Source organism: Scyliorhinus canicula, chromosome 5 (genome assembly GCF_902713615.1).
Source record: "Scyliorhinus canicula chromosome 5, sScyCan1.1, whole genome shotgun sequence".
Lineage (NCBI taxonomy): Eukaryota > Metazoa > Chordata > Chondrichthyes > Carcharhiniformes > Scyliorhinidae > Scyliorhinus > Scyliorhinus canicula.
The window spans coordinates 114435624-114507712 of NC_052150.1; positions in this window are offsets into that span (position 1 = coordinate 114435624).

The following is a 72089-nucleotide window of genomic DNA, read 5'->3' on the forward strand; positions in this document are numbered from 1 at the left end:
CTCCCTGTTAACACCCGCAACCAAATGCACCGCACCCACCACCAATTCCTACCCCACAATACCCATCCCTGCACCCCGCAGATTGAAATCTAGAACATCTGAGGTATTTGCCCTGAGTCAGGGATGTGAAATCGGGAATTTTCACGATTGTCTTCCCAACTCAAAAGCGAAAATTTGGTCCTAAACTGGATTTAACAAGGAAGATCATTGCTAGCAGTGAGCTCCATGGGTGAGAGTAGGTTTGGGTGATTCTAATATGTGGCACTTTATCAAATGTCTTTTGAAATGACATGATTTTTGTGCACAACATGCACATGTACTACCTTCATCAACCCTCTTTGTTATTCGATCGAAGAACTCAACTTTGTCAGATACAGTTTGCCTTTAACAGATTCATATTGACTGCCATTTACCAACCCATATTTTTGCCAAGTGAAAATTAATACCTTCTGGATTATGCTCTCCAGAAGTTTTCTCCACTACTGCTTTAGGCTGATTGGCCTATAGTTTATCCCTTCCCCCATTCTGAACAGTGGTGTAACACCTCAAACCTGTCAATCCTATGTTATCACTCCTGTATCGAAGGAAAATTTAAATATTTTAGCAACAGCCTCTGCTTTTTGCAACTTTACTTTCCTCCTGAGAGCATTGCCAAACTTTTAAAGTACCTCCTATTTATCCAATGCAATATCTCTAAACATTCCTTATTTACTCTGACATTGGCAGCATCCTGCAAGGATGTGACCAACATACTCAAAAGTAACTATGTTAAAATAGGTGCATCTTTGGTGGTCTGGCTTTGGCCAGTCATACGCAGTTCTGTGACAATTCATTTTTTATGAAGACAGAAGATTCAAATCTAATGGGGAATTCGGAAGAAACCTATTTGCCCAAAAAGTGATTTGAATGTCAAACTCACTATCATCAACAGTGGCTGAAGCAATTAGTATAGATACATTTAAAGGGAAGTTAGACAAGGGAGAAGGGAATAGAGGGTTACAATGATAGAGTTAGATGGGTAAAGGTGGAAGGAGAGTCAAGTGGAGCATAAATGCTAGCATGGACTTGATAGGCCGAATGGCCTGTTTCTCTGCCATAACCTGTGCAAACCTATGTGAGATCACGTTGTCCTCTGTATTTTTGCAGTTACCATTTTTCATTCAACAATAAATTTTAAAATGATCAAACTGGCCTTGCTGACTATTCAATTTTTGCTCCAATTTCAGACAGCCTTTTAGTTTTATAATCATACATTTAGAAATGCATAGACATCGGATTCTTTTACTGAGAATTTCTCAATTCCAAATACTTAGAAAGATTAAACAAGGGTGAATACTATTCCGGTGCATATTATTACAAATTGCTGTAACACTAACAGATGAAATTATTTTCACATTGCTAGATAATCATTAATATATACGGTGCTATCTGAGATCAGTAAAATATTGTCAGACACTTAAAGACTCCACTCCTTGAGAAGCAGCCTCTTGTCTCAGACAGATAAATATCTGAAGTAGATTTGGCAGCCGGAATCCAATTTTCAAAAACAGACAAAAGAGGTGACACTTCAATACCAAAAATAAATCTCTTAAAGGACAGACCTCATATGCCCAGGATGAACAATGATGCAGCTTCTTCAATACAGATCAAATGGCCTTTTCTTTCTCGTTCAATTGTAACCATTTCAACACCAATGCCAGTTTAGAGTGAGTCAGTTTAGAAAGCTACAGATCAAATGCTTTGAACAAATGGGAGATGATTTTCAGGCAAAGTTCAAAATGATGGGGTGGAGTGGGTGGTGGTTGGGGCATAGCAGTGTCTTGGCTGTCCTGTTCTGCCCAAGGCTGGACTGATATGTATGACACTCTGGGCAAGTATGCAGTCAATTCCTGCCCCACAGACCATGGAGTCCCACCAACAGAAGTGAATTAACCAATAATTTATGTATTTTTCTGAGATCTATGATCCTTGCCTCTTCTAATGAGTTACGGGCACTGGGGCTGGGTTCTCCACCCCGCTGTACCACATTTCCATTTCAGCACGTCAGCGGGATGCTCCGTTATGCCAGCTGCTCAATGGGGTTTCCTATTGTGGGGCAGCCCCACGCTGTCGGGAAACCCCTGGGCTGCTGGCAAAATGGAGATCCTGACGGCGGAGAATCCAGCCCCAGATTTGTAAGTAAAATATGAACAAAACTGTATATTTATAACAAGAGTAAAAGATGAACATACAATGGTAAGAATGGAACAACGGAGTGCTAATCTAATTATTCCCTAAACTCCGTCTGGCCCTCCACCCAGACACACACACAACAGACACATAGTAAGGGTAGGGAAAGGATTAAAAATAACAGGGATGAAAAGGAAATTAGATTTTTTTTGCTGCTGAGGTAGTGGGCTTTGTAGCCGGTGGATCTTCCAAGGTCACAAAGTGGTTTGGGTCTTCCAATAGTTGGCTTCAATGAGAAAATTCAGGCTGTAGAATTCTCTCTGGGGAGTCATTTTCAATTGAATGACCTCCACCAGACTGGCTCTCGGACTCACTGAGACAATATTAGAATATTTCACCTGAGAATTTCAAATAGGTTCCTAAATAGCCCCTCTTCCTGCAGGTGGATCTGGACTAGAACCTCCCACAGATTGAACTGACGGCAGAGAGAAAGGTATTTAAAACTGGCCATCAGTTGAGGAAATTCAGTTTCAGCTCCCAGCCTTTTAATGAGAAGTGAAAATTTCACAGACCTGGCCGCGTTGAGTGTTTTAAATCTGACTCTTCAGACAGAGACACATCATATCAGAGAGATCAGGGCTTGTACCCTCTTGCTACTTGATCCAATGAAAAATTAACTTGGAAAAACAGTCTTTCAGAGAATGCCTACCAGCGTAGCTGAGGAGAAAACAGAGCCTCCAACTGCGTTTTTGAGAGAGATCCACATCCTTTAGGGAGAGAGAACTTAAAGCCTTCTTCAGCTCTGTCCTAACAAAATAAAACCTGTGAGCTAGCATGCCTGAATTTCTAGAAGCTTCTGAAAGATTCCATCAATTACATTGAACAATAGGGGTTGTCCTGGAATTCGAGGAGAGCCTATGAGCTGCTGACTAAACCTGTCAAAATGTGTCATTGGTGATACCAGAGCACACATTGCTATTGGTTTCATTTTTAAGTTAAAGCGGTAGGCCCCAGCAATGCCCAGGTGCAGAAAGTACAACAGCTAAAAGAGCAGGAATTTAAAGGGAAACAAGTGTCTGACGAGGCTTCACAAGATGGCTCTTTACAGATGTAATATTCAGGGTGTGAATGGATGAACAGCAGATCATCTATTTTGGGAGTGAGGTTGCTGAAGTGTGTCAACTGCAGTCCTGTGCTAGTTGTCAAACACTATTTGCAACCTTCAGGCACAACTAGGCACTACCTATGTTCCACTAATTTCTATCAGGCAGTGAGTGAACTAACCTATGGTTCTTAAATTGGCAGACCTCATAAGAAAACTGCAGCTTTATGCTGATGAGTACTTGCCTCCCTCCAAAACCCAACCTGACATCATTCCTGAATCAATGAGGAGTCGCTCAAAACTGACTTTGCATCTGTTTTGGCAGCAAGTTGGCTATACCTTTCTCCACTCCAGCCATTGAGCTTTTTAATCATCAATGGTACTTTGACATTTTGTTACATATAAAGGTATCATAGGTGAACACATAGGGCGGATTCTCTGACCCCCCTGCCGGGTCGCAGAATCGCCGGGGGGCGGCGTGAATCCCATCCCGTCGCTCCGACTCCGGCTGCCGAATTCTCCGGCGCCGATTTTTGGGCGGGGGCGGGGATCGCGCCGCGCCGGTCGGGGTCCACTGGCAGCAACTCCCCGGCACTTCTCCGGGCCCCAATGGGCCGAGTGGCCGCGCAGTTTTGGCTAGTCCCGCCGGCGTGGATTAGATAAGGTCCATACCAGCGGGACCTGGCTTCGAGGGCAGCTTGCAGATTCCTCGGGGGGGGGGGGGCACGGTGGCCTGATCCACGATCGGGCCCCACCGATCTGCGGGCGGGCCTGTGCCGTGGGGGCACTCTTTCCCTCCCCTCTGCGTCGACCTGTGTAAGGCTCCATGATGGCCGACGCCGAGAAGAAACCCCCTGCGCATGCGTAGGAAACACACTAGTGGTTTCGTGCATGCGCCAGAACATGCCGGCGCATGCGCCAACTCGCGCTGGCTGGCGGAGGCCCTTTGGCGCCGGTTGGCACGGTGCCAATCACTCCAGCGCCGGCCTAGCCCCCGGAAGTGCGGAAGATTCCGCAGCTTCCGGGCGGCCCGACGCCGGAGTCGTTCACGCCACTCTTTAGTGCCGATACGGCCCAACCCGCCGAAATCCCATAGTGTGGGATTTTCTCCTTGTTCCATTGGCTCACATGACTTTTTGCTAGTCAAGGAAGCTGAACATGTAGCTTCAAGATCTCCAGCTTAAGATACCTGTGAGTTACATAGAAACATACATTGAAAATAGAAGCAGGAAGAGGCCATTTGTCCCTACGAACCTGTCTACCATTCATTATGATCATGGCTGATCATCAAGTTCAATACTCTGAACCCGCCTTCCCCCTATATCCCTTTATCCCTTTAGCCCTAAGAGTTATGTTTAATTCCTTCTTGAAATTACACAACGTTTTGGCCTCAACTAATTTCTATGGTAGTGAATGCCATAGATTCACCACTCTCTGGGTGCAGAAATTTCTCCTCACCTCAGTCCCTTATCCTCAAACTATGACCCCTAGTTCTGGACTCTCCCACCATTGGGAACATTCTTTTTGAAGCTATCCTGTCTAATCCTGTTAGAATTGTGTAAGTTTCTCTGAGATTCCCCTCTCACTCTTCTAAACTCCAATGAATATAATGCGAACTGACTTAATCTCTCCTATATGACAGTCCCGCCATTCCAGGAATCAGCCTGGTAAACCTTCGCTGCACTCCCTCCATAACATCTCAAATGAAAACTGAGCTGATTAAGGAAGGTGTCAAGCTGGCTGCAATGCAAAATAGTTGGCCACATCTTCAACTGATGTGGCAGAAAGAAAGGCAAAGGAGTGGCAGTAGTAGAAAGAAAACAAGTCAGGTGTGTTGAAGGAAGAATTTTCAAATGAGAAAATAATTAAAGTGGGAATTCGGGACAGCTAAGGGGTTTGTTCGGGTGGAATCAATTACACAATCCAATGTATTAGATTCAGCTTTACCATCCAGTGGTTAAAGATCAAAAATATTAAAACCTAACTGCTGCAACTTTTCACTCCAAGCATTAGATTAATTAATTACTTACGTTGTGTTCACTCATGCGATATGGTGTTTGGCTTTCTCAGACATAATTAATCGGGCTTGATCACTGTTTATCTTTTTAACAATTTATTATTGATCTGAAGTAGGGAATATTACATTGGCAAAGACTTTGTGGTCAATAAATTATTCACATTTCTTTGTAAAATGTAAAACAAATTGCATAATTTATGTAGTTAATAAAAGCCCATAAGTATTTATCATAATTGCAATCTAACAAATTTAGATTAGCTCTTATCTATTAATCACACAATATGTTCATGCATGGTAAGGTACAAACACAGAAATAGGAGCAGGAGTAGGCCATGTGGTCCATTAAGCCTGCTTCGCCATCTAATATGACTTATTTTCAAACATTTCTTGCCGACCCTGTGATTCCATTAGAGTCTAAAAATCCATGAATTCCAGCTATAAATGTGGCCAATGACTGATCATTGATAGACCTCTAGGTAGAGAATGCTAAAGATGCACAATCCTAAGTGGAGAGATAAGGGGCGGAATTCTCCGAGCTAAAATGGTGATCGGTGCGGGGGGGCAGAGAATGGGCGCCAAACCCAAGATAGGGTCCGGCGCCGCTCCCGCGATTTTCCAGTCCCCGGAGAGGCGCCGCAAATCGCGCGCGCACGTAGTACACTGCGCCGGTCAGGGGCCATTGAAAGAGGACCCCGCGGCAATTCTCCAAAGTCAACTGGCCGAGTTCCCGACTGCGTGGTTCTCACATGGTCCCACCTGTCAGGAACTCGGCGTGGCAGTTGCGGACTCAGTCCGCGGCCGCCCTGGTCGGGGGGTGTGGGGTGTGGGTGGGGGATCATTCACCGGGGGGGGGGGGGGGGCTCCAGGATGGCCAGGCTACCGATCTTGGGCCACTGATCCGCGGGTGCGCTCGATCTGGGGGGCCTATGTTTTCAGTGCCGGTCCGTGGTTTGGGGCATGTCGCATGGCTATGTCGCATGGGGCAGCCAACAAAGGCCACCGCTTACCCCCAACCGGAAGTGCAGGGCCCCGCATCAGCAGCTGGATCTCTGAGAAGCACTCCGGGACCCTGCTAGCCCCCTTGAGGTAAGTGAATCGCACCGGACTTTCTTCAGGAAAGTGCGGAGTGATTTGCCCGTGTTTATTCGCGGGTGTGGGGGCATAGCCCCATTATTGGAGAATCCCACCCCTGCTTTGGTAATAAAGTTTTTTTTTACACTTTTTTGGGATTTTAATATTCATCAATCAAGATGAGAGCAGTTTTCTCACAGTTTTCGCAATTATAAAGCAATTAACCCAATGCTAAGAATTCATGAGGAAGAAATTGGGGAAATTCAGCTAGCTGTGAACAGCTCAATTACAGGGATGTTGTTTGAAGAACATAGGTGTAGAAAGAAACTTAACAATCTGACATGAGTTATCAATGGAATGCGTTCATGTTACAGATGCCTCGCCAGGTCTCAACAGTGACTAAGAGACTGGACCAGATGCCATAACTTTTTTTAAGTTTTAAAAAGGTAGAAAGATTGATTCATTCCAGTAGTAATAATATAAGAAATTGGGTTTGTTATTTCATAAACAAACTTTATGGAAACAAAAGAAAAGAAAACGATATTTAAACTTTTACTTCAGCTCTAACGCTAACAGATTACATGCAGTTTCTTAACCTTAACACAACAGTTCCCATTAGACGACAATGCAGAAGAACATGCAGCTCTTGTGCCACTTTAACAAGAAGTCAAAGGCAATACTTGCATTTACAAAGCAACTTTCCTTCGGGTAGGGACATTCATTCTGAACTCTTTTCCAAAGTCTGCCTTAATGGCAACTTTCATGACCTCTCTGTCAGTTTTCAAAGCCTTCTGTTGTAGTTATTCAAAACAGCATTTTTTCCTCTCTCTTTCTTACCCCCCTCAATCAGAGGTTCTCCCCTGAGGTGACCAGACTTGAATACCTTATCATTATCTTGGCTGATTGGCCACTCCCATTTATACAAAAGACCAGGGGCGAGATTCTCAATTATGAAATTGTCGATCAGACGGAGAATCCCTTTTTACGACAAAATCGGGAGTGGCGCCGGTTTGACCCAGGTTTCGCGTGCTCCCCCCTCTCCAAAACTGCAAAATCGTGGCACGCACCGCACGCCGTTAGAACGGCCTCAGCACATCACCTGAAGGCCCATCCCAGATGCTCTGCCCCTTATGGGCTGCGTTCACGACAGCACAGGGGTCGGGTCGACCCAGCCATGCGGGAACCCGGTGTGGCAGCTGCGGACTGTGTCCAGCCCCACCACAGTCGACCGGGAGCCGTACAGCTGGCCGGGGGTGGGGGGGGGGGCTTCCGCGAGGGCTGAGGGGACTAGTGAGGATGGACAGGGGGTGGTGAAGGGTTGTCCAGGGGGGCACTATCTGGCAGATTGGGTACCCAACAGCCGGCACCTTGTTGTACTGCGCGACTGCTGAGGGTCATCGCCATGCGCATGCACGGCCACGGACCCAGCAACTCACCAACCTTTTATTTTGTGGCGACCAGGAGTTTTACATGGCATGACTGCTAGCCCCTCACCGGTCGCAGCATCGGTAAGGGGGTGGCGCCAAATATTTCCACGTAAAACCCCACAATCCTTTGCACTTAGCCTCAGAATCGAAGAATCTGGCCCCCAGCTGTGACACTCGTATGCAACTAACCATCTCTTGATAGACAAATAGGTAATCAGACTCTGTCATGGTGTAAAGGCTGGTCATACAAGGTTGTCTCAACCAACAATAGATCTTGCATAGATCACCTTGGCTGAACTGGGGCATCATGTGGATTCCCGCTGTTGATGTTTATTCCGAATGGGACAAGATAACTCAAACTGTGGGCGTTTCATTCTGGCTCACCTGCTAGCAGTCTTTTTAACCCCAAAATTGCCTGCTATATCTTAAACATAAGTTCCTAATATTTCCCTATTATGACACTACCCTTCCTAGAAAAAGAAATGCACCATTAATATACACAGATGGCTTCATTTTCTGAAACCTTTTCAATTTTAAATATTTCTTACTTGAAGTTCACATTCTATATGGCACATGTCATTTTTTTTTTCATTTTTAAGCAAGCATCACATGAATATAGTCCATTGTCATTTTTTCTAATGTCACAGTTGTGATAAGGCATCGGCAATCACATTCCCTCTTCCTGGCACAGGTACAATTCACAAATGGAATGGTTGGAATAATAAACTTCATCTGAAGAGTCTCTCGTTTTATGTTTTGAATTTGTCCAGGAATTTTAAGGGATTATGGTCCATATATACAAGTGTGTCAGACACATTGTTGCTAATATAAATGTCAAAATGTTGTCGATCTCCTTTTGCACCTGTCTGAGTTTTAGTGGATTGAGCCGGTATGGGTGTTGTTTGATGGGAACAACATTTCCGAGATCTACATCATGTATAATTACTTTTGTACGTCCTAGATTATTTCCACACACCACTCCATGTGACCCTAATAAGAATTTCATGTCATTTTGATTGTCTCCTGGAAGGTAACTTAATATTTTATCCCAATTTTTGAATGCCCCCTCAGTGTCCAATTTAATTTAAGGAATATAAAATTCAGAATTGTCTGGAATTATCTGTTCTCCCTGAGTCACAATGACTAACACGTCCGCTTTCTTCCCTTCCCTATCAAAAAGTGCAATTCTCCAGAAAAATTCCTGAGAGTGGTAGCGAGAGGGAATTACCACGATTGTCCCGGCACTCAGTCCAGCAAGGCTGGCCAGGCAATTCAACATTAATTGGTCCACTTAACGAGGCCTCACGGGTTTCTTGTTGCAAATGAAGGCACGCCAGCTGATTCTCCAGGACCCCTATCGCCAGCCCCCCACTAACAAGGTCGAACAGAATTAAGCTGTACTTGATCAGCTAACCCCAGCCAGCTCACAATAATGTTGAGCGCAGCGAGGCTTGAGAATCGCACCCTTTGTGGTGCCTGGAAAACAGGCACTCCACATTGGGCGCAATTCAATGGAAAAATTTCAAAGTGTGGCTTCTAGTGCATTTGGCAGGGTGATTTGAGATGGTTGCAAACGCCGAGATGGAGACAGCTTTTAGCTTTTTTTGTGCTTTGGGGAGCTTCTCTCCAGTCACGGCGACACTTTGGGTGTGATTCAGCAACCGCCTTATGCCGGGCATGGATCGGGGTGTGCTTGGTGAATAATGGGAGACAGCAAAATCAAGATTTGCGCCAGGCAGGAACCATTTTGCAACTCATCCAGCCAGTTTCTTTTTTAATAATCTTTTTTCCAATTAAGGGGCAATTTAGTGTGGCCAATCCACCTAACCTGCACATCTTTGGACTGTGAGAGTGAACCCCCCACAGACACAGGGTGAATGTGCAAGTTCCACATGGACAGTGACCCAGGGCCGGGATCAAACCCAGGTCCTTGGCGCCGTAGGCATCAGTGCTAACCACTGTGCCACCGTGCCGCCCTCCCCGACCCATTTCTGATGGCGAGTTCCTGAAAATGGGAAGAATATCATTAGCAGTCATTTGCATTTATTTCTGTCTAATTAACGAGATTGAAGTCAAATGCAACGACCTTACAGTAATTACACGATCCCCAGTGGGAAGTCGCGCAGGCGTTGTTTAGTTCTCTTTTTCAAAAATGGGAAGCTGGCACAATGGCTACTGAGGGGAACTGAGGAGGTGAGTAGCCAGCATGCAGCTCATAAACACTGGAGCTGCTGCCCCAGTGCTCGGGAGTGAGGGGTGGGGGATTGTGCGTGTTCGGGGGGGCTCAAGCGCTCCACGTGAGGAGTGCCGTGGGAAGATGAGGGGCTTTGTGTCCTTCAGTGACTGGGGCATGCTGTCGAGGCCCTCAGACATAGTCGTCGCAGACTGAGCCACGCCTTGGACAGCACCACTGAGGATACGGATGTCATGCTCCAGGTTTTCCACTACGGTCGCCACACTAGCAACGTTGACCTTGGTGCCACGTACTCCCGGCACCATCTCCTGCACCTGCAGCCTTTGGGGTTCCTCCAATCGGCCTTTAGCCTTCTGGAATATCAATGACATCCCCTCCTGAATCTTACTTCTGTGTCCTTTCATCTACGTCAGCTCTGGGACAACCTTATCCTGAGGCTTGGCACCTGACTGGGACCCAGCTGTGTCCCAGCTGGGGCCTCCAACTGCTGTGCCACTTGGATGTTCCTGCCTCCATCTGATGTGCATCAGCAACTGTGCGCTGCTCATTAGGTTGTGCTCCAGACATCTGTCCACTAATGTTATCCACCGAGGTGTGTGTCTCTGCGCTGGTGGAAGGTGCGGGTGGTAGCTATGGCCTGTGGTCTCCTCGGAATTCTGCTCCGAGATATTCTCTTGGGTGGCAGTGAGGTAGATCCTGCGAGACAATGGACATGTCGTCAGTGAGCGGGAAGGATAATTTTGTTTGACATTAACAGAATACTTGAGACAGGTCATCTTGGTAAAGGGCAGTGGATGCTCACCTCTCATACGCAGGCCAACCTCACTGTCAGTCACTGCTCTCTCCTTGGGCAACCCTGCGATTTCCAGAGCCCATTCCTCATAGCGGGTGAGTACATGAAACTTGGGATTCCATCCCCGGACTTGGTTCTTTCCTGTTTGTTACGGGCTATTTTCTCCTGTAGGGATAAAGAGAGAGCATTGTGAGTCACACGCTTGATGGGTCAGGGGTTTATAGCAGGTAGCATGTGTGGGCACCCCACCTGGGCATGCAGGGGCTGTGTTGGTGGGTGCCAGTGGGTTCTGTGGAACAAGCATGAAGATCGGATGTGAGGGGTCAGTCAGTGGATTGGCGGGGGGGTGGGGGGGCAATCCTGAACAGCAATCCTGCTTGTCATGCCGCCCGCACTGACAGCCACTGTCACTGCCTCCCAGGTGGCATTGCTGAGCCTGCTGCCGATCCTCCGACACCCTGAGGGAAGCAGGTGATCCACCTCTCATCCGCAGCGTCGAGAAGCCTTGTGAGGTCGGCATCCCCAATGCAAGGAGCAGGTCTGCATGCTGCCAAGCTTGTGTGCTGACTGGGAGTGAGTGGTGAGGGAACGTTTAAAAGCAGCTCCCCCTTGTTAGTGGCGAGCTACTGAGGTGGTGTCCAGCAAATCAGATGGCGAGACAGCCAGTAATGTCGAGAATCTCATGGGGACTCATTTTTAGCACTAAGTGCTGTTGAATTCGGGCTGCAATCTCACCAATGCGCTGTCCCAAAACACCTCTCTGTTGCTCTCTTCCTTCCGGAACACTTTCTGCATTTCGCATTACCTTCTTCCTGAAAATCACTTCCACATAATCTCTGTATCAATTTGTCCCACCTGATCACTTATCACTTACTCCTCTCCTGGTTATTCCCTTGGTCCCAACACCTTCCCAGGCACCCCACTGAAAACTGATTGTTTTTCCTTCTCCCCATCACCCCATCCTTACCACTCACTTTTCCCTTCTCCTGGTCACTGCACATCCATTCTCATCCCAGTCAAATTCCACCCCCTGTCCCTCAATTCCAGGACCGAGCTGAGTGCCATTACCAGGAATAAATTGTCCAGAAATTGAAATGATCTTTGTCAGCGGCATACTTTGAGGACATCCATCAGGCACCTGCAGCTTGCCATTCTGATGTAAACGAGGCACAAGACCAAATATGAGGTGTACCTCAGGCCTACCCATCTATCAAAGGGTAGTATTATGGGTAATACTGTAAGACAGCATGGTAGCACAGTGGGTAGCACTGTTGCTTCACAGGGCCAGGGTCCCAGGTTCGGTTCCCGGCTTGGGTCACTGTTTGAGTGGAGTCTGCATGTTCTCTCCTTGTCTGCGTGGATTTCCTCCGGGAGCTCCGGTTTCCTCCAAGAAGTCCCAAAAGACGTGCTGTTAGGTGAATTGACAATTCTGAATTCTCCCTCTGTGTACCCGAACAGGCGCCGGAATGTGGCGACTAGGGGCTTTTCACAGTAACTTCATTGCAGGGTTAATGTAAGCTGATTTGTGACAATAAAGATTATTATTATTATGAAGGAGGCAACTGGAATTAATCTCTAACACATACTGCAGTTGAAGCACAAAGTTGTACCAATTTTGCCAATCAATTTTTGGAGGGGAGGAATGGAGAAAAGTCCTGCTAATATAATTCACAAGTCACTTCCATAGAATACTGGGGAGTGACTTTCTTGTTTCATGAACATTTTGAAGGAGAAGTTCATTTGCCACATCTCACAGAACTATGTAAACATATGTGAATTCACTGAGGCAGATAACTGTGGACCACTACCCCATGGTCTGCAGCATTCTTCAATTATATCAATGAAGAATGTCATGCAGGCCAGCCCTTAGCAATGCAAGTGCCTGCGGAATTGAAATAAGTCTTTCTATTGCCACGACAAGTGATGCTACATGAGAAAAGTGCCTCCCCTCTATAATTCCAATTGTTTGTATGTGAAGTGCCCAATAATAAATAAATAAATATGGGGAAATTGTGATTTTTATTTCAGTTGTGAACCAGTGCATCATCCATTTGACCCAGTGGAATCTACTCCTGGAGTGCTGTGCTTTTCAAAAACTGAGAAAACCAGAGAGGTTTTCAGAGCAGCAAGGTATCATTGGTGATTATGCCAATGTGGCTTTTTGCGAGAAGAATTCGAAACAACTCACATTATCTCACACTTTCCACTTTTCTTTAAGTATCTAAATATCACAAAATACTTTAAGGTGCCTGCCTCAAATGGCAGCATATCCCATGCTCTATCCTCTCTCTTCAATCTCTTTGTGACAATTTTAAGTTAATGACCCTTGTACTACAAATGAAATTATAGATAGCATCTATAAAACGCTTTATCACATTTCTCAGCTATGTCTCAAAGAATTTCACATAATCTTTATAATGTTGTCTATAGGCATTTGTGAAACCCATTTTGCACACACCAGGAGGATGAATTTTGTTTCTGGTGTTATAAATTGCCCTGATCTTGCTGTTGATCTTCTTCACGTAGTTTCTCCCTTGGGTTTACCTCTCATCATATGTGCTCTTTGATCCTCAAATATCTTTAATTTTCTAATGATTTTCCTGTTGTCTGAGGTAAAGATCATACCACCTCCTGTGTTGCTTCCCAGCTGGTTGCAGGTCATTCCACTGATGCTTCCACCTTGTGTTTTTTTCTTCTTCCCTTTGTTCTGAATCTATTAAAATGCTTGCTTATCAGTAACTTTTTCCAGTTCTTTAAGCAGGTTGGTGCCAGAAGTGTCAACTTAGCTGTTTTCTCCATAGTCACTGATTGACCGACTGGCTCGGATTTTCCGCTTGTTGGTGGGTCAGTAATTAATATTAATCAACTACCCCAACCAAAAATTTCCATGAAATAGGTGTTTAAGTTCTGAAAGGAACACGTGCTATATATAACATAACTGAACACATTGAGCTAATTTATTTTACTGGTAAACACAGATGCTCAATTATGTGCCAGTGTTTAAGCCAGAAAATAAATTAGCAGAATAATTATAGTATCTGAGACAGCTTTTGTTGATGTTAGGTATGTTGTTCTCATTGAAATAAAGAATGCCAGAAAAAGGGATAACTAGGAATGGAACATTGGGTGGGCCCCAACTCAAATTCTGATATCATAGCAAAGCACTTTTATCATATTGAACAAATAATTCAAGTCACCATTTTGTTTTAGATTCTGCTTCTAATCTGCAATACTGAAATATTTTTGAGACAGAATGGTACATTTAGAGGTTATTCCAATATTTCCTGGTGACGAATCGCCCTCATAGTGGGCACTATTCAAATAATTGGGAACAAAGTCCCATAGCGAGCGCATTTAGCTGTGTGTTTCCCAGCACATGGCTATACAACGTGACTCACGTTGTATACAGGGCCTCAGTGGGGAATGCGCAGCCGAGGCTGCACAGAGCCCCTATTTGTACACTGAAGAACTCCACTCGCCAGAACTCCCCAGTGTAGTGAAAGATCACGGCGGCAATCTCTGAGACACCCGAAGCGACCTCCAACTCCACCCCCCCCAACTCGAACACACTATGGGAGGTTCTCCGGGCCTCCTGAATGACCCCCTACACCCACGCAGGGCACCTCCAACCCAATCGCATGTGCACTAAAAATGCCAGTTTGGTATCTTTGCAGTGTCAGACTGGCACCCTGGTAGTGCTCATGTCAGATGGCAGTACCACCTGGGCACCTTGGCAGTACCAGGCTGGTACACAGGTGGCACTGCCAGGATGCTATGCTGGCACTCCAAGGTGCCAGTCTGGCACTGCCAAGGTGCCCAGATGGCACCAGCAATGGCAAAGCACCAGCCTGCACAAAGGGCATGTGTATGGGGGCCATGGATCCCTTGGGAAACCCCCACGAGTGCCGTTATGTCTGATCCCCGTTTATGGAGACCAGTACCAAATGGTGCTTGCCCAAGATCTTTGAGGTGAAGGGGATGAATTCCAGAACCTCAGTAACCTCGGGGTCTGCCCCTTAAATTGAGACCAGCTGTTTCAGTTTAATATGCAGATTTGCCAAAATGTGATCCTGCCCACAAAAATCGTGAAACCAGCATCGCCATAGTTTTCTGACAGTTGTGCCACTGCCTGGGAGGCTTCTGCTAAGGCTGGGGGGAGTAGTGGGGGATGGCCAGAAGGTGGGCTGTGGGGTCGGGGTGGACGGGCACAGAGCACCATTGCCGCAGCCAGAAACGCAACCATGCAGCTGTGCACACCGCTAACAGCCCACTTTGAACCTAGTGGCACGGGTCATATAGGTGTCCCCCAGGGCACCCCCCCTGGGTGCCCTCTGGCCCCAGTCAACCCATCAGTTGTATGGGTGTACTCCAGCAAAACCAGTGCCACCTTGTTGGCTGGAATGAGTGTGTGTGGGAATTGTAATGAGTATGTGCGGCTGCAGCTTGTCAGCTTCCCGAGTGTCAATCATGGATCCGACGTTACCGACACCATTTTTCAGTGGAATCGAGTGTGCTCCACGTGGCACCCATGCTAGACTCTCAATGGTACCAGAATCGATCCCGGTGCGGCGTGATTTTTCTGTCATAAAAGTCCGCGGATTCTCCATTGCGTCAACACAGAAAAGAAGAATGCAGCCCATTGTTTCTTCATGAGATTATTCATGAAGGCCCTGCCTTCTCAACCCTCACCTGAGGTGTGGTGATCCTCAGGTTAAATCACCACCAATCTGCTCTACTCGTCAAAGGGAAAAGAAGCCTATGGTCATCTGGGACTATGGCGACTTTACTTTTACTATTATATTGTTTACAGGTGAACAGACTAAAAGACAGGGGTAAAAACATTATGTCTGCCAGCCTTCAGTGGGATAGGTAAATATTTGTTTAATATCTCTGCCATATCTTTATTCACCATTATAATTTTCCTTTCTCATCTAAAAGAACCTCATTTACTTTTGTTACTCTCTTCCTCTTTATATACTTGGAGATGCTCTTGCAATTTATTTTATATTTCTGCACTATTTACTTTCAGATTCTATTTTCTCCCTTGTTTCCAATGTTTTCATCATTCTTTGCAGGTATCTAATGCCTTCCCAACCCTGAATTTTATCCTTTTCTTTTAATATTTTATTTTTATTTTTCAATGGAATGCAAAGTTGTTGAGAATGATTACATATTTCTTTAAATGTTTGCCATTGTTCATCGACTGTCAGAACTTTTAAATTCATTTCCAAATCTGCCTCAGCTAATTTGCTCCTCATACCCATAAAGTTGGGTTTATTTACGTTTAATATTTGAGTTTCAGACTGACTCAGTCATTCACAAACTCAATCTAAAATTTGTTGATATGTGATATGATGATCGCTCTTCCCCAGAGAATCCCTTACTACTTACTAGTTGCAAATCAACCCTCTTTCGTTGATCAAAACCAAATCTAAAATGGTCTATTCCTGGTTGGTTCCACTGGCTTGAATGCATTGCATGAACTCATCCTCCAAGCTCTTTTTGCTGATTTAATTTGTCCAGTGTATATGGAGATTAACATCCCTCACAATTATTGCATTGCCTTTGTTGTAAGCTCCTCTAATTTCTTGATTAGTACACTGGCAAACAGTAAAGCTACTGCTCGTTTTCCAATAAACTAATTTCATCAATATTTTCAGCTCTCTTTTAATTCATTATCGCCACCCATAATGATTCTAATTCCTGCCCTTACAAGCCAAGACTCTTTGTCACTATTGTCTTTATGTCGTTCTTTATTATCAAGGACAAACCGTATCTCCCCATCTATCTTGTTATATAATACTTTGTTTTACCATGTTTCCCTGATTTCATCTTATTTATTGATGTTCTATTATCAATAATTTGTTTGTCTCTTCCTGTCAGACTCTGCTTACCTTTACCTATATCATTGCTCTGCTCTGTGACTTTGGCCTTTCTCTTTAGATTTATAAACTTTTCATCACTTGAATCATGCCCCTGCCTTTTGGTTTAAATCCCTAGCTTGAACTTTAGATTACAATTCGCTAGGCCACTGATTGCAGCCAGTTTAAGTGGAGACAGCCCCTCTTTCCCCAGTATTAGTTCCAGTGTCTCGTGAATTAAGATCTCTGTCTCTCAAGCCATTATTTCAATCATGCATTCAACTCTCTGATCTGTTTGACCCAATGCTAATTTGCATGTGGTTCAGGTAGTAAGGCAGATATTATTTTTAGGGTGCTTTTGTGGTACTGTGTTTTAATTTGATCCCTCGTTCTTCAAACTCCCTCAGTAGAACCTGATTCCTTGTCCTACCTATATCCACTGTGGACCACACCACTGGATCCTCCCCCTCACATTCCAGATTATTTTCTGGCTGTGAGAGATGTCCTGAATCCTGGCACCAGGCAGGCAATTCCTGTCCACAGTTGCAGTGAATAGTATCTACTCCCTTAACTATGCTGTTCCCTAACATTATCATATTTCTTTACACTTCCCTACTTGAATGATTTCCTGTATTTGTAGTGATCTGCATATCTGGATATACACAAGGGGTTACAACTAAATAATCACTAGAGGGCAGCACTAGAGATGTATAAATAGACAGACTGAAGCCAGGATCAGTCTCTTCACAGGAACAGGGTCTAGTGACCACAGGCATAGAAAGACAACTCAGCACAGGTGTAGAAAATCATAAGTATTTCTTAATCAATCATGTTCATGGAACATCTAGTTTATGCATCGGAGTGAGATAAGGCAGCATGGTAGCATTGTGGATAGCACAATTGCTTCAATGTTCCAGGGTCCCAGGTTCGATTCCAGCTTGGGTCACTGTCTGTGCGGAGTCTGCACATCCTCCCCGTGTGCGCGTGGGTTTCCTCCGGGTGCTCCGGTTTCCTCCCACAGTCCAAAGATGTGCAGGTTAGGTGGATTGGCCATGATAAATTGCCCTTAGTGTCCAAAATTGCCCTTAGTGTTGGGTGGGGTTACTGGGTTATGGGGATAGGGTGGAGATGTTGACCTTGGGTAGGGTGCTCTTTCCAAGAGCCGGTGCAGACTTGATAGGCCGAATGGCCTCCTTCTGCACTGTAAATTCTATGATTCTATGAGAACAAACTCACAGTTAATGAGTCAATATTACTCAATGAAGTATCTGCTCTAATTGGAAGACTATGAGTGTTAATCAACATTGAGTAAAAGATCATCCTGGAAGAAGCAAGTAGCACATGTTGCACAAAGCAATACAACGTTACTATCAGAAATAGTAATAGTATTGTGGTGCGTTTTGCTCATCCATCCTACAGACCTTTCCGCCATCCAGGTAGGCAGCAAGAACCTCACAGCTGTTTAATATTGGCAAAGGCCAAGACTCTTCCAACACTGCACCTGGGATTGCCTTACCTGCCTGACTTACAATCATACCTTTCTGTCCCTGATCACTAACCAGACTTTTACTAATTCCTTACTTAAGGGATGTGGTTGCTTCATGGATCAAAGTGTCCAGGTAACACCCCCGCCTTCCTGATGATCCTCAATGTCTGCATTTCGGACTCTGGCTCAACAACTTTGAGATGACATTCTTTTCGATATAGTCACTCCCCTCAGATATGGTTGTCTGATTTGCAGTGCACTCCATAACCTCCCACATACTGTAGGTAACCACCTGCTTTGCCATCCCTGTATCATCCTGCTTTATTTCATGAATTAATTAGTCATATATTTTGTGAACTTAATTTATACATTCTAGTCTTTCAAATAAGTGCTTGATCTTGTTGAATTTATAGGTGGATTGAATTTAATATTTACCTCTAACATAAATCACAGCAAGTATTGGAGTTAAAGAGCGGCATCTCACCCCCATTTGTACCAAATTCCCAACATTCACATTCTGTTTATGATACATTCTGTTTATGATTTCTCTGTGTTGAGCACAGTGATCTTTCAGTGAGACACTAACAGTGGCTGATGTGAGAAATAGAAATATTTATGCTCTTGCACTGGAGGTAGTCTTCAGAGCTAAATATGAAAGCACACCTGAGGGAGTTTCACTTGCTCGACCTTACCTGAGCAAGGAAACTTTATTATTATTTTTAATAGATTTTTAGATGGAACATTTGCATTCATGGCAAGGCCAGCATTTGGTGTCCATCACCTAATGCCACTTGAACTGAATAGCTTGTTAGGCCATTACAGAGGGCAGGTACAAGGCAATCACATTGCTGTGGATCTTGAGTTAGTCACCAGCAGATTAGAGGACATCAGTGAAGCAGATGGGTTTTTATAACAATCGATGATAGTTTCATGGTCACCATGGACTCATTTACAATTCCAGATTTTATTAATTGAATTTAAATTCCACCAGCTGCAAGAGTGGGATTTGAACCCATGACTCAAGAGGATTAGTTACCGGTCCAGTGAAATTGCCACCATCTCGCCATTAGAATACTACATTTTTTTTTACAAGTAGTTTATTTGTAGGTGGATATCAACTTTTTCATTATGTTGAACTCATATACACTATGGTTAACAGGCTGTGCTGGCAATGGTAAAATGGACAGGCAAGTTTAGTTCAGTTAATGTGCTCAATTATGGGGGGAGGGGGGATGAAAGGAAAAGTTCAAAGAGAATCCGCTTTCCCTTTGTAACCAGTATCAGGCAATTATAAGTTCCATTTGCATGATTCATTCCTGTCAAATCATATTTGACAGTGATTAATTCAAAAACATAATTCTTTGGGGCAAGCTGAAAGGAAAATACAACCAAATTTAGCAAAAATAAAAAAAATGAATGCACAAAATTTGTCCCTTGTCCAGATACAACTAAAATACCACATACAGTGCTTATTTTCCTCTCTTCAAATAAAGAAATTATTTTACGTTGACAAATGCTTGACACATTCGATGATTAAAATGTATGCAGCAAAACATCTCAGATTTCTAAATTCAATGTTTTGGCCTTCTTTTCAGACTAAAATTGAGCATTTTTTTCAGCATTTTCTTACATACAAAGAAAAAGGAGGTAATCACTATCAATCAGTGACTAAGCAACAGATTGAAGGCTTTGGAAAGACTCATTCATACACAGATTTTCTGCAGCGCGCAGTTATTCTGATTAGAATCTGTAGATTTTAAATTGTGGCTAATTAGGCTGTCATAGGTTCATTACTAGCTCTACTGATTCAGCACTCTCTCACCTGCATGCATATTAAAACTCATTAGCTTCCTTGTCGAAAATACCACCTGCATTAATTGCGACTGATGCACTGCTACACTTTACAAGGGTCTTCCTGACAACCAGCCTACTTGCTTGTTCAGGACAAGCTTGCTTCAGCTGCCTTATTACCATGTTCACATGACTGTGCATGTGGAATCAATAGCAGAACCAGCTGGGAGGTCACTGATACCAAACGCTGCTATTCCTTGGGTCAGTAATTCAAAAGCTACATCAACGATATACACGCCTGGTGAAGTATTTACATAGGTGTATAATTTTAGCATTGTTTGCTTTGCTAATCAGGCAGTAAACCTGTTTGAACAACATTAAAGGTGATGGCCAGATAACATGGAAGATGAACGAACATTAGCTGATGTTCATTAGAATTGTCCTTGTCCAGATACTTTCCGTGGGTTTTTGTACTGGAAGTTGGAGATCCAAGTGGTGTGGCACTCTCTATCGGATGATATCCAGGACTTTGTGAATAAGGCAAGTACCTGTGCATCTCCTTAGCCAATTAGATTGAAGAAAAAAATGGCACGCATGCCTGATCAAGGTCTTGTCAGAATATTAAATTCAATGTCAGATCAGGTACAGAAAGTGAAATAAAGAAAAAGAATGAAAAATGGGATCAAGAGATCAAAGAGACAAATGCATTTTTAAAAAATGTTACTTAATCTTTTTGAAATCTTCAACTACAAATCTAAAGGATTGAGACTTCACATTATAAAAGTTAATTTTCAGTCGAGGAGAGTTGTTTGACAGCAGCTCAGACTAATCAAGCTGTTAAAAATGGTATTTAAAATGAAATGGGCAAGTTTCACCTTTTCAGTGGAGAGCTTGGTATCTACAAAAAAGTACAGGAACTCCAAGCCATTTAATACATTCTGATGCTAAGCCAGACAGCAAGGTGCTATTTACATGAAGCTGACAGAGAAGTAGCACATCTGAGACGTCACACCCCTATTTTTTGCGTTTAACCTTGTATCTACCCTCACCTGAATTTGCTGTGCGATTGGCACATAAATTAAATTTTAAGTGTTGTTAGCTTTATCATTATTTGGACATAAATTCTGGGATTCATGGAAGATCCATATGAACAGTATCCCCAAAATAACTCTTCTCACGATATCTGGACTAGTATGAGTTTGACCTCCAGTTCCAGAGATTTCTGCCTATATACAACATTTTCTATCAGTACTATAAACTACAAATTCTACCCTTGAAAAATGGTGCGCTGCAATCCCAGCAGTTATACCAAGTATATGTGTGATGACTGAGATGGCATCTCATTAGCACAGGATCAGTGACTGCTGACACCACTAAAAGTACATATCATTTTCCCACTTGTCCTGTGATTCCAGAAACTCTGGCACCGTGATGCCAGCACAGATCCCATACAGTTCTACCCCTTGGCATTTTGTGTAAGGCAACCAATCTATAACTTTTGATTCAGAAAAATGTTTACTCTTCTTCAAAGGTCTAGGCCTCCTGTGTTAAACTTAGTACTGAATGGGCCAGAGAGGCAGTAACTTTAAGCATGGAAACGCAACCTGTATGTGCAAGTGGCCTTCCAAATGACAGGGAAGTGGAAATTTCCAAACTAAAGTCCAGTCCTGGGACCTGCAGCTCCTGGTCGTCTGCTGAACTGATCTGCCAGACTCTTGTGGAATTCTAAAGCTGAACAGAGCAGCTGAAGGAATTTGGCTCAAAACTTACCAGGTAGGTTAGACAATAAAGAAGGAAGAAGAAGGGACCCCAGTTCGGTCTCCTACTTAAGATACTTGTCTTCAGTTCTGCTGAGAAACATGGGCTGGATTCTACAGCCCCATGTTCCTCGACAGTGCGTCCTCGCTGGTAGTGGGATTCTTTGTTCCCGTCACCTGTCAATGGGATTTCCCATTGTGGCCACCACACACTGCCGGGAAACCCGCAGGCGTGGGTGCGCTGCTGGTGGAATGGAGAATCCCGCCAATGGAAAATCCAGCCCCATGTGTTTAAAGCATTGTCATGTGACCTTCCCTTCTCCGACTGCCAGAGAAATTAAAAACAATTGTGTGTGTATTTCAAAGGTGGCTTGATAAGCCCATGTCTGGAAGTTAAGTTAAACAGGGTCCCATTGTCAAAGTCTTGATGGTCCATCTCCAACAGTTCAATACCTCAGGTGTTGTCTTGGATGCTTTGCTAATGAGACAGGAGAGGAGTCCTTCACACTCCCCTGAGGTCATTGGGCGGGACTTTCTGGTGCCACCAAAAGTGACCCCTCGCAGCAGGGTTCCCAGCATTGGGATGGGTGAGCCAAGCAAAGATCCCACTGGTGGCCATGGCAAGCCACCTCTGCTGCCGGAGTGGGGGGTAAAATCTGGCCGTTTGTCTTTGATGGGTTTTTAGTCAGACTGATTCCATTCCAATGAATCGGATTGTGGAATATATGGGTTAGCCATCTTGGACTGTGAAGTCCAGACACTTTAACCGCAAGGTTTAAAAATAATCTGTTTTAAATGTTCAATTCAGGGTTACAGGGTTGAAAATGATTACTTGGCACAAAGCACATCTTCATGACAGTTCAATATTATACAATTAAAAATTATTATTTTGATGAAGAAAGTTAAACAATTAAAAGACCATATGGAGCTCAAAACTGAATTGAGAAAACAGTGCTATTAATCTTCAAAAAAATGGTTAGTTTATGTCTAATTCAACATGAGTAAAAGCATGTTCATAGCATTAAAACCATTTTGTTAGGTTTTGCAATAAGGCCTGTGCCTTTTTATGTGAGCTGCTTTATTCTTTCGAAATTCTGCCATGGATCTACTTTAGCAATAGGTTCTGTCTTAGATTAATTACCCTGATCTAATTCATTTTGTACAGGACAGCTGTGGTACGTGGGTTGCCCACTGATGTATTGTGTTAAATGACTGCCATCTGTCATCATAGCATATCAGCATGGATTCAGTGTCATCCACTTCATTGGCTCTGCAGAGATGTGAAGTGCTGGTACAATGTTTACTACCATCACTAATTTAATATCTACACATCTAATAACCTGACTGCTGTCAGTCCCTGAACAATGATACATGAAACATAGCAAAAAGCCAGATAGAAGACATTAACCCGATGACAGTTCAGACCACTCTGTACAGCTAATTAAAGGACTACTTGGTAAAACCACAATCTCAGGTCAGTCATGGTCATTCTTTTCTTTTTAAGAATATGTGTCATTTTATTTCATTTCTGTCTCTATACGTCTTTCAAGATGATGTGGGTCAAGGCTTCTGTCATTAATGCTGGTCAGTTGCAGTTAATTAGTGGTACTCTTTGTGTCGTTGGATAAGAATTATTTTCAAACTCATTCCTCCGGCATATGGATTTCCCTTCACTGGGATGTGCTCCATCTAAAGTGACTTAGGTAAAACTGTGAAAGACATGTGTACAGAGGGGTAAGGGACGGAATTTTGGGTGCAGTACAAATTTTATAGAATGTTAGCTTGGATAGGATCCGCAAGCAGGCAATTAACCCACACCAGTTCACTGCACTGCAGACAGTCCTGTAAATCTGCCCTGACTCTTCATTTTCTGCACATATCAGCAGTGGACCCAATGGGTGGAATTTTACCCAAAAATGGCAAAGTGTCAGTCCTAGCATTAAATTTCTCATGGAATCTTGAGCCTCCTAGAAAAGAAAAGTAAGTGGGCGTAGTTAACGCTGTAACTGTGGTGAAGAAAGGACTCGTAGAGCCAGGAATCGAGGAGGCATCTTTTTTTTTAAAATTTAGAGTGCCAAATTCATTTTTTCCACTTAAGGGGCAATTTAGCGTGGCCAATCCACCGACCCTGCACATCTTTGGGTGGTAGGGGCGAAACCCACGCAAACACTCGGAGAATGAGTGACCCAGAGCCGGGATTGAACCTGGGACCTCACCACCGTCAGACAGCAGGGCTAACCCACTGTGCCACCGTGCTGTCCTGGGGAGGCATCTTTAAAGGGTGCCCTGACCATGGCTGCAACCAAAAATCACCCAGGTCACATCGCGGTCTCTGAACTCTCCCCGCCAACAATCATCAGAAGAAGATCCCCCATCCCATGACAGTCATCACTGGCAGACGATCCCCATCAATGTCCGCTCTCCCGCCCCGCCCACCATGCATATACAAATCCCACCACCTCCCCAACCGCCATTTGATAGCTTCCTTACCGACTTGCGGTTGAAGGCGCAGTCGCGCAATTTTAGTACCCGCCAGTCATCAATGATACGCGATCAGATCATTTTCAGGATCTCCAACGATAAGGTGAGCGAGCAGCTTCTAAGGGAAACAGAGCTTTAACTCAAAAATTCTATCCAAATATGTCACACTAGCAAACTTGCAGCAAAATAAATCAGCACATTACTGTGATGATGCAGTTGAATAAAAAGCGTACTCCCAGTGTGGGTGGCCATTTTGAGCAGCTGACCCGAACCTCCATTTTATACCCACGATGTGGCCAACAGCATTTTCCATGACAATGCTCAGCGTTTGGAAAGACATGTTCCAACTGTAATGGCTGAAATCATTTTGCAACACAATATTTTTCCAGGAGAAGGCTTAAACAAAGAAAAAGTATCAACACAGTTGATGAAGTGTGCCTCGAGAACACCTTTTTTGTTGACATGATTTCCAGTGAAGACAAGGAGACTCAAGTCGTGCTAAGCAACAATGTGTTTGTAACAATTTGTAGCAATAGTGAATTAACGGCAAATAACCATAACCATTCTCACGGATGGAGGGAGAGGGTTCAAAATCACTCCTCATATTACAAATGGCTAGTGATACTTAAAGGGAGCCTACACCTTGTAAAGAGATGCATTATGGCTTGAGTGGATGTTTTATAAGTGAACCTGTCCTATGAACAAGGGAAGAATGGCTGACCATGAGTGTGAGCTGAGAATCATGGAATGGTTAGAGGACAGAAGGAGGCCATTTGTCCCATTGTGTCCATTCCAGCTGTATGTAAAAGCACCTCAGCCAGTTCCACCTCCCCACCTATTCCCTGTAACCCTGAAGATTCTTTCTCTTCAGGTAATGACCAAATTTCTTTTTGAAAGCCACATTTGAATGTGCCTCCAACACACTCTCAGGCAGTGTTTTCCTCATCCTAAGGACACGCGGCATTAAAAAATCATTCTCATCTTGCTTCTGATTCTTTTGCCAATCAGTTTCCATCAAAGTGACCTGGTTGCCAATCATTCTGCCAATGGGAACAGTTTCTCACTTTCTATTCTTTTCAGACTCTTCATGATTCTGAATACCTCTATCAAAACTCCTCTCACTAAGTCTCAGTGAAGGGGAACAACTCCAGCTTCTTAATCTGCCCATTCCTCAGAGGTCCTTCAAACCTGGAACCATCCTTATAAATCTATTCTGCACCCTCTCTCGAGCCAACACAGCCTTTGTAAAGTGTGGTGTCCGGGACTAAACGTTAGTGGGTGGATTTCATGGAGCCCACAGGAGTGGGAAACATGGCATGGAGGGTGAATTAATTCGGCAGGAGCTGAAATTTTGATTTCCCAGCAGCAGGTTAAGATGCAGAGATAAAGTGAGTGGCATGTTTGTGGCATGTAAAGCATTAGCCTGCCCTGTGATGGGTTTCACTTGTAATACATTTGTATGCCATAACACTCCTTAGCATAAAACAGTTTTTTGAAAAATCCTACTCTCTAGATAAAGTCAGCAATACGCAAGAATCTTGTGGCACTAAGTCCATGATCACTGAAATAGATCGTGCATCTGTCAGCTTTATCCAGTTGTGTGTAAGGTCAGCTGTTCTCCTTGTTTCAGTCTACAGCAGGAGATTAAACTCTTACATGGAGGCTTGAGCCTGGCTAGGGCGAGTCAGTGGTGGTGATGTTGGGGGGGTTATGGAGTGGGGTCAGGAGCATGGAGGAGTGTAGGCCTGGTGTCCTGGGTGTGGTGATGGTTGGTGGAAACAGTCAGTCAAGGTAAGAAATGAGGGGCAGTGTCAGTCCCGTCCAAATGGGTGTCCAACGCACGATGTTGGCTGGCAGAATCCTTTCAAGGTCCTTTGAGTTTACCTACATTTCAACTGTACCCAGTGAGATTGATCTCAGACACAGGGTGGCACAGTGGTTAGCACTACTCTCTCACAGCACTAGGGACCCGAGTTCAATTCCAGCCTTGGGTGACTGTGTGGAGTTTACACATTCCCCCTGTGACACCACAAGAAGGCTACTCCACTGGTGCTCTGGTTTCCTCTAACAGCCCATGGATATACAGGTTAGGTGGATTGGCCATGCTAAAATTTCCACTTATGTCCAAAGATGTGCAGGTTGGGTTGGGATACCGGGATAGGGTGAGGGTGTGAGCCGAAGTGGAGTATTTTTTCAGAGGATTGTGAAGACTTGATGGGCTCAATGGCCTCCTTATGCACTGTCGGGATTGTATGAATCTCATTTATAATGTATAGAAGTAAGAGCCATAATGAGCCTACAGGTTTAGCCCTGTCCCACGGAGTGGCCTGTACAACACTGGGAACTCGTACGAACATTCGGCACAGAAGTTAGCACTGCTACCTCACAGCACAAGGGGCCTGGGTTCAATTTCGGCCTTGGGTGACTGTATGTGAGGAGTTTGCATATTCTCCCATTACCGCATGGTTTTCTTCCAGGTGCTCCAGTTTCCTCCCACAGTCCAAAGATGTGCAGGTTAGGTGGATTGCCCATGCTAAAACTCCCCCTTAGTGTCCAGGGATGTGCAGGTTCGATGGGGTTACGGGGATGGGGTGGGGCGTGGGCTTAGGTCGGATACTCTTTCAGAGGGTTGGTGCAGACTCGATGGGCTGAGTGGCCTACTTCAGAACTGTCGGGGTTCTATGTTCTAAAGAATGAACACAAAAACAGATGATTTCTTCAACAATGAAGGAAATGTCCCAGACTCCACTATAACCATCAATGTGCAGCAAATATGTGGCGTGGCAGTACATTTAGCTCTCTCACTAAATCTCAACAAATAACAATGAAGCGCGCATGGATAAAGTAAGAGCAACTTATTATATTGATGAGTTAAACAACAAAACATGATTTAATATTGCACAAGTACAAACATACAAAAATAGACTTAAAAGATGTTTCTGTGTCATATGTTTATTATAACTAAAATGTTCTGTATTCAACAAACACTTCCAAGTCTCACCTTTTTATAATTTTTAATGACGGGAATGATGCTGAAAATTTGCTCACAAATTCATTTAAAATTGGGAGTTCTGCTGGAAGAACTGGACTCTGATTTCAGACATGCACATACGCACGCACTCACACACGCTCACACAGTCACCCTCACACATCCTTTTCACTCTCAGAGCACACATCTCTGTATTACATAGACAAACTCTCAACCCTCTCGCTCACATGTCAGTAGTCCCGTTTTGTCCCCATGTCAAACTCCCACTCCCACCCAATGGCTAACTCTCCCCTCTGGCCTGATGATGGCCTACCTTCCTAAGCTCCCGCCCCCTTCCCACACTCCTGCTCCAATTCGCCCCTTCTCCCAATCTCTGCCCCGCCCCGGCTTCACATACTGCCTTTCCACACTCCCGCTCTGATGCCCCCATCCCACATTCCCTCTCTGATGCCACCGTTCCCGCACTCCCTTTGGCTCTCCCCATCACTCTGTGGATCTTGAAATTTGAAGACTTTAATTCATTCTGTTTACAACTCATCCAATCAGAGACTGGATTCTGGAGAAGTCAGCCACTGATTGGACAAGCGGCTTGGCGGCACTATTTTCAAATTTTGCATGTCTGCCTGTCGTGCTGCAGAACCCCTGGGAGTATCCTGAAGAGCCCCAGGATTCTGCGGAACCTATTGAATTGGCAGGGCAGGCTCGAGAGGCTGAGTGGCCTACTCCTGCTCCTCATTCATATGTTTGTATGTAAAAGAGGCAATGGGCTCTGAGTAAATCATTCTCACAACACCAGGATAAAGTCCAGCAGGTTTGTTTTGAATCACTCACTTTCAGAGCGCAGCTCCATCCACCTTCCTTCAGGCGATGAAGGTAATCAAGTTGCTTCACCTGAGGAAGGAGCACTTCTGAGCATAGCCCAGTCATAGCAGGCCACAGCTGGGAACGTCAGCTGCATTGCCCGGGTGCAGACACAGAGGGAGGTGGCCCAGTCCCAGAGGGAGATGATGCAGTCACTTGCTGATGTGACACAGACTCCGAAGGTGGTGCCATAGTCAATCAGTGATGTGGCTCAGTCCCAGGTGGGGATGGTCCGCTCCCTGTGCTCCATGTCCTCGAGCATGCAGAGCCTAGTCAAGACCAGAGAGGGCCTCCAGGACTGGCAGCGCCAGATGGTGGGGGAGCCTCAGAGGATAGCCCTGTTTGCACCCCCATCCCATGAAGTAGCTCGGGGGCCAGCGGGCACCCTGAGAGGGGAGGAGGAAGAGGTGATGGGGCCTGTGCCGGAACACCACAGCACCTCTGACTCCTCCCTCCCCCTCCTGTCCCTGACGCATCTGGTGGGCAGCCGGCAGAACAGGGTGGCTTACGCCACCTGCGACACCCGTACAGCAGCAGTTCCTATCCAGGCCCGTTCACCCCAGAAGAGGTCCGATAACGGGGACCCAGATCGCAGGGCAGGAATCACAGCATGCCGCCTCCACTCCTGATGTACCATCTGGGGATCCATCAAAACAAAGCGTTAGGGCCCGTAAAGCAAGAAAGTTAATCAGCAGTTAGGTTGGCATGGGTGCCGGGCACAGTTTAGTGATGGGGGCTAGTGCACAAATCTGTATACATGTCACATTAAAGACCTGTTTCCTCTGTGCAATTTTAGATAGTGTGAGGGGTTGGCTGGTCTGGGCTGGCCACAGGTGGGTATGAGATGAGGGCCGACGCTGTGTGTTGCTCTCCCTACCCTCACCCCACATTCCCTGACCAACCTAACAACAACATCCCAGTGGTCCGATGGCACCGTCTGATGGAATGACAAGTTTGCATGAAGGGATCACCCAAGTGGATGGTGGAAAGTGCTACCATGGGCAAGGGTTCTACGCTGTCAAGCGATGCGGAGCAGCAGAATTCATCGCAGAGTGGGTTGTCATCATCCTGCATCCCATGGACGAGACCCGGTGTTACTGCCAACCCAGGCCACCGCAGCCTATCGTGCGGCTGGGATGTATCACAAAGGGGCTGTTAGGCGGTGTGGGGGGGGGGGGGGGGGGGGGGGCAGGGACCGATGAGGGGGAGGGGCGGTATGAGGTTGGCATACGGTGTCCGTGCCCCGAGCCCGTGTTCCGCCACCCTGCTAGGCGGTGAGCCTAGAGGCGATCAGAGCGTCCCATGAGCATTTGCCCTGGTGCGCATGTTATGCGGCCTCCTGTGCCTGCCCATGCCGCATGTCCTGCCCACCCTCCCCCTTTGTGGTGAACCACGTATTGCTACTATATATTCATCCTACTTTTATCCACCATTGTATATATGTTCACTGTTGTTCTTTTTCACTGTTACTTACTGTAGTTGTGTTGATGCTTCCGTTGGCTCCGCCTGTGGCTCCGCCCCTCGGGGGAGGTATATAATTGGCAGACCTGTGGCCAGCTCTCAGTGCGGGAGCAGCAGCAGGCTGGCATACTTCTTAGTTTAATAAAACCACTGTTCTATTCTACAACTCGACTCGTGTGAATTGATGATCCATCAATTTAATAAGCTAAGATATCACAATGGACACTGCTCTTCAGCCTGACCGACCTGAACTCCACCCGCAGGCAGCTTAAGCCACTGCAATCTTTGAGCATTGGCTAAGTTGTTTCGAGGCCTACCTCGACTCCTCGACCGACGGTGTCTCCGGGGTACACAAGCTGCATCTCTTCAACGCTCGGGTGAGCCACAAAATTTTCCTATTAATCAGAGACGCGGCCTCGTACGAAGAGGCGGTTGCACTGTTGAAAGGACAGTTTGTGAGGCCGGTGATTGAGGTGTTCGCTTGACATCTTCTTACCACGCGGTGTCAGTGCCCTGATGAATAACTGGCAGAATTTCTGCATGACCTGAGGGTACTCACCAGGAGTTGTAACGACCAAGCAGTTACGGCAGTGCAACACACAGAACTCATGACCCGGGACACCTATGTGGCCGGAGTCTGGTCCAGTTATATCCGGCAACGACTGGTCGAAGGGAGTGCTCCTGATCTCAAGGACACAGTACAACTATCTATCTGGTTAGAGGTAGCATTCCAGAGTTTGGATGCCATCACACCTGACCATGTGGCATCCTTGTGGACATCGGAGGCATGGCCATCGCCCGACCCGGGCATGTCCATGCCTGTGCCGCGCGGCTGCCCGCCAACTCCGGAGGGCGGTTCTGCTACTTCTGTGGCCAGGGCCAGCACCCCAAGCAGCATTGTCCAGCTCGGAACGCGACCTGCAACGAGTGCGGTAAGAAGGGGCATTTGGCCAAAGTCTGCCTGGCCCGAACTAAAGTTCTCAAATCAAAAGCCTGCCAGGCCCGACCTGAAGCTCACAATCCCGCAGTGTGGCATCGTGCCTGCCGGTACCGCCCCCTTCTGACTCATCACCCACCTCGTGCAGTCCGTGGGGGCCACCATTCTTCCGCCATCTTTAACGCGGCCTGCCACGTGCGACCCATGGGGGCCGCCATCTTGGCCGCCATCTACGACGACGCCCGTCACATGCGACTCATGCTTACATTCCGTGCAGATCTGGGGGTACTGTGTCGCAAACCTTGTGATACAGGGCGTCGAGTACGCCAACTTTAAACTTTACGTCCTCCCCATCTCTGCGCTCCCCTCTTATTAGGACTAGATTTCCAGTGTAACCTCCGAAGCATGACCTTGAAGTTCGGTGGACCCTGCCCCCTCTCACCGTCTGTAGCCTCACGACCCTTAAGGTCGCCCCTCCCTCGCTCTTTGCGAAACTCACCCCCGACTGTAAGCCCGTCGCCACCAGGAGCCGACGATACAGTGCTCAGGACAAGGCCTTTATCAGGTCAGAGGCTTGCCTGGCCTTCGACCGCATCAAGACAGACATTGCCAAGGCCACGATGCACGCTGTGGATGAGTCCATTCCGTTCCAGGTGGAGAGCGATGCATCGGACTTTGCCCTGGCCGCTACTCTCAACCAGGCAGGAAGGCCCGTGGCTTTCTTTTCCCATATCCTCCATGCCTCCAAGATTCGACACTCCTCTGTCGAGAAGGAAGCTCAAGCCATTGTGGAAGCTGTGCGACATTGGAGGCATTACCTGGCCGGCAGGAGGTTCACTCTCCTCACTGACCAATGGGCGGTTGCCTTCATGTTCAATAACACACAGCGGGGCAAGATCAAGAACGACAAGATCTTGAGGGGGAGGATCGAACTCTCCACCTATAACTACGATATCTTGTATCATCCTGGGAAGCTCAATGAGCCCCCAGATGCCCTGTCCGATGGTACATGCGCCAGCGTGCAAGAAGACCGACTTCGGGCCATCCACAATAACCTCTGTCACCCGGGGGGTCACCCGGCTTCTCCATTTCATCAAGGCCCTCAATCTGCCCTACTCCACCGAGGAGGTCAGGACCATGATCAGGGAATGCCAAGTCTGCACGGAGTGCAAGCCGTGCTTCTATCTGCCAGACAGAGCTCACCTGGTGAAGGCCTCCCGCCCCTTTGAGCACCTCAAGAGTCGATTTCAAAGGGCCCCTCCCCTCCACTGACCATAACGTGTACTTCCTCAACATTGTTGACGAATACTCCCGTTTTCCCTTTGCCATCCCACGGGGGAGGTATATAATTTATCAGACCTGTGGCCAACTCTCAGTGCGGGAGCAGCAGCAGGCTGGCATACTTCTTAGTTTATTAAAACCACTGTTCTCTTCTCCAACTTGACTCGTGTGAATTGATGGTCCATCAGTGTCCATCATCCTCCTCCAGCACGTCGCCCATCAGCTGCACGATGTTGTGGAAGAAGCAGCAGTCACTACGATGAGGGCGATTCTCTCAGAGTCATACTGGAGGACCCCGCCAGAGTGGTCCAGTCACCTGAACTGCCTCTTTAAGAGGCCGAAGCGCCACTCCATCACTCGCCTGGTGGCTGCAAGGGTATCATTCTAGCGAATTTCCCCGTCAGTCTGTGTGTCATTAGCCACGACCGCAGTGGATCACCCCTGATGCCCAGGAGCCAACCATCTAGCCGGGGGGGGACCTCAAACATGTCAAGAATTGTCGAGTGTGCCAGGATGAAGGTGACATGCACATTGCCTGGGTATCTGGTCATATATCAGCTGCATATACATCGTGTGGAACCCCTTTCGGTTTGTGTAGAACAGCCTGTCATCTGCAAGCGCTCATAGGGAGACATGCATCCCGTCGATCACCCCCTGGACCCGGGGTATGTCAGCGATGGTGGCGAACCCCACTGTTCGAGCATCCTGGTGAACTCAGCTCACATTGAAATGGATGTATTGAGCCGACTGTGCATACAGGTGTTATATTACCCTTGGTGGTAATATGTCATTGCTCTTTGCCTTTTGATTCAGAATGGTCCGTTGAGTTGATGACAAGGAAACCACCAATCATTAGATTGAAACAAAACTAATTTATTGGATAACAATAAATTAAATGAAGTTCGCACACGCTACAGAGCTATAGTTAATAATAAAGTAATATTGAATAGCAGTAATGTCTTTCTAACTCTCTCTAATCTAATCTACTCCTTATGCTGTTCTCAGTCGTTCTCCGTTGCTAACTACCAAGCATTCCCTGAGATCTGATATATATACCCTGAGAACTGGTGGGGCCCTCTAGTGTTTGAATTACACTAAGATGTAATAATTAATCCTCCACTGGCGCCTACATACATATCTTTACAATAGGGTCTCGGTGACAGCATAGATGCACCTGTGCACCGAGGTCTGTGAGATCCTGGACAGGGCCTGGAAGAAACCCATGGTGTAAACGTTCACGACGACCATCACCTTGATGGCCACCGGCAGTGGGTGTCCTCCCCAAACCCCACGGTGCCAGGTGTGCCATGTTATGGCAAATATGTCGCACTGCCTCCCTGCTCAGCCTGAGTCTTCGACAACGTGCCCAGTCTGCAGGTCTCAAATTACAGGCTCCGCCGGTACACTCAAGGCCTTATGCGACACTTCCTTTGCTCTTCCTCCTCCTCGGTCTGTTGGGTGGCTGGCACTTCCTCCAGGGCGGCTGCCTCCTGTTCCTCTGGGGAATGCTCTGCTGCTGCAGCTTCCTCCTCGAGCAGCTCCAGCTCGTACAGCCGCAGGGCATCCCCCAAGGCTGTGCCGGCTAGCAGGAAGGCCACCATTGCTGGTTGACTTCCGATATCATTGTCTGCAGGGGGTGAAAGGCCAACATGTTAGCATGGTGTGAACCACCGTGCCCAACCAGATCCACTGGACTACATGGTGCCTATAATGACATGTAGCAACAGGGGATATAACAGGATACATAACAGTGTGTATGATGAATGTATATTACCTCCAACCACTAGGTATCATGCAAGAGGAACAGGACACTGGAACCGGACAGAGCCAGTCTTGATCAGAGTTACAGGAGCTTTTAGTAGCATAGTTAGAAGCTCCACAGTTTGGTTAGCAATAGATTTGTCTACCCACAGTTTATTCAACATGAAATTACTAGTCTTGAACTAGACGTCTGTCATACACTGATTTATTTATTATCAGAGAACACAAACATAACAGTGCCCGCTATTGGCACTGCGGGCTCTGCCCCCACATGTTCCACCCCCCCCCCCATCTCCGCATCCCTTTTCCCGTCATTGCCAGGCTCGGTGGGGGCCTCTAGCCCTGGCGCCCGTCCCTGCTGCCAGGGTAAGTCAGCTGGCACTGCTATTGTTAGCGGTATGCTCTGCGACCCCCTTCCCGGAATCTCCATACAGTGGGCGTTGCCCTTGAGTGGTCAGTATGATGCCCTGCCAGTGGGTAGTGGCCAGGTTGGGGGGGGATGGCGGAAGATGGGATGGGGTGGTGGGGTCACACATACGGCTGGCATCACTCTGCAGAACCAGGGGCCAAGGTGGGTGGTCAGTGGGGTGCACAGCAAGATAGCTGCCTTGCAGACTGGGGTAATGGCTGTCCATGCGTGGACACTGCCCCAGTCCCGTGAGGGCTCATCTCGGCCTCACAATCCGTTCTGTGGTCAGCCCCCGGCCCTGGCAGGGCACCCCCCCCCCCCCCCCCCCCCCCCCCGCACCCCAGTCAGCCCAGCCCATGTCCAGCGCCTTTCTGTGTCCTGGCTCCTCTTTCTCTATCCCTCATCAACGACAACACCTGTTTCACGATTTTTAAAAGCACAAGTGAACCACGTCATCGGAGGTGGAGAATCATGGAGGCCCCGAAGAATACTGGGTCGGGCCCGCTAATGATATGCAAACAGTGTTTAAATAGGATAAAGAAAACAACCAATCCTCAGTGGGAAATATTTAAATTACATAGAACATAGAACAGTACAGCACAGAACAGGCCCTTCGGCCCTCGATGTTGTACCGAGCAATGATCACCCTACTTAAACCCACGTAACCCGTATACCCGTAACCCAACAATCCCCCCATTAACCTTACACTACGGGTAATTTAGCATGGCCAATCCACCTAACCCGCACATCTTTGGACTGTGGGAGGAAACCAGAGCACCCGGAGGAAACCCACGCACACACGGGGAGGACGTGCAGGCTCCACACAGACAGTGACCCAGCCGGGAATCGAACCTGGGACCCTGGAGCTGTGAAGCATTGATGCTAAATTAGAGAAGGGAAAAGGTGCAAATCGCATTAACTTCAATGAGAAATGCAAGGTGGATTGAGAATGTGACGATAGGCAGACTATCATAATATGAGTAGTTCATCATCACTGTAAAATCTATGATCTGCATGTGTCTTATAAGTTATTTGTCTTACTGTTGTAGTTCTACCATCCAAACAGCAGGTGGCGGGATTACGGAGTCCCAGGACCCGGTTGCACCATGTGTTCCTTCGGAAGGTATTTGTTAGAAGTTGATAGCGGTCATAGGTTAGAGCAACTCTGTATCTTAGTGTAAGTTAGTGTTAGACATTTATTTCAGACTGTATCCATCTTAGACATTTTAGTTATTCGTTAATATAGTGTTAGTAATAAATAGCTTTGTTTACAAAATAAAGTTTAATGCTCTTTGTTCACATCAGCCCAATCAAACAACATTACAGAGAACACATACATGCCCACGCATATCGTTCCACTAAGCTTTGTTCGTGTTTCACCGGAAAAGAAGAAAAAGAAAAGCACAAAAATACGTGGCTGATTTAGAGCAGTAATTCTCTTCACTGCCCATACAAGTGGGAGAGAGGTTTCTGAAACAGTCATACCAGTGAGTGGTCACTCCATATCACGATAAGCAGGAAAGAAGGAGTGTAGGAATAGTAGGAGAGTGGCTTAACATTTGTCAGAGGAAAAGAGACAGCAGGTCCAGAAAACCCAGGACTCCTTGGAATTGTCGAACAGGTATGAAAGTTTCGATGCCTAAGAAGTGAGCGACACAACTGAGCCAGGGGTAGATGACCCAAGAGGAAACCACGGTACCTAGTGTCCGACACTGCTCTGGGAAAAGAGAGGGAGGCTGGTAGGCAGATTAGAAAGGTACAGTAGTGGGTAACCCAGTAGTTTGAGGGATAGACTGTCTAGTTTGCAGCTGAGATCGTGAGTCCCGTATGGTCTGTTGCCTCCCGGGTGCAAGGATTCCGGACACAACATATCGGATGGGCAAACCTCTGGAAAGGGAGGGTGAACAACCAGAGGTTGTGGTTCATGTGGTAACCAACAACATAGGGAGGGACAGTGTGGAGGTTTTGTAGGCCTAGTTTCAGGAGATAGGGAGTGAATTGAAACACAGGTGTCATGTGAGAGTGCCTTTAAGAATTGGATGTTTCAGAAATGTACCTATAAGAAATTAGGCTGATCATATTACTGAAGTGATGTCACGGGGGGAGGAGCTGAGCTCACTTCTGCTTTTTGGTAGTTTTAGTTTCAGTTTGAAGAAAGCTTGGGTGTGGCTGTGAGCTGCATTGCTGGTGAGCTCTGCCATGAAGGACTATCTCTTAATCCTTTGGTGAAATCGGAATTGTAAAAAGGTCTCGGTATTGAATCTAATGTGCTTCTGTTTGAAGGATTTGTTAAGTCTTTTGGATGTGTAAAGGAACAGTTTGCAGGATTGAGTAGTGTTGTATTATTTTTGGGGTTATCTTTGTTTTGTTTTAAAAAGCACGTGTCCATAATTGTAATACTTCACCTGGGGAACAAGCCGTGTGCTTCAAAAGCAACAATCCATTAAAGGTGAGGGTTGGTTGAACTCCATGATACATTTGGGGTTCTGAAAACACCTCTCCCATAACCCACGAGGTTCACCATTTAGGCAAGGGCAGATCAGGGATGTGGTGTTCTTTGTGATTCTGTCATCGTTCTGTCATCAGGATGGATGTCATAGTGTTCACAAAGACCACAGAAGCTTTACAGTATGAAGCTAACTTTTATTTACACTACTTAAATTAAACTCGACCACTTAATCCTATAGTAAACAATAATTATAGTAATCTACACCCTAATAACACTAGTTTCTATATTCTGACTGTACTCTATCCTTTCTAGATCTCTCCCATGCACTCTACTCCAGCTTTCACTCTCCCAGAAGCCTGAGAGTCAGCACTTTATATAGTACTGCATCTAGTTCCTTCCAGTGGCTAATTGGAACATGACATTAACTCTTTGTATACTGAACATTTCTATAATGTCACATCCCACTTTCCTTGAAAATAAATGTTTGAATCTTTTCTGACATTTTTTTACATACACAGTTCAGAATGTGTTCATACAGTTCATGCAAAAAGTTATCCCATATCATGATTACAATTATAGAGTTGTAGTAGTTTAGTGCCTATAAATTTAAATCGTTCAGCCGTTTTCTATTCCTTCTTGACCTTCTCAATGTCATTTCAGTGTCATTGGAATTGTCCCTTGTATTTGATAACAAAGCTGTTAGAAAGTCAGTGGTAGAAAACAAGTTGTCCTGGTTTGTTGTTGGCTCTGGAAATTGCACTGGATGTTTCACTTTCAATAATGCTTGTCTGTTTCTGCGGAACATCCATCCAGCTACAGTCCTTACCACATATGAGGTGGGATTCTGCGAGAATTGGCAGGGCGGCCAACTCCAGTGGGAAGGAGTGGCATGAACCTTCTTATCATCAAATGCCTTTTTGAGCAGTTGTTTCACTATTCCACCTCCCTTTTCAGCTTTCCCATTCGATTGAGGATATAATGGACTTGAGGTAACATGTTGGAAGTTGTATGCTTCGCATATGATGACCATTCCCAACTACTAAAGCATGGTCCATTATCCGTAACGACTATTAAAGGAATGCCGTGTCGAGCAAATACAGACTTTGCCGCTGTTACGGCTGAGCGAGCAGTTGAATCTGACAACGTAATGACTCAAGGATATTTGGAATATCTATCATGATTAAATAATTATTTCCTCTGAAATAGAATAAGTCCACCCTGACCTTTGCCCATGGCTGTGTGATTATCTCACTTTCTGCAAAGGTTTCTTTACTCTGGGATAGCTGATGTGTTTAACAAACACTACACTCTTGCACGTAGTTGCCAACATCTTTGTTAATGCCCAGCCAGTATACTGACTGCCTGGTTTTTCTTCTAAACTTCGCGATCCCCTAATGCCCTTCATGTATCTTTTCCAGAATACTCCTTTGTAGGCAGGACGGTATCACAATTCTGTCTCCTTTCAACAGGAATCCGTTTATGACAGTCAGATCATCCTTTCCACTCCGAAAACTGTTACAACTACCATTAGGTCAGACTTTTCTTAGGTTTTGGATCACTCGTTGAAGTATAGTGTCTTGTTCAGCTTCAGCCCTTATTAATTTTAACTTTGCATCCGACACAGGTAGCATTTCAGCAATGAAGGTTGCTTGTGCATCCACATTGATCACTACTGCTGTTGCTTTCTCATCATTGTAAGTCGTGGCTCTTCTTTAGGCATCTGCAACAACTAGTTCTTTGCCCGGTGTATAGACTAATTCAAAGACACATCTATGCAGTTTCATCATCATTCACTGAAATTTCGGTGACATGCCACTGAGATCTTTCTTTATGATGTTAACCAATGGACAATGATTTATTTCTACAATGAAGTGTGGTAGACCACAAACATAGTAATGAAACTTGCTTATTCCTGTCAGCAGAACTAAGCATTCTTTCTCAATTTGTGCATGTCTCTGCTCCGTCAGAGTCATAGAGCGAGAAGCATAGGCAGCTGCTTTCCATAAGCTATTCTCTACTTTATGTCACAAAACTGCTCCATTGCCATTTTGGCTGGCATTAGTTGATCTGTCTGTTTCCTTCGTGGAATGGAAAAATGCTAAGACCAGAGCTGTAATTAAAGATGATTTCAAATCTTGCCATTGTTGGCATGCTTTTTTCAACGTTCTTTTTTATCAGATTTCTCAAAGCAGTGGTTCTGCTGGACAGATTGGGAATAAATTTACCCAGGAAGTTAACAATGCCTAGCATCCATAGTATTGCTTTGTTGTCTTTCGGCACTGGCATCTGACCATTGGCTTGCATCTTGCTTGATCAGAGTCTGGCCTTTATTTTGTTATGTCATCTCCAAGAAATTTGAGTTTCTGGATTCAAAATTGGCATTTTTCTTAGTTCAGCTTTAATCCATCGGAATTTATTCTTGTTAGGACCTTCATTACTCTCACAGTATTCTTCCTGTGTGTTGGGCCATATTATTACATTGTCTACATATACATTAACATTCCTTTAATGATAGTTACCATTGCACGCTGGAAAATCTCAGAAGCTGATATGATTCCAAAAGGCATTTGGTTAAAGCAATATCTTCCAAAGGGAGTGTTAATGGTGCACAATTTTCTGTTTTTACTATCAAGCCATAGTTGCCAGAATCCCCTGGAAGCATCTAACTTTGTGAAATACTTGGCATGTGCCATTTCTGCAGTTATCTCTTCTCTCTTAGGTATGGTATAGTGTTCCCTTTTTATGTTATTGTTTAGATCTTTGTGATCCATACAGATTCTTAAATCCTCATTCGGTTTTCGCACACATACCATATAGCTAACCCAGTCTGTCGGCTCAGTCACCTTCAAAATGATATTGCATTGTTGCATCCTACCTAATTCGTCCTTGAGCCAGTCTCTTAGTGGCGCTGGCACTCTTCTGGGCACATGTATGACTGGTTTAGCATCATTCTTTATGTTAATGTGCCCATTCCATTGAAGACATGTTTGAATTTGCTCAGTATTGTATCAATTCTGTCCTTTAGTGAACCATTTAAAGTTGTGGCTGTGTATATTCTCTATACCAAATTCAACTGAATGCATGCATCTACCCCAATTAGCGATGACTTTGTTGTATTCACTATCTCAAATTCTAGTGGCAAATATATGTCACTGTTCTTCACTGTAAGGCAGCAGGAACCTTTCGTCACTATTGCATTCCCACTGTAGTCTGTTAATGTACAATTGGCTTTTTAAAGTTTTGGAAGCCTGCCTACTTTCTTCAAATCTGTTTCTGTTATTAAATTCGCATGTGCGCCTGTATCCAACTTGAATTGCACATCAGACACATTTACATTAAGCATGACAGTCCAATCTTTAATTAAATCAGAGAGCTGAAATATTGTTTTATCATCAGTGCCCAGTGTATTAACTCTCATTATTGCTTTTACCATAAAGGTATTCTACAGAGTACACTCAGAGGAATCATTATTGGAAGTAAAAAAGTGTCTTCATTTCCTGCTTTTTGTAAAGCCAGTGAGTTATTTGCTGTATCGCTGAAGCAAAACGGCATTGTGAAGCAAAATGATTTGAATTGTTGCATCACGAGCACATTTTTCCTTTCGGACAATTTTTTTTCTATTGTGGGTGGGCCACAAGATGTGCACATCATGATGTCGCTGGCATCACACTCAAAATGGCCACCATCTGTGGTACACTGTTTTCAGAACTGCGCCACAGAGTCAATGGCGCCAACTATGTTGCTCCAGTTCATGCTTTTTTCTGTCGCTCTGAAGTTGCATATTCGTTAGAGGCTTGCTTTGCACAAGTTTTTGCTTCTTCTAAAGTCAAAATTGGTCTTCTTAATAATCATTCGCGCAATCACTCACCATATACACCAAACACTATTTGATCTTGCAACACTGAATCCATAACAGAGGAAAAAGTAGATGACTGCTCTCGGAGCCTTACATTTCCTTTGAGCCGCATCCTTTTTGCAAACATATAGCGCTCACATGTCTCATTGACTTGTGCTTTGCAATTAACATCAAATTTGTCCATGACCCTTTCATACTTTTCTTTATCCTCACTGTCTGTGAATTCAAAGAATTAAATAATTCAAATACCTGTGGACCAGCCAAATTGAGGAGAAGTGCAATTTTTGAAAGGTCAGGAGCTGAGCCTAACACAGAGGCAGATTTAAAAAAAACTTCAAATTGCTGTTGAAATTTTTCTAGTTTTCCAACTCACTGCTTTGTTTAAGGAACACACTTTCTGGTACCATGTTGTGCTCTTTTTACTTTAAGATTCCCACTCCTGGTAGTATGTGGTGTCCTTTGTGATTCTGTTATCAGGATAGATGTCGTAGTGTTCATAAAGACCACAGAAGCTAAGTTCATTAACAAAGCTAACTTTTATGTAAACTCCTGGTGGAGGAAGTAAGAAAAGACCTTCAACGGTGGGGCTCAAGGGCAGCACGGTGGCGCAGTGGGTTAGCCCTGCAGCCTCACGGCGCTGAGGTCCCAGGTTCGATCCCGGCTCTGGGTCACAGTCCATGTTGAGTTTGCACATTCTCCCCGTGTTTGCGTAGGTTTCACCCCCACAACCCAAAGATGTGCAGGCTAGGTGGATTGGCCACACTAAATTGCCCCTTAATTGGAAAAATGAATTGGGTACTCTAAATTTATAAAAAAAAACCAAAAAAAAAACCCGGTGGGGCTCACTCCCACTGTCCCTGGAAGGGAGAGTGCAGATGATCAAGATGAACGTGCTGTCAAAGTTCCTCTTCCTGTTTAGATCCATCTCGATCTTCATCCCCAAGGCCTTTTTCCAAAATGTAGACAGTCTAATCATGGTGTTTGTGTGGGGGAAGGGGGTGGGGTAAGAACCCGAGAATTCCAAACCGACACTGCAAAGAGGAAAGGTTAGAGGGGGCCTGGCTCTACTGAACCTACAATACAACCACTAGGCAGCAACGGCAGGAAAAGTGAGGGGATGGGTACAAGAACCCGACAGAAATTGGGTACAAATGGAGGAGGCATCCTGAAAAGGAACGACCCTCCGGGCCCTGGCTACAGCAGCACTCCCATCCTCCTCAGCAAGATACACAACGAGCCCAGTGGTAGCGGCCACCCTGAGAACGTGGACCCAGCTGAGACAACACTTCGGGATAACCAAAATGTCCCACATGGCCCCATCTACGACAATCTCAAATTCCCCCGCAGCCATGCTGGATGCCACCTTCAAATGATGGAGGTGAGACGGGGGCACACTGACGGTCTGGGACTTCTATGTAGGGCGCAGACTGACGACACTGGACGAACTGACAAGGAAGTGGAAAGTAGCAAAAGGACAAGAATTGAGACAACTCCAAATAAAACACTTCCTCCGCAAAGAGACAATAGGGTACCCCGGGGCCCAAGAAACACACTACTAGAGGACCTGATAGGCACAAGCAATGAGAAGGGTGGGCTATGTGGGAAAATATATGGACAGCTACTGGACAGAGCTTGAACACCACTGGTCGAGAGTAAACAAAAATGGGAGGACGAACTGGGAACAGAGGTAGGATGGGAACTCTGGAGCAAAGCACTGAGCAGGGCAAACTCCACCTCCTCCTGCACAAGGCTAAGCCTAATGCAGCTCAAAGTGGTGCACAGAGTGCACCTGACCAGAACATGAATGATCAAATTCATCCCGGAGGTGAAGGCCAGAGGGGCACGGTCAACCACGCCCACATGTTTTGGACTTCCCCAAGCTTGCTGGGTTCTGGACAGCCTTCACCTGAGCATTCTCTGAGGCCTTCTCCGAAGCAATATCCAAGGTTGTGAGGGTGAAGCTATACCCAATAATGGCAATCTTCGTGGTATTGGAGCAGCCAGAGTTACAGAAAGGGAAGGAGGCCAACGCCCCTGCTTTCGCTTCCCTAATCACACGTGGAAGAATCCTGCTCGGCTGGCGATCGGCAGCACCACCCACAGCTGCAGACTGGCTCGCTAACCTTTCAGAATTTCTCCACCTGGAGAAGATTAAGTACGCCATCCAAGGGTCAGAGGAAGGCTTCCTGGATGCTCGGGGGCAGTTCGTCGGCCTGTTCCAAAACCTGTTCGAGGCCAACAACGAGGAGTAAGCTAGGAAAAAAAAAGATGAGGAACCAAAGAACTGTGCAACCCGGTGGTGGGTCGGGGGGGGGGGGGGGGGGGGGGGTGGGATCCACAAGAGAAGAGGAAGGGTGCTGAAGCCAATGTAGAACAATGTAGAACAATCCAGAGAGAAACAAAATGTACATAGTTAGTTAAATGAAGGACAAAACAAACCTCTCTGTAAAATAAAGTAAATGAGCGCAGGCAAGAAAAATGTAATGTATATACACAACTGTTTATAGAAATGAGAAAAGCCAATAAAAAAAATTCAAAAATAAAATTAAGCTCAACCACTTACTCCTGTAGTAAACAATAATTATCATAATCTGCACTCTCCTAACACTAGTTAGTAGAGTGCTGTAACTGTAACTTACTAACTGTAACTGTAACTCTAACTGTACTCTATCATCTTTAGATCTCTCCTATGCACGCTACTCCAACCTTCTCTCTTGCAGAAGCTTGAGAGCAAGTCCTTTATATAGTACTGCATCTAGCTCCATCTATTGGTTAATTGTAACATGACATTAACTCTTTTTATACTGAATATTTCAATAATGTCACAAGGGAGGTTAATGCATGGCTTGAGGGATGGTGGAAAAGAGAGTGGTTTAGATTTTTGGGACACTGGGATCACTTTTGGAAAAGGAGAAAGCTGTTCAGAAGCAATGGGCTTTACCTGAGCTGAAATTAGACCAATCTCCTGGCTCAGAGAGTAAATAGTGTAGTGAGGGTGGATTTAAACTTATACGGCAGTGGGGTGGGTTGACTAATGGACCTAGTTTCAGAAATACCAGTGAGGGCAAAAGAGAGAAGATGGGGAATAGGAAAAAGGAAGTTGGGGAAGGCTTGAATGTTGTCAGTGAATAAAGAAATGACTGCCTCCCAAAGGGCAAGAAAGAAATAAGGGCAGGGTTAAATTGTTTGTGTGTAAATGCACGGAGTGTAGTGAACAACATTGGGGAACTGGAAACAGAAATTGCTCTGCGGCATATGATATAACAGCATTGACAGAAGCGGGGCTCAAGCTAGAACTGTACTGGATACTTACCATCCTGGGTTACAAGTTTTTAGCAGAAACCGGGTGAGTAAAAATGGAGGAGGTGCAGCAGTCTTGGTCACAGGTAGTATCATAGCCCTTGAACGAGATGCAGTTTCTGAATTAGAATTTATATGGTTGGAGGTGAGACACAGCAAGGGAGCGGTTACCTTGTTGGGTATTTATTATAGACCTCCAAATAGTGGGGAGAAAGTGGAAGACAGCATTTGTAGGCAAATCATGGAAATCTGCAGGACAAGTAGGGCTATGATAATTACCCTAAGGGTGACTGGGAGATGGGTAGAGTGTGGAGCATGGAAGGGAAAAATTCCTGCATGTGTGCAGGAGAACTTTCTGGAATAGTACATTTCTACGAAGCTAGGACTGGGGAATGGGTAGCTCTTTTGTGAACCAGTGCAGACACAGTGGGTCTTACGTGCTGTAAAATTCTATGATTCTATAATAAGTTCTTCCATCCCCCAAATATTGACATGTAAATGATATGCACAAACTTAGTAAGATTTAAATATTTTCTGGGAGAAGAACTAGATTATAATTTACTCTGCAACTTTATTGTCTGAGTCTTGCAAGCCATACCCAATCTATCTAAAGCTCCTCAATGGTAATAACCTTTGTCAAGTAGGGAGAAACATATACTTTAGGTAGCCATTGACCAGCTCGTACCACATAAGTTAAGAACAATAAGAATCCATAATTCTAGTTCAAAAGACAGCCAATATATATTTACTAAATGCAAAACACTTTTGGCAAATAGTTTCCGGGTAATTAACCATCTTTATAAGTCATAAGGAGAAAGTTCTCCACTCAGAGTTGAGAATCTTTAGAATTCTCTATCCAAAGGATAATGGATGCTCATTATTCAATGAGCATATTCAATCAAGGCTGAAATAAATAGATTTTTTGACTCTGTATGTAATCAAAGGATAGGATGATCAGATAGAAAAGTGGATCATTTATGATTTTATTCAATAATGGAGAAGTCTCAAGGGACCTTTTGGCCTACTCCTGCTCTTACTTTTAACGTTATGTTGATTGTAAATATATGAGACATTTCATGCTGTGGGCAATTGAAAGTGAGCCACTGAGTTTCTTAATATGGGATGGTTTCACTTACTTGTTATGTTTATTTGATCTTCAAGCTGCATCCGTGATCAAATTCTAGGTTTCCTAGAAGTATGTCAATATCAACACTCAATAATAATATTTATTGTGAAAAACATAGAATCAATAACCTGTCATCAGAGATGTTATGAGACCGTTTGGTTTGCGGCATCAACAACGTAGCCAGCCAGAGGAAACATTTAGCCGAGCCGACATTGAACTTTCAACAGGCTATCCAGCTAGTGTTGTCCAGAGAGAGCACAGAACGGGGAATGCAAGAGCTACAGGGAATGGAGGTGCATGTCTTGGGGCATGCCCTCTTCTGTCCAAAAGTATCTGTCCGTACCCCTACTGTACCTTGGACAGGGTTCCATAAGGACATTCCTCCCCAAAGAGAACTTTCTCCAGAACCAATGAATGAGGAGCCGTGTTGGTGTAGACCTGTAGGTGATGTCCCCGGCACGGATGTCGGTACTAGCCACGTCAGAGGACCAGCCATTCTGGCAGGAGCTGGGACCAACCCAGGGCCCGAATTTTCCATTTGGATGAGCCCAAGGGTGCTGGTCCCAAGGATGAGGAGATGAAAGATGACTGCCTGCAGCTGCATTGCGTGTCAACCCCCTGAGTGGGGCCTATTAATGTGATGGTACATCTAAATGGTCACCTGCCCGAGATGGACAGCTCCCAGGCGAGTTGCTGGTATTTTCACCCAAGCTGCCAAATTCAGTGTTGAAGATGGTATCCTGTTTAGGGGGACACATGTGGTCGCCCCAGATAAAGAGCAGGAAGCAGTACTAAGGACCTCCACAATGCTCATCCGGGGATGAACAAAATAAAAATGTTGGCATGGAGTTATGTCTGTTGGCCAGGCCTCTACGCTGACATTAAGAAGATGGCCCATCACTGCTCCATTTGCCAAGGGCATCAGAAGCTTCCGCCAGCCATGTCTCTACATCACTGGGAAGGGCCAGGGAGGCCTTGGGCGTGCTTGCATGCTGATTTTGATGGCCCTTTTCAAGGATTTATTTTCCTCTGATTGATTAATTGCCCAATCAAGGCACAATGGATGGTGGTAATCAAAGCAAAAGGAGGAAAAGGAGATGGCGTGAATCCCACCAAGAGAGAAGACGTTTATATTCTGGCTGACGAGTCAGAGAATACTCACCGTGCAGCAGCAGCAAAGACTGTTGTGTAAGGACACGAAAAAAGAAAAGCTGGTGACGCAGGTGTGGCCAACAAGGATACATACTTTCAAAAAGCATTGCATCAAAAAGATAAGGAGCAAGAGACCGGCACGGAAACCAGTCTTCAAAAAAGCTGACAAGAGCCCAGACAACCAGTAAGGTGATCCTGTGAGGGAGGCACAATGAATTGTGCATAAGAAACACGCGTCTAGCAGGCATATCATATCTATGGATGCTTTGTTAAATCTGTTTTATACATGAGCCACATGTGTAAAGTAAAGATATTAATCATGTTTGTATATAAAGATCAACATCTCCAAAGTAAGGGGGATGTGGTGATATGCCTGTGAATAATATTGCATAAACTCAGCAAGGTGACCTCCCTCCAGCAGGTGGTGTCAGATGTCAGTCATGTGACATCCGGCCTTTACCAGAAGGTTGTAAGGCATACTTCAGGACAATCACACATAAGGATAGTTCCAGGAGAGTCTATGTAACTCAATCAATAACTCAGTCTGCATCAAATTCTGATAGTTACCTTACCACGGATACATCAATAAATCATCATTCTAGTTAAATCACCTGCTGTTCTGTATGAATCAGCGCAAAGACACGGGGCGGGATTCTCTGAGCCTCTGTGCCGAAATCACACTCGGCGTGGGGGCGGAGAATGGGGCGTCAGTCCCGCAATCGTGTCCGACGCCTTCCTGTGATTCTCCGTGGACCGGAGAATCGCTGCCAGCCGTCCGCGCGCATTCGACACGGCACGGTCAGGGGCCATTGAAAGATGCTCTTGTGGCGATTTTCAGCCAGCAGCTGGCCGAGTTCCCACCAGCGTGGTTCCCTCATGGTTCCACCCGGCGGGCACTCGGAGTGACGGCTGCGGACCCAGTCCACGGCCGCCCTGGTGGGGGGGGAATCCATCACCAGGAGGGGCCTCCAGGACAGCCAGGGTTCCGATCGATGGCCACCGAACTGCAAGAACGCACAATCTGGGAGGAGGGTGGGGGGGGGGGGGGGGGGGGGGGGGGCTATATTTATGGGCCGGCTTGCTGTGTGGATTTGCCATGGTGCGCGGGGCCGCCGCTCCAGGCGGCCGAGCATGCAAGCACGGACCTGTGGCGGAAATGCAGGGCCCTCTATTGGCAGCCAATTCCAGGAAAGTCCAGAGTGATTTGCGCCCGTTTTCTCACGGGCATGGAGACATAACCCCCATTTTTAGAGAATTCCGCCCAAGGTTACAGAACACAAAATGACCACTAACAATTTCACTTCTTTTGCAAGTGAGGAGTTCGACGGTTTCATGAAGATGAACGGGATACAGCAATTCGCACTGTTCCATACCACGCGGCTTCCAATGGGTTGGTGGAGCACGCAGTGCAGTTATTTAAGGGGGGCCTTAAGAAACAACCTTCTGGGTCCATGGACACCAACTAGCTGTTTTTTTTGTTTCTGTAAATGCGATGACGGAGGTAGCTCCTGCGGAACTCCTAATGGGCCTTGGACTTCATACCTGCCTCAGCATGGTTTTCCTGGACATTGGCAGAAAAGTACGGCAAAATCCGGAATGGCCCTTCTTGATCCTTCTTGACATCGACCGATCCGGCAGTTTGCGCCCGGAGACCTGGTGTTTGTTGGTGGCGCTCAGTGGGTCTCCGGTATTATCCTTTGGCGAACAGGGCCAATCTCTTAGCAGGTGCAAGCCCAGGGTCTTATTCAATGCAAGCATTTGGACCATATTGTGTCCAGAAGGCAGCCTCTTCCACAGATTCCCTGTCCCTGGAGATCACTTCTCCAGCTGCAGCAACTACCGGATTCAGATACAATGGATGCTCATCCTCGAGATCTCACTCTGGCGCCACGCTCACATCCTGCTTGGGTCATTAGAGAACCCCACAGATATAGGGAGGCTGAGGTGATGGAGGTTCTCGACTCTGATGGACACGCAACACGCCTCCGAGCGGCAGCCCTCGGTTCCACAGCCCACGGACTTGCAGCTGATTCGGCCTTCATCTGGGAAGCACCGTTCACCTTCTCATTCTCCACCAACCAATCCGCTGCCTTGTGTGCATAATGCCCAGCCAGCTATAAAACGAGTCCGTGCCCTCCTCTACCGAGGTCTTCGGCAGATTCCTCAGACTTTGGCAAGGATGAATGTTATAATTGGCCTGGACGGGGCAGCACGGTGGCCTAGTGGTTAGCACAACCGCCTCACGGCGCTGAGGTCCCAGGTTCGATCCCGGCTCTGGGTCACTGTCCGTGTGGAGTTTGCACATTCTTCCCGTGTCTGCGTGGGTTTCGCCCCCACAACCCAAAAATGTGCAGAGTAGGTGGATTGGCCACGCTAAATTGCCCCTTAATTGGAAAAAATAATTGGGTAATCTAAATTTATAAAAAGAAAAAAAATAATAATAATTGGCCTGGACCTTATTGGCTGGGGACCAATGGTTCCTTGGGGAATATGAGCTCCCCCAATGAGGGACGCAGGGCAATGAATAGTAATTGCAGCTCTATAAATAGAGCTTGCCAGTGTGGTACCAGCTCGAAAAGGAAACAGTGGTGAACAAATGCTGCTGTATGTATATCTATCATCGTAAATCAAGTTACTATCTGTTTGACTACAAACACTTGCTGGATTCTTCGTGACCCTCACCAAATTTTCATTTGTTTCACTGATCCCTTTTCCCCTCACCGTTGTCTCTCCTCCCCCCACTCCACCCTACTAGGGCCATCTGTTCCCTGCTCCTAGTTGTCCTTTGACACACTGCCTATCCCCGTTTTGCCATGAACACATTCTGATCTCTTAATGAACCACTATTGGCACCCTTCTTAGTCATTATCACCACCCTTTACATTCCCTTTGTCTTTCTGTCTATGACATCTTTGTCAATCTCCACTCAGACTCGAATTATTAGCTCCGTTCTCTCTCCACATAATGCTGTCAGACATACTGAGATTGGCCATCATTTTCTGGGTTTTTTTTTCCAGCATCCACAGTAATTTGTTTTTATCTCCCAACTATTGCCTTCTCAAACTCTCAATTGGGAGCTGATCTGTTTGTATCTAATGACTAAGTTGTTCTCCTTGGTTTCTGATTCTTCTTCTCAACGTGTACAAATTTTACTCTTGGTCCATTTGTTTCATGTCAGTGTTAGTCCATCAGCATTTCAACCTTGACTTCCAGCTCTTTGCGAGGAATTCCCAATCCACTGGAATTTTTCATCAACTTAAAGCCCTTTACCGAACAGCTCGGAGTTCTTCATCAATCACTGTAGCTTTCTTTTTGCCATAACAATTTTGTCTTGTCAAAAAGATTTCATTCATTCTCAAGTCTACTGTCCTGCTTTTGCAGTTAATTCAGTCTATCCGTTTGAGTTTCTTCCACGGTAAATCCAATATTCTGACAACATTTGATAATGATCTGTCCCTTCTCACGCTTTGCATGTTTTTCAGACCATTGCCACGTTACTTTTGTTATAGTTGCATCAAACTTTACTTCTATATTAAACATTTCTTCATTCTTCATGTTATATTTATTGGACAATTCTCCTGAATTGCCAATTTGTTCCATCAGTTGTGTTCTCTCTTTGGATTCGTCCATCGCCAAGTCCTCCCCAGCACCCTCAAACACCGGACAGTTTCTGCCTCTCCGCAGAATGCCATCATCTCCAGTTCATTTGTATTTCCCACAGGACTGGCAATTCAATCATTCAATTGGATTTCAAAGGAATTCCCAATAATGGCTCTGGCAAATGATAGCTCTGCTCTGATTTCTGCTTCAAAGGGTGATGACCCTTGTTGTAGATGATACAGGATGTCCTCCACAAGTTCCATGGATCAAATCTTTAATGCATTTCACAATGAGATGAGCAGTTCTCTCATCCATCAAAAAGCTGATAGCCACCATTACATGGGATTTCCTTGGTTCTACTCGAGTTCCATGTTCTGCCCCGTTGTTGAGTTCTGCTGTTGCTTTTTTCTCAACACTTTTTTCTTTACATCTTTATGCTCTAACTCTAGTTCCCTTACTGTTGCTGATGAATTTTGTGCTGCTTCTTATTGGCCTTGATTGACTTCCTAGCCACTTCCACCTTCTGCATTTTGCTTGTGTTTTTTCCTTGACCTTGATGTAGCTGGGCTGCTTCTCATTTAGATTAGGGTCACAAGTGTTATAACGCCCTGGGCTAGTGCACGGTCAATTCCAGCCCCACGTGTCCCAGAGTCATGAGTGAATCAACCAATAATTCTCAGAAAAATACCCAAAGACTTTGGCCCTTGGCTGTCCAATAATTACTGTCACCGGGTTTGTACATGTAAACACAATTACTGTTTATTTATAACAAGAACTATAATGAAATACACAGCAGATATAGGTGGTTAACCACTAACTAATACCTAACTCCCACTTTACCCAACCTCTACACATGTAAACACACACAAGGGGAGCGATTCTCCGCACTCACGACGGTGCGGAGAATAGCGGGGGTCGTAAATTTTTACGGCCACGCTAGTCTGACGCCCTCCCGCTATTCCCCCCCCCCCACGCCCGCCTCCCGACACGAATCGCTGCTCGCCGTTTTTTTACGCCGAGCAGCGATTCTCAGCTGGCCGATGGGCCGAAGTCCAAGCCCTTTACGGCCGTTTTTCGGAACGTCAAACACACCTGGTCTGACCGTTCGTAAAAACGGCCGTAAAGTTCGGATCTTGGGAACCATGGCACCGATTGGCATGGCAGTACCACGGCCGTGCCAAGGGTGCCATGGGCCCGCGATCGGTGGGGACCGATTGCGGGCAGTGGGTACTTACCCCGCGCACTCTTTGTCCTTCCACCGCCCCGCTGTATCCATTCGTGGGGCGGCTGAGGGGTATCCCGGCCCGCGCATGCGCGGGTTTCGCGCAAATGCGCGATGACGTCATCCGTGCATGCGCGGGTTGAAGTCTTCCAATCCACGCATGCGCGGCTGACGTCATGTGACGCGTCAGCCGTCGCAAACTCTGGCAAGCGGGCTTAACAAAATTCGTTAAGCCCGCAATGCCGGTGTTCATGGCCGCGGCATGCTAGCCCCGACCGGGGACCAGAATCGGTTCCCGGTCGGGGGGGCGGAGGCTGGCGTCAAACCCGCCCGTTTTTGATGCCAGCCTTACGATTTCTCCCGGTTTGGGAGAATCTCGCCCAAGACATATGAACACAGAGAGGTGGAAAGGGGTAACATCATAGGAGTGATGGAAAGGGGCAACATCATAGGAGAAAGGAAGAAAGGGTCTTTGTTTCAGATGATGGTTCTTAGCACACTTCTCTTCAATTCTCTTCACATCAAGCTTGCAGATTAAAATCTTTGTTGCCACCTGTACTGGTCTTCACTTTAGATTAGGAATACAGTACTCACAACTTTCCTGGAAAGGCAGAGTTTTTGTTTCATAAAATATTGCTTTTAGTTTGTGGTTGTCCTCGGGGCTCTGCAGTTTAAAAGACACAGCACCCACAGGCTACTGGAGAGAAAGAGACTCCCCTCACAGCAGGCTTTCTAGAGAGAGTTTGCTGGAAATTTCTGGAGAGAATTACTTGGGTCTGTTCACTATTCTTCCAGAATAGAAACTGATACCTTCAGGTCTCTGAGAATCATAGCATTCGGATAATATCCAATCACCACCTGTTACTGGGCAGTAACTCAGCAAATTTGGCAACCATCTCTTCATCCAAGTGGGTTCAATACATTTTAAACAGTTGTGGTCCAAGCATTGATCCCTGTGGCACTCCAATTGTTACATCTTGCCAACTTTAAAAAAGATATTTTTATGCCTACTCTCTGTTTCGTGTTTGTCAGCCAATCTGTGCGTTCCAAAATGTTACCCCCTATACCAAGAACTTTTATTTTCTGAAATAACCTTATACCTGGCGCTTTAGAGAATGCCTTCTGGAAATTTAAGTCCAGTACATCCATTGGTTCCCCTTTATCCACAGCACATGTTACTTCTTCAAAGATCTCCAAAAGATTGTTTAAACATGATTTCCCTTGCACAAAACCATGTTGACTCTGCCTAACTACCTTAAACTTATCAAAGTGCCCTGTTAAAACCTCTTTAATCATGGCTTCTAACATTTTCTCTACGAGAGATGTTAAGCTAACTGGCCTGTTGTTTCCCACTTTATGTCTCCCTTCCTGACATTTGTCATCTTTTAATCTAATAGGACCTTTCCCAAATCTCTGACTTCAGCTGATGAGTAAAGATCCCACTGCATCTGTTGACAAAAATAAAGAGATTTGTCCTCAAACTCGCCAAATGTCTTTGAAGTTTTGAGGGCTTACACTTTCATTTGCCAATGCTTCCCTGCATATAGCACACATTTTTTTTCTTTTATAAATTTATAGTACCCAATTTATTTTTTCGAATCGGGGGAAATTTAGTGTGGCCAATCCACCTACCCTGCATATCTTTGGGTTGTGGGGCGAAACCCACGCAAACATGGGGAGAATGTGCAAACTTCACACAGACCATGACCCAGAGCCAGGATCGAACCTGAGACCTCGACGCCATGAGGCAGCAATGCTCTCCATTGCACCACCATGCTGCCCCTGCATATAACACACGTGAACTTTAAATCCAGATTTGTAGTGGCACAATTAATAAACCCACACCTTAAGTATTCATCTTTATGCTGCTTTGTTCCTGTTTTCAGCTTCTTCTTCATGGGATGTTCACTAGGGGCCCTAGAGTTCACACTTGCACTGCTGGCAGCAGCAAAATGGAGGAATCTCTGTCACAACCAGAGAACGTGACGTCAGCATTTTATTTTTAATGTAAATTTAGAGTACCCAATTCATTTTTCCAATTAAGGGGCAATTTAGCATGGCCAATCCACCCACTCTGCACATCTTTGGGTTGTGGGACGAAACCCACGCAAACATGGGGAGAATGTTCAAACTCCACATGGACAGTGACCCACAGCCGGGATCGAACCTGGGACCTCAGCGCCATGAGGCAGTAACGCTAACCACGGCGCCACCGTGCTGCCTGACGTGACGTCACCATGACCTTCTTTCGGCCGTTGCTCCAAGCAGGAAGACTCCAGCGATTTAAAAAAAAATTTTTTTTAATCTGCTCCTGGGTCAGCGCGCTGACATCAGGAGGAGGTATCCTGCCACACTGGGCTCTGTGCCTGTGCACTGCTGAGGGGGCCTGCATGTGTGGAGCGGCTGGTATTCTGAAAGCCAGGCGGGCCGGCATTTTTAAAAGCCAGTTGCGCCGTTGGTAACTTTTTCCCCGTGATCGGGAAGGCCGATGAATGGCCGCACAACCCTCCCGATACCCGCCCGTGACCCACCCACGGGTCACGATCCTGGGTTTGCTAATGACTGCTTCGTAGTGAAAATTGTTGCAAAATACCTGTTAAAATTAATCTGCCATTTCCTTCCTTTCCATGATCAATTCTCCAGACTCAATTTCTATGGGGGCAATGCTCACTTTAAGTTGTTTATTTTTAAAAAATATTTGTGGAAATTCTTTTTATATTCCAGGCTAGCCTACTATCATTTTCTAATTTTTCCATCCTTATTAATTTTTTAATCATCCTTTGCTGTTCCTTATATTCTGTCCAATCTAATGGCCTGCCACATGATTTTTCGCTCAGTTTTATACCCCCTTTAACCTTTCTGGTTAACCATGGATGGTGTATACATCCCCTGGACTTTTTCTTGCTCATTGAAAGGTATATGTTTTGTGTATTCTGAAATGTCCCTTTAATGTTTGCCACTGCGTTTCTATTGACCTATCCCTTAAAGTAATTTATCAATTCGATTCAACTAGTTCATTGATTGTGGAGCCTTTAAGAAAGTTGGCAGTGTAGATTTCCCCAGAATGAACGAGATTTTCAGGTTCCCAAGAAATCTTGCTTTATCTTGGATTATTTATGGTGTTGATGCACACGAACTGGATGCTGAGGCAGTAATCCTTTTTGTTCCTGTCAAGGACAGTCCTCTCAGCAGAACCACAGAGGGCACCACCATCCCAAAAAATAATCAATTTTTGCATTTTGGGGAATGCAGTAAGGTGATAAAACCTTTATTGTTGGTCTCAGAACTCCACAGGGAATTCAATCCTTTGATTAACAATGGAGAATAATGTATCTATCATCTTCTGGATGTACTGTTGTCTAATGTTGGCTGTGTCAACAATAGTCCTCTGACATTTACCATAGCATGGAAATTTAATGCCAAAGTAATCTAGACTGACACTAGTAGAAGCATATTAAATGAATAATGTGGCTTGTTATGCTCTTGACAGAGACCATTAACTTTTAAAAGAAATTTGAACACCCACATATTAACTAAAATAATTATACTACAAAATGTCACATTTTAAATGAAAACTTTTATTGTACAAGCATTAAACAAAGCAAATGTTACTAACTTAATGCTTATTCTTTGTGACTGAAAATCTCAACAGGGCACTCCCAGTTCTACTTTTATTCTGACGCAAGAGTTCCTCTATATGCTACAGGATCTTAAAGTTTTTGTCACTTCTCATCAGAAAAGTTTACAGTGTGGCACAGCTCTCAGGAATTCACTGGTTCTCTTCAATGCTTCAGCTATTCTCAGGGGTATGAGTTCTTGGGGTCCTTCCACTAACATTCAGCCAAGTGACCCAATGAGTCTCTTTAAGCACTTCACAATTGTGATGCTGCAGTTTAAGCATGGACTTCACTACTTTTTTGTTTTGTAGTCTACAGCTCTTTGCCTATTTCCAAGCTGTTCCAGCTCCAATGTAAATTAAGCTTGGGAAAAAGCTAATCCCTGGTTCATTCTCCATGGCAATGCCTTGACCAATCAAAGTTGACCTGCCTGGTTTAAATTTGCACAAAGCCTTGGCAGTTAACTGTTCCTTGGCACTGTATCCATGACAAAACCTCTAGCAATCAGAGTCCTACTTGCCAATGAATCAGAACTCTTCTCATGCAATAAAATCGTGGTCCTCTTTACTTTTGATATTCGAGTCCAAAAAGGAATTTAGCTCCAGCCTCAAATAATCCTTGGCCCAAATGCTAATGGTCCATGATGATCTTCCATGGTGACTTCAGTGACAAAAGTAGAAAGGATTCAGACGTCTGGGGAGGTGAAATTGGGGAGTAGTGAAATCAGATACCAATGGTACCTTGCTCCTGACAAATAATAATAATAATCTTTTATTGTCACAAGTATGAAGTTACTGTGAAAAGCCCCTGGTCGCCACATTCCGGCGCCTGTTCGGGTAAACTGGTACGGGAATTGAACCCATGCTGCTGGCTATGTTCTGCATTACAAACAAGCTGTCTAGCCCAGCTGAACTAAACCAGGCCTGCTTAGAACAAGGCCTTGTCATAACTGACACCTTTTTCTGTCAAAGAGGCAAGTTCAAAGCCACAGACATTAGCGAATGCTTGACTATGGCATTGTCCAAGCAATGGACCGCAAGACCGTGCATACCACTGCGCAACAACTGGAGCCAATGACTGTTGGACCATCAATCAGCACTGTGATCAACATCAATGGAGCCCCAAAACAGCGATGGCAACAGAAATAACGCCGCAGTGTTTGATCTTGGTTCCGGACAAAGCTCGGCACAACATCGAGGGCTGAAGGGCCTGTTCTGTGCTGTACTGTTCTATGTTCTATGTTATCAGCATCTACGTATTCAGTACTGTGAACAATTTTGGTCCCCTCATCCAAGGACAGATATTCTGGCATTGGATGCAATCCAGAGAAGCTTCACTAGGTTGACCCTGGTGTGGAAGCATTTTCTTATGAAGAGAGGTTAACTAGGTTGAGCCTGTGCTAAAACTATACAAGGCACTAGTTAGACCACACCTGGGATACTGTGAACAGTTGTTGTCCACTTATTGAAAGAAAAGATATACAGGCACTGGAGACTTTGTTGCTCCTGGGTATGGAAGGATTTCTTATGAGAAGAGGTTGGGAAGGTTGGGCCTGTACTCATTGGAAATCAGTAGAATGAAAGGCGGAGAAATATAGAATGCTCAGGGGACTTGACAGGGTAGACACTGAGAGGTTCTTTCCCCTTGTGGGAGAGTCTTGGACCATAAGGCATTATCTCAGATAATGATGAGGAGGAATCTCTTCTTTCAGAGAGTAGTGAACCTGTGGAATTCTTTATCGTAGAGAGCTGGAGAGGCTGGGTCATTAAATATGTTCAAAGCTGGGATAGACAAATTTTTAATCAGTAAGGGAATTAAGGGTTATGGGGGTAATGGGGGTTGGAAAATTGGGTTCAGGGTTATCATATCCGATCAGCCATGATTTATTGACTGGTGGAGCAAATTCAATGGGACGAAGGCTTACTTCTGCTCTGACGTCTTATGGTTACCTGGTCGGTTGTCAAGACCTCCATAGTTAGTCCCTGCAAAGAGACGCTTTGTCACTCAACCAGGAAACACTAAAACTGGTTCGGTGAGATTGACCAGGAGTTCCAGGAGCTCGAAGGCACAAGCACAAGTCTTTCCAACCTGAAACAGCAACCCAAGAGTAAGGAAACAGCTCTACAGATGAGTGAAGGATGAGGTCCAGCACAAATGAAAAATTAATGAATGAAAAGAAAATCGCTTATTGTCACGAGTAGGCTTTAATGAAGTTACTGTGAAAAGCCCCTAGTCGCAACATTCTGGCGCCTATCCGGGGAGGCTGGTACGGGAATCGAACCGTGCTGCTGGCCTGCTTGGTCTGCTTTAAAAGCCAGTGATTTAGCCCAGTGAGCTAAACCAGCCTCAGCAGTTGGCTGACAACCATGATGCATAAGGTTTCTTTAGCGCAGTCAAGACCTCAGCCATGCACACAAGGCCCTACTCCAATGCTAACCAAGAACAGAGAAGTGCTCATAAAACCGAGAGGAAAGAGCTTCGTAGGCCTCCTTACAGAGACTCTGTCTACAACGTGAGTGGCCTTGACTCCATCCTGCAACATGCTACCCACCACCCATCTCAGCACAACCCCACCCGGCATGAGGTAGAAAAGGTAATCGACAGCTAAAACACAACAATGCACCAGGAGTAGATGGAATGCCAACTGATGCACTATTGGCATGAATACATGACCAAATGTCTCATCCCAAGGAGGAGTACACGCCAGGAGATCTCAAAGACCTCGTAATCATGACCACCTTCAAGAAAGTTGGCAAGTCTGACTGGAGTAACTACAGAGGAATTTCCCTATTGTCAGCCACATGGTAGGCCATCGCAAGAGTCCTCCTTAATCGCCTTCTCCCTGTGACTCCCTGTGACTAAAGAGTTCCTCCTTAAGTCACAAAGCAGATTCCACCCACGAAGTAGCACATTGGACATGATGTTCATCACGTGGCAACCACGAGAGAAATATAGGGAACAGCACCAACCCTTGTACATGGCCTGCTTTGACCTCACAAAGGGCGTTCAACACGGTCAACCCAAGGGATTTTGGAACATCCTCCTCCATCTTGGCTGGCCCAAAAGCTTGTCACCATCCTCCACCTGCTCCACGATGACATGCAAGCCATGATCCTGACAAATTGATCCACAACAGATTCAATTCACATTGTACTGGGGTCATACAAGACTGTGTCACCATACTAATCTTCTTGATTCTCCTTGCTGCAATGCTTCATCTCACCCTCAGCAAGTTTTCTACCGGAGTTGCACGAAACTACAGGACAAACATGAATATGTTCAACCTCCGCCACCTGCAGGCCAGATCTAAGATCGACACCACCATCTGTCATTGAACTACAGTACACAGATGATTCTTGAGTCTACACACACTCAGAGGCCAAGCTCCAAGCCATCGTCAACCACTTCACCCAGGTGGAAGGAAACATGGACATTATGCTATATTAAGTCAGAAAATGAAGTTAGATGTCAAAATGACATTTCAAGAATAAGAATAAGAGCCCCACCAATATGGACACTGCTGAAATGTGACAGGATGCAGGGAGGCTCTTGAACTGGAGATTAGATGTCAAGGTCTCTGTCCAGATTTCCTGTTTGCTGAAATAGGTAGTGATTAAGTTTAAATCACACCTAAAGTACAGTCATTTGTTTGAACCACCAGAGGGTTGTTGTATCTGTGAACCTTACAGGTACAACTTATTTACAGCTGGCCATCTATCATTTGGCCGTATTGCATGACTTGGGAATTGTGGCCTCTCAGATGTTTGAATAAAGTCATATTTCTAAATAAAGAGATATATTTCAAACAGGTTGAAGCTAAATAATATCCATGCTATGTTTTATGTTCTGTATTCGAGATTAAAATATGTTGACATTTCTCATTGGATTAAAACTTCTGCACTGTAAATTCTATGTAAACTATTGAGAAAAGACCAATATGTTCTCTCGGTTTTCTGAGCTATTGGTCAATACTTTAGGATCAATGCTCTAGGTTCCCTTTGGGCATTCCAGGTTCCCAGATCAATGGCCCAAATTTTACGATTAAAATGATCAGTGAGGCTAATAATTTATGCATTATTTATGCATAAATGCAAACATATAAAAGTCGCTGTCCAAATTATGCTGCTTGACCATTAGCTTTGCAAATTATCATTTGGTGTCTGTATTAATGATGTGAAGTTGCCATATTTGTATGTTAGATGCAACTAAACTCACCGCAGATGTTTAGCAAGTACCATACGTACCTTTTTAATTAACTGAGAGTTGTTAATTACTGTCAATCAACTTTTCTGACACTGCAAGGTAAAAATTGCATGCGTGGAGTCTCATTCTTTCCGATTTTGAAATTTGAGGGAAATGTTTAAAATAACAGTTATATTTTCTTATTTTTCTTTTCTCACATTGTTTTCTCTCTCTTAATCAAATATTTTATTAAGTCTCATGGCATTTTATGTACCTGATTTAAATTCAATTCACTGACTCAAATTCACCCTCCTTCTCGATCTTTCTGTTGTTTACTCCACAGAACCAAAATCTCATTATTAAAGGGATAATCTTTTGATAGGCTCTTTCCCTCACTGACATTATCAGCTTGCATTGTCAGTGGTTTTCCAGTCAAAATTGGCTCTGGATGCAGAGTGAAGTCGAACTAATGGCAAATTCAATTAAATGGCCTGCTTCAGCAAAATCTAGGGCAAAGTCTTGAATTGAATTCAATAAATATTTTCAGCTATTTTGCTTATTGCTTACTTCCCGACAAAGACTCTGGTAGAATATTCCCCCAAAATGGCAAAGTGACAGGTTATGCCTGAAAACAGCATGTTTCTCACCGGAAAAACAGCCAGGTTTTCTCTCCAGATCTTCTGACACATTGTCAAAATAAGCAGGGAAGGGGGGCTCGCACTGTCACTCTGGTGGCGCAAGGCCTCATGGAGCCAGCATGCACGGCTCTACAAAGATCTTATTAAAAGGTGCCCGATCTAAAGTGACATTAAAGGTGCCCCACCCCCCCCACCACCCCCATCCCCCTCTCCCCACCACCATTCCCGGCATCAGAGCCTCAGTGCCCCCAACCGTCACCATTGTTGGCACCCCCACATGGCGAAAACCACTCCACCCATGGGGTTACCTGGAGGCCCTGCCCTTGCCCCCCCCCGGCTCCACCCTTGGCAGTGCCAAGCTGGCAGTGCCAGCTGAGCACTGCCAGAGTGCCAGCCATGCCCTGGCCAACGAGGGACAATACTGGCCTCTGCACCCCCAGCATGGTCATCTTGACTGCTGGAGAGCAGTGGTGATTCTCGCCGGCATGCATCTGATGCCCCAGAAGATACGGTGTTATGCCATTTAGGAATATTTAAATGCCTGAAGATTAAAGGCAATCCCTGTGCGTGGAGCTCAGTATATTTCTGACATGGGGCGGGGAAGATCTAATTCTGTGTGCTCTCTCTGGTGCAAACGGCGTTATAACCCTCTTGCGAGAGGGATTTGTGCCCACGGTGATTTGACCCAGAAAGTCCTGCCCTCTATCCTTCCACTCACGGCAGTGTTGAGTTAAAGTCAGCTTAACGGTGCATTTAGTGCAGTATCGCTCGGCACCTGCAGTGCCGAGAAACATCTCATTATTCAATGGCACTTTGCCATTTTTGTTGCTCTCTGGGAGATTATCTCCACTGAGGCCACAATCAGAGGGATTGGGGCACCATTTTGGAAGATCTACTGGTCTCCTGCCGATCTCCCGCCGCCCCATTACACCTGCTCCATGTTTGTTTGGATCAGTACAAATCTGCGGCCTGGCGAGGTCCCACAGGCGCAGCCATTGAGACCCGGGTGAAGCTTGAATCCCGCAAAAGTATATTTAAAGGAGCCAAAAATATGCTGATCAGGACCATGGCCAGTGAGTGCGAAATCCAGATCACAAAGTCTCACGGTATTCCATTAAACCTCATGAGACATCTCTGGCAAGATCCGATGGCCTCCTCACGCCACCAAGGCAGGTGCAGCGAGGCCGCTGATTCACGCTCATTATTTCCAATTCACAATATTCCAGCTCTTTTTTCATTGGGACTATATTTCCATTGATTTAAGCAAACTGATCATGGTCCTAATCTAATTTTGTGACAGAGATAAACAATAAAATCTATCGTCGGGATTCTCCCAAAAAAATTCTATGTTAATTTGTGGTGGGTTTTCAGGCTGTTTCCCACCGGCTCTGTCAGCGAGTTCCCCACCGCGATTCAATTACACTTTTTTGGGCCTTGGGAAATTTCTCACCTTAGAATTTTTTTAGCACTGGGGAGCTAAACATAGAAATCGGACCACCATTTTGAAAGGGTGCCCCGATCTCGAACTGAGCTTGTGGGTCTCCACACCTTCCGCCCATGGCCAGAGTCACCCTCCACACACATGGACACTACCCCACAACCCCCAAGTGAGGACCCCCACTATGGGTTCCCTGGGGGTCCCCCCTCTTCAGGGCCCCCAAGCTACCTTACAGCACCCCCTCCATTCTAGGGTGCTCACCCATCACCCACCCAACCTCCCGAAGGCCCCTACTTACCTATCCTGCACTCCTCACTGTTCAAACCCCCCTTCCACCCTCATTTCATGGGCATGTCCCCCCCCCCCCCCCCTTACCCCCTGGCCCTTAGCAGTGCTACTCTGCAGCCGGGCACCCTTGCGCAACCACCCTGGAACCCATGCAGTGCTCCTGCTGGCTTGGCAGTTCCATCTGGGTACCTTGGCAGTGCCAGGGTGGCAGTGCCAAGGTGCAATATGTGCAGTGCCAAGGTGTCCATGTTCCATGGGTCCACCCTGCACTTACCCTGACCACCCAGGTGTCTCCGATGGCCTGGGACACCACCCCCCACCCCCCCACCCCCGGGTGCTGTTCCGCATGGACCATGTTTGTGTGGACCAGCACTGATTGGCGCCCGGCTGCAGCTGCGGAGGCCGGAGAATTGAGGGAGGCCGGTGGATCCTGGGCAGGTGGGTCGTAAGTAGGCTTACGATCTACTTCGCGAGCGTTATTCGGTCCTTCCCATTTGGGCCGGAGTTCTGACTCCGACGCCTCACGGGAATTTGGAGAATCTCACGAGGCGCGGAGCCTGTTGGAAGGTTCACTGCAGGCTTCTCCCGAGATTCCTGATCCCCTAGAGACTCGGAGGATGAGCCACAAGGTAGCCAGTGCTGCCTGGGATAAGGTGCCGGCAGCAGACAGCTCGGGGAGTGTAACCAGGAAGACTGGGCTCCAGTGCTGGAAGAAGGTCAATGACCTACACCGGGCAGCAGGAGTGAGTGGACAGCAAGCCCCTCCCCCCCCACCCAAGGGAGTTTCCACCCCTCGCAACCTCCCCCCAACAACTGTGAATCATGCGTGTAGCTAATAATGGGCAGCATGGTAGCACAAGTGATTAGCACTGTGGCTTCACAGCGCCAGGTTCCCAGGTTCGATTCCCAGCTTGGGTCACTGTCTGTGCGGAGTCTGCACATTCTCCCCGTGTGTGCGTGGGTTTCCTCCGGGTGGTCTGGTTTCCTCCCAAAGTCCAAAGACATGCAGGTTAGGTGGATTGGCCATGCTAAATTGCCCTTAGTGCCCAAAAAAGGTTAGGAGGGGTTATTGGGTTACGGGGATGGTGTGGAAGTGAGGGCTTGGGTGGGTCGGTTCAGACTTGATGGGCCGAATGGTCTCCTGCACTGTATGCTCTATGTTCTATGTTCTAATGCCCTCTCTGTGTCTCAGGCAAAGCGGCAGGAGAGGGCCCAGATTGACAGTGGGGTGCCAGATTTGAGAATCCTCACTTCCTTCGAGGAGCGGGCACTGGAAGTAACCGCCCTGGCCGAGAACAGGTTGGTCACCCAGACGGAGGCTGGCGGACGCCGCAGGAGGTGAGAAACCAATGAGCTCCACCCGGAGGGCCTGTTAAATGTGAGTAGTGATTGCCTTACTGACTGACTGACCCAACCCTCCCATAGATGACATGTCATTCTCCTGCAGGTCCTCTAGCCGACGGTGCCGACCCATCCCGGGCGGCCACCTCTCCTGACACCTCGGAAAACACCTCGGAGGAGAGCTCAGAGGAAGCAACCATTATAGTCACATCACAGCTGTCATCCCCATCCTCCACCAGCACAGAAACACACACCTCAGTGGGGCATATAAGTAGACAGGCTTCTGGGGCACAATCTGGTGAGCACCACATCAGATGAAGGCAGGAACCCCCAGGCGAGACAGTAGTCGGTCCCAGCCTGATGCTGAGCCTCTGGAACAGGGTTACTCTGAGCTGATGGAGACGATAGGGAGATGTCTGGATATTCAGAGGGAGATGTCAGCGACACTCCAGCAGATCCACAGCCGCTTGATGATCCCAGAGGCTCGGGGCGCAGGAGATGGTGCCAGGAATGAGTGTACTGAGACCAACACTGCTAGGGTGGTGACCGCAGTGGAGAGCCTGGTGCATGATGTCAGCACCATTACTGATGGTATCCAAGGCGTTGCTCAGTCGATGGCGGCCATGCCGAGGGTCTGCCTCGCTGAGGGATGTCACCTGTATCAGGCTGACCTTGATGAGGTTCTGTGGGACATGTCCCGCTCTCTGATGGGCATGGTTGAGGCGCTGCGGAGCTTGTTCCAGTCGCAGATGGGCATTGCCAAGGCTGCAGAACATGTCCCAGTCACTGAAGAGCATCGCCGAGGGCGTCAACATGATGACGCAGACTATGGGGCTGGCACAGCCTGATGATGCAGGAGCAGCCGGGACTTTAATTAGCTCTGCCTCTGACCCAAGGTGGACCCCAGGGCATTGACCGGGAGGAGGGGGGCACCGAGTGCCAACCTGGACCCGTCCCATGGGACGGCGACGGTGGCCACCAGCTCCCCCCCCCCCTGCGGTTCCACCCCTCTGATGTGACTGTGTCTCGGAGTCAGCACACAGGACAGGGCAGCACGGCTGTGCATTTGCCGTCGGCAACTGAACTGTGGCCCTCTGGCCCACGAGCCCCCAGAGGACACCCGTCGGGGCATCGAAGGCTACGGGATGAGGTTACCAGCTCACTGCCTGCATCTCAGATGTGCATCCTGGGGAGACACATAAACGTAGTGGTAGAGGTAGGCGGGCAAAGCACATTGAGAATGACTGAATGCACCGGAAGGGATGGTGCAGTTAGGGAGTGAGGGGAGGGTGGGGGGTGAAGGGGTGGGGGAGGGAGGTTGAACCAACGGGAGAGTGGGGACATATATTGAACAATAAACACCCTTGTGCACAACCAGTAGGAAGCCTCTGTCACTTTCTTCCACAATGCATCACTGCGTAGAGGTGATGGGTGTGAGCGAGCACTCAGCAGACAGGCAGGGGTCAAACTATGGCATCGATTGAGGAGCACCAGCACCCAGCTCTGCAGGTTATCATCACCTCCCTGCCCTGGAGAGTGACCCGCTGACAGTGTCGATACAGTCCCAGCACCCTGGAGTGGAGTGAAGTGATACATACCCTGGGGAGGGAGGGAAATGGGGGTGGGGAATGCGGGTAAGGCTGCAACAATGGGCCAGGCCATGTGCACAGTGGATCGGGTGAGTATGAGGCCCTCCCTGGCCCTCCGGGCTTGCCAGACCTTCACCGCTGTCACCTGGCCTGCAGCCTCTGGCTGGGCTTCAGATTCCTCCCCCGGCTTCGTCCTCCAATCCCTCATCATCATCCTCATTCTCGTCTCCACCTCTTCCTCCACTGAAGTGGTCACTTGTTCCTCATCACCAACCTCCACCTCGTCGCCCTGTTGCTGTGCCAGGTTCTGGAGAACACAGCAGACCACAACAAAGTGGGCGACCCTCCGGGCATTGTACTGGAGTGCACGACCAGAGCAGTCGACTGATCGGGCCCGCATTTTGTGAAGTCCAATGCACCGCTCGATGACAGCCCGGGTGGCTACATGGACCTCATTGTATCAGGCCTCCACTTCAGTCTCCAGCCTCCGTACTGGCGTCATTAGCCAGGTCCTCAGTGGGTATCCCTTATAGCCCAAGAGTCAACCGGCCATCCTGGGGTGCTCCTCGAAGAGGGCAGGGATGAGTGACTGTCCCAGGATGTAGCTGTCATGCTCACTCCCTGGGAAGTGGCACACACGTGCATTATGTTCATCTGGTGCTCGCAGGCAAGTTGTATATTTTGGGTGTGGAACCCTTTTGGTTAAAATAGGGCCCCTTCAGATGGCGCAGTGAACGCAGAGCAACATGCGTGACACCTATGACTCCCTGGTCCTGGGACATCGCAGCGATGGTGGAGAAACTTGCTGCCTGGGTATCCTATTGGGCTTCGTTCATGTCAATAATGATGCAGTCTTCTGCCCGGGCATACAGGGCATTCGTGACCTGCCGGATGCACCTGTGGGCTGTGACCTGTGAGATGCCACACAGGTTCCGTCACGAGACCTGGAATCATCCCGTGGCATAAAAACTCAGAACTGCAATTACATTGATGGCCACCGGGCGAGGGCGTCCTCCTTCTCCTCTTCCACGTAGTGCCAAATTATGTCTCCTTGTTGAGGCGGAGCCTCCTGCAGCACACACTGTCTATCATTTGTTCAAATAATCAGCGATGCCTGTACACCCTGGGCCGTTGGGGTACCTCCCCCTCTAGGTCCCTCCCTAACCTGATGGGCGGCCGTGTCTTCAGGGTTTGAGGCGGGGAATGGTACATGGCCACTGCCTCGTGCATCTGCAGACGCTGCTGCCGCCTTCTCTAGCATCTGGCTGCATCGCATAGCATCGGTAACATTAGGGCAACCTCTGCGTCCAACATCCCTGCCATAGCGTTCAATATGTGTAAGCATTGAGAGAGGGTGTTTGACTGACAAGCAGTGGTGGCTCTCACACCGTGACCCCCACTCCCCAACTGATCCCCCCCCCCCCCCCCCCCCCCCGGCCACCTCCTATCAGGAATGCCCTGCCCACGTGCTGCAGGCTGCCCCAGACCCTGTACCCTGACACCCGCTCAACCGGACCGGGTGCTGGCCCCCTCCCTATAGCACTCACCACTCTCCGGCTGTGGACTGGTCCCCCGGAGCTGTGTTCCATCCCCTGGGTGTTCGGATGTTGGCTGCTGCGTGTGTGGTGTTGCCTCCCGCAGTGTTCAGGCACACTGTCCAGGCATTGCGTTCTGATTGGGAAGCTAGGCAATGACTCCCGCATGTTACATGGCCCTCCCTCACATCAGAATGCACGCAGTTTGTGTGAAGTGCTCACTTAACCACAATTGCCAATGCCCTATTAGTAATAGCCTTCAGCCGTGCAGCCAGAGGCTTCGGCAGTTTGTGGGAGTTATGGGGGGGTCTGGGGGCAGACGGGCATGGACAAGGGTTGTCCCCAGAACAGCTATACCCGATCCGGGGAATGGCATAGTAGTGCAGTGAGCGGTTGCCCTCTGGTTGCCACCCCATCCTCCCATGACGGCTGACCCAGGGCTCCTTGCCTGTGAGCAAAGATGGCTACTTACCTCCTCGGCTCCCCACAGAACCCCTTCCGCCAGGTTTACGTTTTTGAAAAGGAGTACTGATCAACACCAGCATGAGCACTTGCTGGGGAGGCTGCTGAATGACAGGAGGCCATTGACTATGGGGTGGCTCTTGTTAATTGTTTGGAAATGGGGCTTAAGTGTTGACAATTGATATCTCACCACACTTACGGCTTGGGCAAGCGCAACAATTATAGTGAGCAGTTTTGAACTCCGTACCTAAGGGAGGATGTGCTGGCCTTGGAAAGGGTCCACAGCTGGTTCACAAGAATGATCCCTGGAATGAAGAGCTTGTCATATGAAGAGCGGTTGAGGACTCTTGGAGTACTCTTTGGAGTTTAGAAGGATGAGGAGGATCTTATTGATTCTTACCGGATACTGAGAGGCCTAGGTAGAGTGGACGTGGAGAAGATGTTTCCACTAGTAGTAAAATCTAGAACCAGACGGCACAGCCTCAGACTGAAGGGACGATCTTTTAAAACTGAGATGAGGAGAAATGTCTTCAGCCAGAGGGTGGTGAATCTGTGGAACTCTTTGCCGCAGAAGGCTGTGGAGGCAAAATCACTGAGTGTCTTTAAGACAAGAGATAGATAGGTTCTTGATTAAGAAGGGGATCAAGGGTTATGGGGAGAAGGCAGGAGAATAGGCATGAGAAACGTATCAGCCATGATTGAATGGCCAAGCAGACTTGATGAGCCAAGTAGCCTAATTCTGCTCCTATGTCTTATGGTCTAAGAAGCCAAGAGCACCTGGTGAATCTAGAAGATTGCGGAGATTATCAAGAGTTGGGGTACACCTCAGGAGGGAAAAATGTGTTTTTTAAGCACATGAAGTGACCTACTTGGGATATTGGGCAGATAAAAAGGGTTTACATCCAGTAGAGGACAAGGTGAAGGCCATCAAGGATGCATTAACTCCAAGAAACACCACAGAGTTAAAATCGTTCTGGGATCGTAAATTATTATGGAACATTTATCCAAAATTTGGCCTCCTTGCTGACCCCATTGCACACACTGCTGTGGATGTACTGTAAAGATTCTCCTGTTAATTCCTGTATATCCCTTGTTTTTTATCCATTTAGTTTCTATTATTCTGCTATTTCAATTTTTGCACATGGACAATTAATGGGACCTATATCTTTAAGATGAACTGCACCTTAAATTTTAAAACAGGAAATGCCAGCAGGTTGTGCTGTTTGGTCTGACATCTTTGATGACACAAGTTGATGGACTTGGCTGGCATTCAATTAACTATTTTAAAATTGCCGGGCCTTGGCTGGTACTCAATGCTGATTTGTGCTGACCGTTCTGTAATGTTCTGCAGGGAAAGTGGGATTTCATCTGGTTTTCAGTTTTGTTTTGATAATTCTCCAGAACACCTCCAGATTCAGATCCACCCTCAACTGACCTGCGACCAATTGCCAAGCAGTGGGAGGAACATCCTTACGGCGGTAGTACTGTGGGTGAATTGGATTTGCGGGGGGAAAGATATTATGCTGGCCTTGAAGGACTTGGGGGATCATCAGTAGATTCCCCATGGCCTTCGTGGAACATGAGTTCCCTTATGAAGTGGGTGGGAGTTCGCCAAAGAGGGAATGATCATCAGGAGCTTAAAACCCACTCCTTGAACCTGGACCATCAATCTGCATGCCCCGGACTTGGACTCATGTTGCTTCTCTAAAAGGGTATAGTGCTGGAAGACTGGCCTTGGTAAGATTATTACAACGTCCAAGAGCTCATCAAGAAATTCCTCCCAGTAGATTACTCCTTAATAAGACAGAGTGTATTAGTAAAAAATAATAAACATTAAAATCTGTGAATACAAAAAGAAAGGAGGTAATAGAATCACAAGCAGATCGATCAACATTTTGAAAGATGTCAACACATGAATGAAGTCCTTCCATCCAGGTGGAAAAGTCAGTCAAATAAAACTATCTCTCCCTTTTTCAAAGTTCTGATTTAGAGCTCCAACTTTAAAATGCTAATCTACCTCTTCACTTTTTACATCTTGCTGTATTTCCTATGTGAATTCAACATCTTCTGCTCTTTCGTTTCAGGATGTTTTGCTTATATTAATGTAAAATATTTTGAGAATCTTCGTTATATAATGGTGAATCTTCTGCATCATTGAAAATTAAAAAGCCTTAGGAGACAATTATGTACTTTGCATGTTCTTACTCAATTAGATTTATTTGTTCACAGTTTCTTGATCATTGAAACTGCTGAACTGCTGTAGGCTTTGGTTTAGAAACAATCCTAATCCTACATTAATACTGAAACTATTGTTCCTTTAAAAATAGATAATTTCACTTCATAATGTAAATTGCACTGGTTGGTAATAGTATTATATTTATTTCCCACTTACCTTGTGCTTTAAGAGGAGAAATTTAAGTGAATAGTTTACTTATAATGTATTATGATTTATCACAGAATCAGGTAAAAATATGAAATGCAAAGAAAGCTGTCTGACGTTGGCAGCACGCTAGCCCAGTGGGCAGCATGGCAGCACAGTGGTTAGCATAGTTGCTTCACAGCTCCAGGTTCCTGATGTGTTGGGTATGCTGGGTCTGCGAGGACTGCGTTTACCATAGCAGTGAGAGAGATAGGCTTCCAACACTTGGAGAAATGCAATTCTATTTTATTGAACTACCAACTGTTAAACATGCTTTAACTGTGGGATGACACTCTGCTGACTTGACTGGAGACCTGAGGCTAACCTGACCAGACTATCTTACTACCACATGGTGGATGTTCGTGTTGTTGCTCACAGGCTCTGGCTGTCTCAGAGGCTGCATCCCAAGAGAACGGGAAAACTAATGCCCTCTGGCTTTATAGTGGTCGTGTCTGTCTGGTGATTGGCTGCTGTGTTCTGTGTGTTCATTGGTCATCCTGTGTGTCAATCACTGCCTGTCTGTGCATCATCATATACTTGTGTGTATATTATGACATCTCCCCCCTTTTTAAAAATATGTATATGTCAATAAATAGTGAGTATGTGAATGTGTCTGACTATGTACAAAGTATGTGAGCATATTTACATGAGTAGGAGCCTGACTATATACAAAAACGTGAACATATTTACATGGGAAGGTGTCCAGTGCAGATAGAGCGCATATAACAAATTAGAAAGAACAATATGTACAGGCAAGTAAACAAAGAACAAGACAACAAAACATTCAGTCTATAAGTTTAGTCTCTGTGGCGGGCGACGAATTCTGGTTGACCGCCTCAAGGGTGGGTCAGGGGCTGCCTGCACTGGAATCGGCGGAGCTGTATTGACTGTAGAGGGTGGCAAAAGAAGAGGCAGATCGGTGACCTGTTGGAAGGGTGTGTCCTGAGAAATCATCAGGCGAGGCGGGGTATCACGTTCAGGTGGCGAGTGTGGAAACAGCCGATGAAAAGAGCCATCATGCATGCGAACTAGAAATGATCTGGGGGCCACTTGCTTGACCACCACAGCTGTGGCAGAACAGCCACCGTCAGGTAGCTGAACACTAACTCTGTCAGCAGGGACGAGAGCAGGGAGATCTGTGGCGTGGGCTTCATACGCCGACTTGCATTGGGCCTGAGACAGTTGCATTCTTTGCAGGACCGGAAAATTGTCACGGTCCGGGATGTGGATAGCCGGCACCGTCGTCCGTAGTGTGCGGTTCATTAGCAGTTGTGCTGGGGACAGGCCAGCGGACAAGGAAGTCGCCCTGTAGGCTAGCAGTGCTAGGTGAAAATCTGAACCCGAATCAGCCGCTTTACACAGCAGTCGTTTGACAATGTGTACCCCCTTTTCAACTTTCCCATTTGACTGGGGGTAGTGGGGGCTCGAGGTGACGTGCGTGAAATTGTACCGTCGGGCAAAATCGGTCCACTCCTGACTGAAGAAACACGGGCCATTATCAGTCATGACCATGAGTGGAATGCCATGATGGGCAAAGGTCTCTTTGCACGCCCTGGTGGCTGTTGCTGATGTGAGGTCATGCAGTTTGACCACCTCGGGTTAGTTAGAAAAATAATCCACAATGAGTAGTCCTGACCTTTTGCGTGGAAGAGATCAATGCCAACCTTGGTCCATGGGGACGATACCAGTTCATGCGTCTGCAAAGTCTCTTTCGGCTGAGCCGGCTGGAACCGTTGGCACCTTGGGCAATTGAGGACAGTGTTGGCGATGTCCTGATTGATGCCAGGCCAGTATACTGCCACTTGGGCTCGCCGGCGACACTTTTCCACCCCCAGGTGACCCTCGTGGAGCTGGCCAAGGACAAGCTCTCGCATACTTTGTGGTATGATGATCCTATCCAATTTCATCAGTATGCCATCGACCACTGCCAGATCGTCTTTTATATTGTAGAACTGTGGGCACTGGCCCTTTTGCCACCCGTCTGAGAGATGGCGCATGACCTGTTGGAGTAGAGGATCCCTGGCCATTTCACGACGAATCTGCACGACCCTTTCGTCAGTGGCCGGAAAGTTGGATGCACAGAACTCAACATGGACGTCGATCTGAGAGACGAAGTCCGACTGCTCACACGGCGTGGTGATGGAGCGAGAGAGTGCATCGGCCACAATGAGCTCCTTGCCCGAGGTGTAGACCAGTTCGAAATCATAGCGTCTGAGTTTGAGGAGGATGCTTTGTAGGCATGGCATCATATCGTTGAGGTCCTTCTGTATGATGTGAACCAGTGGCCTGTGGTCCGTTTCAACCGTACATTTGGGGAGTCCATACACGTAGTCATAGAATTTGTCAATCCCAGTGAGGAGGCCCAGGCACTCTTTCTCAATTTGAGCATAGCGTTGCTCAGTAGGTATCATGGATCTTTATGCATATGGTACTGGGGCCCAGGAGGAGGATTCGTCGCACTAGGGGAGTACTGCCCCAATGCCAGACTGGCTCGCATCAGTGGAGATCTTCGTCTCCTTGGCAGGGTAGAAGAATGCCAGTACCGGGGCCTTGGTGAGTTTCGCCCTGAGTTCACTCTCGCTCATGAGCGGGGAGCCACTGGAAGTCAGTGGTTTTCTTTACAAGATTGCGGAGAGCTGTGATGTGAGATGCAAGGTTGGGGATAAACTTCCCAAGGACGTTGACCGTCCCCAGGAAGCGGAGGACCGCCTTCTTGTCTTCCGGTGCCTTCATAGCATTGATCGCCGCCATCTTATCTGCATCTGGCTGCACACCGAACTGCAAAATATGGTCGCCGAGGAACTTTATTTCTGCTTGACCGAACGAGCATTTGGCTCTGTTGAGTGGGAGGCCATGCTCGTGGGTCCTCTGGAACACTCGCTTGAGGCGATCGATGTGTTCCTGCGGAGTCGTGGACCAGACAATGATGTCATTGACGTACACCCACACCCCCTCGATGCCCTCCACCATTTGTTCCATTATTCGGTGGAACACCTCCGAGGCGGAGATGATACCAAAGGGCATCCGGTTGTAACAATACCGGCCAAACGGGGTTAAAAATGCAGAGTTCCGACTGGATGTGTCAAGTTGTATCTGCCAAAACCCCTTGGAGGCATCCAGTTTCGTGAAAAACTTAACGTGAGCCATTTCGCTGGTGAGCTCTTCTCACTTAGGGATAGGGTAGTGTTCCCTCATGATGTTACGGTTCAAATCTTTGGGGTCGATACAAACGCGCAGTTCCCCTGACGGTTTTTTGACACAAACCATGGAGCTAACCCAGTCCGTGGGTTCCGTAACCTTAGAAATGACGCCCTGGTCCTGGAGGTCTTGCAGCTGCTGCTTGAGGCGGTCCTTAAGTGGCGCCGGCACCCAATGAGGTGCATGAACCACAGGTGTGGCATTCGGTTTCAGAAGAATCTTTTATGTGTAGGGGAGTGTGCCCATACCCTCGAAGACACCGTGGCATCGTGCAATGATGTCATTTAACTGGATGCTGAAGTTGGCATCTGGTGAGGCTGATGCCTCAGCGGGCGACATGGAATGAACCCGCTGTACGAGATTCAGGGTCTTGCAGGCCTGAGCACCGAGCAGGGAAGCTTTGTTGGACCCTACAATTTCGAAACGTAGGGTGGCTCTTAAAGAACGGTGTGATACCACAAGGTGGCATGAGCCACTGGCAGCAATGGCATTGCCATTGTAGTCGAGAAGCTGGCAGGCCGATGGAAGGATGTTCAGCTTGACGTGGATGTTATCCAGGTCAGAGTGCGAAATGAGGTTAGCTGAAGCTCCGGTGTCCCGCCTGAAGCGTATGCGAGATTTGTTGACCGTAAGGATGGCACACCACTCGTCGTCCGGATCAATGCTCATCACTGGGAGGGGCTTGGCCTTTTTTGAGGAAAGCATCGTATGCTTGGTGATGATGCCCACCCGGAATGGGGATGTGAGATCCTCGGTGTCGGGATCTGCAACGGGTTGCTGCATGGTCCGGACATTCCTGCACTGCTGCTGGGAGCGATGTGAGGTGGAC